The following is a 72,089-nucleotide window of genomic DNA, read 5'->3' on the forward strand; positions in this document are numbered from 1 at the left end:
TTCGATTTATCATACTTATTTTAGTTTCGAATCTTATGCATTCATTCGATACATATTAATGCTTCGCGTAAAGAAATACATGACTTTAGACGTTTATTTTATACAAACGTTTGATATGATGTTCATAATACAACCTATACTTTCATGTTACACAAACTTATTACTTATTTTCTTTAAAATTAAAATATACATAATAAAGTACAAAAACATGTATTAATAATACATGTTATACCTATTATTGTGCTATATATGAAACATTAGGGACCACCACCCACCACTGTCCACCACCACCATCACCGTCCACCACCCACCACCGTCTGTACACCTCCACCAGTTTATTTTAGAAGTCTACATATGTTAAAAAACAAACAGTCTTCTTCTTGCAGACTACAGATATTTGGTCCACCTCTTCTTCAACAGATGTCTGCAGATGTGGTCCGCAGACTGTAGACATTTTACCTCTTAAAAAACAAACAGCACCTAAAAGGCATAACTATCATGATAGTGACACCATAATTCTTATTTGTGGAATTATAAACATTCATTTGTCACGTCGTTCCTCTCTCCCACGTAGGTATAACCGTAATCCGGTCCCCACTTGACCCGGACCCGTGAGTCGGTCTTGTATTCTAACATCATAGGATGTAGAGTGTACTCAGGTTATACTTTCACATATGTACCCTCTAACCGGTTTTCTCAAGTGACAACTTCATCTCAAAGTCGATAAAGGCTAGATTCAGTCCACGCATGTCCAAAACCTGACCCGACAATCGATGTAACAAGTCAACAAGAATAATAAATATAACTATTAAACTTTTTTTTGAACGGCAAAACCACCGGAGAATTATATTCGGAAGAAAACACAATAAATTTAGGAAAAATCTCTTTTGTAGAAATCGAACTTGGAACCTAATAATTTCTAAACCTTATATCACTTCTTAGACGCGATCAGGTTATAATCCAATATAACTATTAAACTAACTGTGATATTTTAGGTGACCATCAACAACAGTAGATGAGACCCACATTTACATCCAGATGGGGCCCACCCACCCTGATTGTTATTGTTACATACTAGTGAAATTCGTCGCGCTACGCGGCGGGGAATTCGAACGTTATCGATTCGTTTCGTTTTGTAACAGGATGAGCATGGTATCCGTTCGGTTCGTCACTTATCGGTGTTTTACCCGTAAATACCGGTACCATACCGGTTGGTTATAAAAATTATAAATTTAGAAGCAGAGAAAACAACATAAAAGTGGAAAAAGAAGAAGGAATAAATCACTGAAAAATATTATTAAGAATGATAAATACTCAAACTTTTATTTAGCAACAGGTAATAAAAAATTTTCATTCCAATGAAGGGCTTTGAACCCGAGACACTCACTATATTTGAACGTTCATACAACCAACTGAATTATGGAATTTTTTCTTAATACTTTCGCGCAATAATAACTATAATATATATACATAAAGCGGAAAAGGGCAAAAAAAAAAGAAACAGCAAGGCAAAGAAAAATGATGACAAAAATGTAAATTTAAATTGAGGGCAAAATCGTAATTTGGCTGGGAGGAGAAAAACAAAACTAATTGCAAAACTGTAAATTTAAACGGGGCAAAATCGTAATTTTGATCCGAGCGCAAAATTGTAACTTTTAGTTGTGGGCAAAAGCATAATTTTATTTTGAACTGAAAGTAAAAACGTAATTTTGAACTGATGGCAAAAGCGTAATTTTAAAGCGGGGATAAAATCGTAAATTGGTTGGGCCAATGGGGGAGTTCCAGGCACTTGCCTCGCACTATGCCCCCATCTTGTGTCTGTAGTTATACACTGGGGGCAAAATCGTAATTTAACTGGGAAAGCAAACAAAACCAATGACAAAAATGTAAATTTAAATTGAGGGTAAAATCTCCCGCGCTACGCAGCGGGAGCGCGGATTTCTATCGGTATCAATTCAATTAATATGATACCTACACTTTATGTAATAACCGAAAGAGGAATTCGATTGGTATTGTTATGCCTTATTATGGTACCGATACTCACTATAGCAACCAAAAAAGAAACCCGAAAATAAAGTCCAAATATGCCTAAAAGAATATTGGCACATGTTTTGCATTGATCGGAAACCATAAAATGAATGTTGATCCGCGCTACACCGCACAAAGAACATATGTTAAAAAGGGTTAAAATGTTATTGATATAATAAGATTTGGTTAAAAAAAGAACAAGTTATGAATAAGAGAAAATCAAATAAAAGTGCCAAAAAAAGGAAGGAATAGATAACAAAAATATTATTGACAAAAAGGAGATAACATAGAAGAAAAATATTATGGCAGCGCCAAAACATACAATAATGTATACCGTAATCCAAATATATTCTATTTGACTCGTCTTCTCTGAATACATAGATCAACTGAAAAGATTTTTTAATTATAAAATGTTACCTGGTTTAAATTGATTCAAACTAAAAACCAACTTACCAACGAAGTTATATCATATAATAACTTATTTTAGAAATCGAATTTATATCATATAATAACTTATTTTAGAAATCTAAGTTATAATGGTTTATTTCTATTCAATATATTGAGTTTTTTGTCCGTACCATCACTCCTGAAGCCTCCAATTTGATATTTACATTATTGTTTTTATTTTTCACTGATTTATTATTTCGATACGGACTTCAGCCATTTTCTTAAGCAAATTTAATAATTTACTTTCCATAAAATTCAGATAACTTTGGTTACCTCTCCCCCTCCCTCTTTCTACAATCTCTTCTCAACACCGTCACACCGTCCACAGTGGTATTGCTCCCATGACTCCTTTCCCTTTGTTTTTCCGCGATCTCATTGGTGCGAAAATATTGCATTTAAGGAAACCCTAACCCCTTGCGGCGATCTATGGGACAGTGCGCTCAACGACGTCCGACGATGTTGATTTGTATTCGAGTTTCTGATGACGACGGCGTGCTACAGAGCTCGCTACAACAGTCGTTATTCCGGCCAAATGAATCACTGATGACTGTTAAATGTTAGATGGTCTCATCTAGTATCTATTGGTTGTAATGTTGTCGCCGGGTTGCAGTATGGCATAATCGACGGCGAGAAGAGGAAGTCGATTGTTTCCATGTCTCAGGAAGGGGCGATGACGACATGTAGCGGTTATCTAAGGTTTCTTGGTGGTGCAACAGCGTACACCAGCACCACCCCGTTCTTGATTCAGTACTGGAGGTGGTGTTCTTCATTCATATTTTCAATCTTTCTTTCTTTGGTGCCTGCTGGAACATCGTGGTAACCACCGGAGAGACTTAAAGTAAAAAAAAAGGTCAATATTGTAATTTTAGGGGAAGGGTAATATTGTGATTTTGTTTGCTGACACGTGGCCCAATACCCAGCTGCTATGCAGCTGGGTGGCACTGTTAATCCGTCTTGGTAAATGTTATAGGTATAATGTGTGGATCATCAACGACTCCTTTAAATGTAATATTCATTCATATTTAATAGATTTAATGTTGTCAGACTCCTTTTTCTTTACTAAAGTAATTTTTGTTTTTGAACAAAGACAGACATGTAGAAGATGATTCTGTTAAATGGTTTTACTTATTTACATTTTTTTTTTGACTCAATAAGTTAACAATTTCTTTTGTTTATTTATTTCATTTTTATAAGCCATTAAATTTTGATACTCACATAAATAAATAATTCCTTTTATAAATTTTAAGGTTAATAATGGAATAATTTGTAATATCTAAATTATAATTTGTAAATAATAAAAATAAGGAAATTTAAGGACAAATATTAACGGATCGTTATGTGTTATTCCCAAATATTTAGGGTAATCATTTCGTTCGTTCTCTTGGATAAGATGCCTGTTCAGCCTGTTGCACCGCCTTAAAGGGCTGGTTTTCGAAATACTGAAGCATGGCCAATAGTTTTGCATGCATAGGGACACATGGGTTGATCAGGGAACTCTCATAGGCTTGTGTGTGATGATCTTGAGCAATGTGGGTTCCTATATAAAGGATTGTTGTTGCAACCATTTCCTTACTCATTCCAATTGCACTTTAAGCATTACTCTGGAATTCTTGGGACTTCTAGCAGGCTTCCATCAACTTTTATTTCGTGCTTAGGACCTTTGTAAGTGTCCTTAACCCCTCTTAATTCAGTATTATTAGTTTAATGGACTAAAGTCAAACCCATCGTAATTAAGGTTTGACTTAGTGATTAATCACTAATGGTCCAGTCAATTCCCGAATTAAGGGTAGCTTTGAGTTGGTAATTATGTGGTTAACAAACCCTAAAAGGGTACTCTCTAATTCCCACTCTAACTAGGTCAATTGTCGGGTCAAACTTGATCTTAAAAAGTCAACAGAAAGCTAATTTTCGCATAAACACATAATTAGCAATGTAGAAGCCATGCAACCTGTTTTATAACTCTTATAACTTGGTAATTAATGTAAGAACATGTCTAAGCATGTTCAACCCGACAATTTTCAGTTTAAGCTCGGTTTGGAACCGAAAGTCGTATAAGCGGACTTTTGCTTTGACTTTCAGTTCTGACCCATTAGAGCATAGTTTACTAATGCCTTAGAGCTTTATTAGGACCAGGTTACATGTTAGTATAACCCTCTGTGATTATACAACTTGGTTCATTAGTTATCCGATTCATTTGCATGTTTCCGTTATATGCTTAATTGTTGACCATTATACCCTTTTGACCTTAAAAAGATATTTTTGAAAATGTGAAAGGATAGAGACCTTTATTACTGAAATATAAACATGTCCCTAAATTTTCACATCTGTTTGAGGTCTAGATTAGGAGTTATGCTCAATAGAGCAATTTGAAAGCTTTTTATTAATTAAACGGCGTAATTAGCATATAACCTATTTAAACCTAAATTTTTATATCAAACTTGTTACCTACTGATATAAAATAATATTTTGAGATTTTTGAAGATTTTTATTTATTTTTAGGCTGAGCATAACATAGGGTTCTAAGCTTTATTTGGTAATTGTCAGTTTTGCCCTTTTGGCCTATAAAATGAGTTTTACATAACATTTTGATACCAAACTTTTTGCTACTGATTTTATATGATAAATAAAACATTTTAATCTTTCTGGAATAATAAAAATATCAGCTTAAAACCCGGAAATCTCTTAAAATCGCCTTTTTAAGCGTTTTTTACGCATAGTATGAGTCAAAACTATTTTTAACATATAAGGTTTAAGGTTTGATGCCTACTGATATTTTTAGTAAATTTTTATACTTTAATAGTAAGCAAAAGTTTTAAACTCAAATTTCCAAATTTGACCTTTTAAGCTTATGTGAAATTACCAAAATGCCCCTACGGTGCATAGTTTGATTATAAATAATAAATTTCACATATATGCAATACCCTATTGGTATAAACTATTAAATTAAGTATTTTTACTGATTATATCAGACCTGAAACTCAGTTTTTATATTTAAACTTTTTTAAAGCTTTAAAATGACCAAAATACCCCAACGGGGCATAAGTTGAGTTTAAATTCATTTTGGGCATAATGGAAGGTATCCTGCTGATATCACAACATGTTTAAGGCATATTAACTTAGGAAACCTGTTCATGATTCATTTGGTTACCCGGTACGCACTTTTCGCGTTCGGATCAGTTTATGTAACTAGTTTGCATAAATTAACCCAAACGGGTCAAACCTTATCATTTTTATCTCAAAATCCAGAATGTGTTTAGTTTACCCATATTAAACAAGTATACAAACTTGTCGGGTCCCAACCACATTCTAATCCGATCTTCGCTTAATCGTGCGTTTTTTAACTGTATCTTCTTTTAAAACTAACCGGTCTAAGTCTAGGCTTAATGAAGACCGTTAGGAATCTAATAGGTTATTAAAAACCATCGTTCCAGAATAGGAGCCCGGTAAAAGCTATTCGCACTTGCTGTTTGTGATCAATACTTGCTCAGGTAAATACTCTTAACTTATTTTCCCTTATACGGGCTTGGGGTACGGTATATAAAATACCGCTTGGTCGGGCATTGAATTGTTAAGGTTAAACTCATTGAGATGACCCGTTTAAATTATTTTGTTTGCTTAAAGCCTTTGGGGGTTAATGACAATGTCCCGGAAATCGTTGGCATCATTCATAGAAATGGCCAGGACCTAAGCACGAGGTGTAGGCATACACCCGCCTGTGCATATATAAATAATAAGGTATAACCGCTGGTTTCGAGAATAACTCGCCGCGGGACTATACCATGTGGTGTGTTTGTTAATTTTTAACCCGGTGTCAATCCGGGCTACTGAACGTATTAGAAACATGTAATTCTTTTACAAGTTTATATATAAATAACTATCCCATGTTATAAAAGTTTTGTGCCACGTGCATTCAAATAAATTTTCTTAAACATTTTCAAAATGAGTCAGTTATTTGTATTTACCAGTGTAAACTGACGTATTTTCCCAAAAAGGCTAAGTGCAGGTACTAATCGAAATAGGCTGGCCTCTCCTAGCATCACCCAAGAGTCTTGCAAGCTTAGATGCCTTTAAATCGGTTGAACAATGTTTCCTTTTTATTTAATCTGCATGTGGATCTTTTTCAACTATTTTGTGATACTTGATATTACAATTTGTTCGGTTGAAATAATATCTATCTTTCGCTTCCGCTGTGCGTTTAAAATTGTGTTGTTTGACTATGATGATATCAACTACGTCACGATACTTCCCACCGGTAATACATGGAAATATCGGGGTGTGACAATATACCCACATAAGTGACATCAAACAATTTATTACTCCAGTAGAGTACTTAATAGGCTGGGGTAGGGGTGAGGGTATTCATGTTTGACCTTTTTTCGTATTGCAGGAATCTTATTTGACACGTGACAAAACTTGTTATGGTTTTTGTGCACTGAATTCCATAATTACGTATGCATCCATAATTACGCAACTCCTTGCACAGTTCGTTTCATCCTCGTATCACTTCCTTCAGATATGCCATTGTTTTCAGACGAAGTCACGTATACCTGTGACATTCTACTTCTAGTATATGTATATATATCAATTACCACACATAATTGCAAGTAATTCTTAATCACAGACAAGTGATACTCCAATGCACCCTAAGTCTCGTAGTGTCTTTTCTTGACTCTTTGTAAACAGTTTCAGGTAGTGGATGTCGCGGAAAGTTTTATGCAATGAAAACTTTTTGAAAAATTGTTTTCGTGAAAGGATCCTAGAGATTGTAGACTAGACTCGAGAGGAATCCTGGTTCACTACGATCGCAGCTCTAATACCAATCTGTCACACCCCTTTCTAAGGCGGAAGCACGAGGTGTGATCTTGAAAGGTTTTCATTGCATACGATTGGTAAACATACTACATGCTCGTAAAAATAACTTCAAATGCCAAACATTACATAACTGAAAACATAGTTTGAGTGTTTACATCACAAGACATCATAAGACATTGTCTGAAAAGTTTACAACTTTATTCAACGATAAACATAAACGACATCCAAGAGCATGAGTAAGACCGCGCACACATCCACTTTAGTTACCTGAAATACATGTGAGTTTTTGGAAAACGTCAACATAATGCTGGTGTGAATTCATGCAGTTTTTGTATTGAACGTTTGTATACTTTGTATGAAAACATGGTATGTATCTTGTATCAATCAAGTCTTTCTGTATGTATCTAGGTTGTTAATGGGTTGCAAGGCCATTAACATGTGACACGACATAGGAAGCATCCAAACCATAGACATTTTTCTAGTTGTCGATTCACGACTGAGACACAAAAGCACTACTTGGTACTAGTTTTCACCAAGAGTGTTACTGCCCGAAAACCCGTTAGATCTAACCTTTTGTTCTGCGGTCTTAGTATTTACACGATTAATGGTGCTTATGGTACCCTATTCGTAACACAATTTCTCGTATCATTTCTCAGTTCTTGTATCCATCATACCATAACTCATGTATTTTCCCCAAGTTTAAAAGTATGTAAAAGATTAAAAGTGGGGACTTTTCTGTAAACATTTAGTAACATGTACTTCACCCCCGAAGTTATAAAACTGAAAACAGTTAAAAGAAAATGGGGAGCATGAACTCACAACTTTTCGTTCCTTGCGTCGTAAACTTCACCGGTTTTTGCTTATCTAGCGTCGTGACCTAAACGTGTTTTATTAACGTTAGTCACTAGACTTGTATCGCACAAGTACAAGTCACCATCTTTTATGTATTTGTTCTTGTGTTAAAAATAATTTATATTTTTAACTATGTGTCTTACTTATATTATTTTCTCAAAAATAAATATAAGTATCTTGTTTTTTTCACCCGAATTATGTATTTTGTAGAAAACTTAATTTCATGTTCATAACTTGTCCAAGTTATTTATTCTATCAAGTAATATGTTTTCATAAATATATTTTCTTGTATTTGTCTAAGCATGTTGTATGTGTATTTTTGTATGTTTACTTCTTAGGAGTATTTAGTGTATTTTCAAGTCCTAATACACTATTACATGTAATACATACTACATACACTTAGCACAAAATTTGGTGATCAATAAATATATATATTTTTCTCAAAAATATACATACTTAATATCAATTTTTATCTTGAAGAAATCATCATTTCTAAATCTTGAAATTTGCATAAAAATTAGGGAAACCTTGATAAACATTTTTAGATACATTTTTAGGGAATAAGTTTCACCGAAACTTATATTTTCTAAATGTCAAAATTTATAAAAATTTTGACATAGTTTCCCCTAAAAATGGAGGTTTCCCATGTTTTCAAAATATGTGTTTATTTTCTTTTAAATCATCATCAATCATCAACAACTCAATCAATACTTATCAAGTGCCCAAATCAAGTAATTTACACTACATCATGAACTTGAAGTTTTTATAAAAGCTTGTAGTAACTTACCATGTTATTTAGTAGGTTTAGTTATCTTAAAAACATGGTTATTTGTTTGTAAATCACTTTATTAAAAGACTTAGTCTAACCATTGGGTGTCAGCCCAATGGCCACCAGCTCGCATTCTAACCCGGAGGTGGCGGGTTCGAGTCTTGCTCGTTCCCAATGCCCCTACGGTAGCGGATTTACCCCCAGACTCAGGCTTGCTGGGTGGCGGTCTGCGAGGTGGGATCATCTCGGCCGTGGAATATCCCCCCCTATTAAAAGACTTAGTCATTTACAACTTGTAAGATGATTTTTCTAAAAGTATATCTTTTGTATTTTTCTTGTTACAAACATGCTTCTAGTCTTTTTTTAACACTAAAAGTATTGTTTAGTTTACTTAGAAACCATGACTTTGTAAATCTTGTAAATAAACTTGGTTTCTTGGGAAAATTATTCTTGTAATCATCTAATTACAAGACTTTTAACATGTATCAACCATCATCATACTCTAAAACATTTTTATTTTCAAGTTCATGTTAAACATAAAGGATGATCATTATGCTTTCTTCAAGATCCATCCTTATACTTGCTAGACCATGTGTTTAATCATCATCTAGCAAGGTTATTATGATGTTCAACATCATGAGCACAAGTAATCCTCAAACAAGTTCCATTCATACACTTAATCATCATAGATTTCATGTTATTTAGCTTTATGTTAAAATTCATCTTCTTATATCTTTGTGATTTTTGAGTTTAACCATTAACATAACACTTTAACCATCATGACTAGAAGTAAAAACAAGATCAAGAAGCTTACTACTAGCTCTAATGGCTAGGGAAGGACTCAAGATGATGATGATGAGAAACTAGGTGGATAAAAGCTTATGGTGAAGGTCCTTCAAGTTCCAATGCTACCAAGCTTCTTAATCAAGTTCCAAGCACCCTTGAGTCACCTTAGAATGGTTGTTAGTGGGTTGAAAATGGTGGTGGTAGTGTGGGGTGTTGGAGCCAAGAACAAGGGAGGAGAAGGGGAGGTTGATGGTGTGAAGTTAGGAGATGAGAATGATGATCTTTTATAATCATATATAGTGTTTATCCTATGGGTATTATGTCTTCCAAGTACAACACAAATCTTCCACCAAATCCAAGGAAGATTAATATGGATTGTGTAGGATCTTGAAAGGATTATGGTCGGGGCCACATAAGGTGACCGTCCACCTTACCGGGGGGGGGGGGGGGGGCAAATTGTAATTTCAAATCTCTAATTGTATAAAATAGGTAAGCTTTCAAGTATAAGGTTTAGGGTTTTAATGTGTTATTATGTTATAAGGGGTGTTATTGTGTTCGGATCCATAACTAGCTCAGAAAAAGTAAAACAATACTTCTAGTAATATTTTAGTGTTCCGGGTAATGTCCGGTTGTTCGGTTAAATACCGGTTCGTTAAAGTGCTAAATTGCACCGTTTAGTGTCCTTTAAGTATCCTTTTGTGCCCCTTTCAATTCTCGACACTTAGGAAAGTATTCTGGATCAATTTGTCACATTTTTACATAGTACAATCTTGTTATAATGCTGAATTTTGCTGAAATATATAAAATTCAGCATTTAAAGTGTATTTCGGGTGCTTTTTAGTGCGTAATTTAGTTTCCGGAAGTCTATATGTTAACCCTTGTATGTACTCTTGGGTTTTAATGTATTATTGACGTTGGACCTACACCTAGGCTCCAATTCTATTGTCTAACTGCTTTCTGCAAAATTGTTGACACAATGTGTCTTACCGGTGAGTTTACTAGTATTTCTGACGCAACGCTGTTCATTAATGCATGAAGCAATATCTTGTAGTATAAAACGTGCATGAATTCTCTTGTATAGCATGTAATCAGACATTGTTGACATTTAAGCACATAATTGCAGTTATCAAGTATTAGTTAAATTATACGGAAATTATCGGTTTTGTGCCAGTTGTCACATCGTTACATTGGGCCGTTTAATATATTGGCTCGAGTTGGAAGGGTTGCATATCGAATAGAATTACCATCTACACTAGACGGGATCCACAATACCTTCCATGTATCGCAATTGAGGAAGTGTCTTGCGGATGAGACAACAGTAGTGCCTCTTGATGACATCGAGTTGGACGAGGGGTTAAATTATGTCAAAAGACCAATAGCCATTAAAGACGTTAAGGTGAAGAATCTTCGCAATAAAGCCGTTAGACAAGTGTTTGTTCAATGGCAACACCGTAAGGGGTCGGAACTTACATAGGAAGCGGAAGATGAAATGAGGAAGCACTACCCTTTTCTCTTTGGTATGTAAATGATTAAATTGTTATGTGTCTAGGTTTCGGGGACGAAACCTCCTTTAAAGGGGTAGACTTGTAACACCCCAAAATAGGATAACATGGGAATAAGTTCAAATAATTAAAAGAATTAACTAACTTAGCAGAATGTTACAAAAGCTAGTTAAAGGGTGGAAAATGTTTAATGAAATAAATGAAATTCTATGGGGGTTAAACATGATAAATTGTAGATTAAGGGTATTAGAAGGAAGAAAACCCCAAAATCACACATGTGTGTGTTCTGGGGATCGATCTAAACAGGGAACCAAGGGTGAAACCCTTGTTCACCAAATTCAATCAAATTGGGCAAGAATCTAGGAGATAATTAACTGAATGAACTTGAATCTACACCCATCTAAGCTCAATTTTAAGGAGGCGTGAAGGAAGAAGGTTCAAATACTAGGAAATCGGAAGGTTCACAAGATCGAGGTACGTTAGTGTACACCATAATTCTATTTTTATGATGTTGTCATATATATAATAATCTCAATCTCAATTATATTGTGTTGTTATGTTAAGTTGTGAGAATTGAAATCTATGATCATTTGAATGTAAAAGTAAGATCCGTCATAAACGGATGGTGAGGAACGAATAAGTTACGAAAGATAATGCATCATATCCGGTTCTTTCTAGTCAAACCGGGTATGGAAAGTTACGTATGTAGCGAACGAAAGTCTACTCGACCTGTCTTTCTCGGATTGGAGCATGAGTGCAAGGATGATAAGAATATGTATGTTCGTCATGAACGGATCGAATGAAAGTATGTTAATGATATTAGTATCCGTCGATAGCGGGTATGTTAAGAAAAGTATGTCTAGTCTCTACTTCGAGGCAAACATGTAATAAACCGTTTAACAGTTAGTAAAGAAATTGAATGATGTAAAACCGTATAAGAGACAAATCGGTTTATTAATTAATTATGGTAGTAATGAAATACTAACTTATTTGTTTATGTTGAATGTAGGTAAATCCTCAATCTAGGCGGTCGGATGATTTGGAATGAGCACACTTGATCTACGCCCACTACGCGCTTCCGTCATAAGTTAATATAACGTGGTCTAAACTTTTGGTCTTATGTATTTTAAATTGTGTAGTATTTTGATGTCTTTATGGTTTGGTTAAAAACTTATTAGTGGTAGTTTTGTTGTAAACAACTTAACGTTCCGTTTTGGGGTTTTTGTCAAGGATGTTTATGTTGAAATGGTTTACCGTATAAAACAGGTGTTAGTGGTCTATTTACGTACGGGTCATGCCGAAATTTCTAACATTTATTAACTACGTTAAGAATCTTTGAAAAAGATAAGTTAGGGGCGTTACACCACGCCACTTCCACACCCCACTTTTTTGATGTGGTCTAGTGAAACCCACACTCACCTAGGGCTGTTCATGAGCCGAGCCGAGCTAGGCCAAACTCGGGCTCGACTCAATTATAAACCGAGCTGGCTCGGTCGGATTCGAAACCGAGCTGAAAATCAAAGCTCGGGCTCGGCTTGGTTTTAAATCGAGCTGGCTCGGCTCAGCTTTGTTTAGCTCGATTTAAAAATAAAAATTAGTACATAGCTCTAAAAATTAAGTAGTCTAAAATATTATTCAATACTTCAAAAGAAGATATCCAAAATAAGTTCAACCTAATACATCACAAGCCAAAATCAAATTAAACAACACAAAATAAGTTTTAAACCTTGATGAAATACAATATTAGATCATTAGTATGGTAATAGACCTTCAAACAAGTTATAAATATCAAATTATAAACCTAAATACATCTAAATAATAATAGTTTTCTTGTAATATATTAAAATGTATGTAACAATAGAATATATTAGACTATCCACATTAAGGATGTTTGAAGGTGATTCTTGGCCTATGTGGAGGGCATTTGTGAGAGGGATGGATTAGTGGGTGTTGTAGAGGATGACATGGAGGGTGTTCATTCTTAAGGATTCTTGGGGAAGAATGGGGGAATGGTGGGTCCTTTCTTTTTTTTATTTAGTTTAAATTTAATAAAATAGTTATAATAAGGTTGTTTGTGGGAAGGATATATATGTTATTGTTGTGGGTAAAAAGTGTTTGTGGGAAGAATAAGTGAAAAGCTGATGTGGCATGCTGATTATGCTGTTTGTAGAAAGGATAGCCTTTCACTGATGCGGATAGTCTTATAAGTAAAATGATCCGAGCTAGCCGAGCCGAGCTAATAAGCGAGCCAAACCGAGCCAATTCGGCTCGTTACGAGCCGAGCCGAGCTAGACTCACTTTCTAACCGAGCCGAGCCGGCCCGGCTCATTTTCAAACCGAGCGAGCTTTTTCCGAGTTAAATTCAAGCGAGCTTCGAACGAACTTGGAGCCACGAGCTTTCTGAACAGCCCTACATTCACCACGTATCAAGTAATGCCACAACCCAAACCTCCCAGACCCCAAGGTCTAGACCCCAAGGTCTAGACCCCAAGGTCTAGACCCCAAGGTCTAAAAAATACAAGGCGTAGTTATTAAATATCGAAAAATTCAAAAAAATACTTGGAAAGGACCGATATCAAGAACTATAGCAGCTGGCTTACTTTCTTCTACCCTCTCTCTCTCTCTCTCTCTCTCTCTCTCTCTCTCTTATGTGCTTCAAATTCCTCTGCACACAAAACACACACAGTTTCTATAAAATATTCAGAAATCAATAAACATCGTTACTGATTCTGATCTCAATTTGTGCTGTTAAAGTCTCAACAATGTATTAGGGTTTCAATTTGGGGAAAACTCTGCTTCCTTTTTGACTTCAAGCCGTATAGAAGAATCGTAATTGTTGAATTCGGTCATCGGAAGTCAAAGTCAAACTCCGGTTTCTGGAAAAAAGTCAAAATGAGCGCATCTCGGTTTATAAAGTGCGTGACAGTCGGCGATGGAGCAGTTGGGAAGACGTGTATGCTTATCTCTTACACCAGTAACACTTTCCCCACTGTAATCTCAATCAATCTCTACATCGATTTCGTTTATTAAGTTTTTGTTTATATCTATTTGTGTTCTTCAGCTTGACCTAATTTCCTTGATAATGTTTTCTATTTTTTGTAATATGTTAGAAATTGTAGGTATATGCTTTTTGGTTGGTTTTATTTTGTGAATAAAAGTTTACTTATTGACTTTTGAAATTATATGATTGTGCTGTTATTATTGGGTAAATGTATTTACGGTTACTTGGTAAAAAAGAGAGGGAATGTAAAGTAATTAAATGTGTTTTTGAAAATTTAAAGTTTATTTATGTGAGGGGGATACGCCCTGCTTTGTTTGCGGTGTGCGCATATAATGTATATATGTGTGGGCCCTCACGTGGCAAAAGTGAAATTGCATTTATTTTAACGTGATTTTACTAATTTTGTGAAAATGACGTTAAAAGCGGCTTAGCGGCGGACGACTAATCATGCATCATGTGGTGGCGTTGATAGCTGAAAGACAAGGGGGTACATGCACAAATCGGCCTTTGTCCCGATTGCTGAGTGTTATGTGTCTCATGTCCAAGGCTTGATAAAAAAACTACTATTGAGCCGGGGGTCTCATTGGAAGCAGGCTCTCTATTCCTACGGGGTAGAGGTAAGGTTGTCTACATCTTACCCTCCTCAGACCGTACCTTAGCTTTGCTATTGGTGAGATTTACTGAGTATGATGATGATGATTATGTGAGAGGGATATACAGTGGGTGCTAGCTATGTTATATTATTATTGGTTGAATGTGTATTTATGAGAATTAAATGATTGTGGTATGTTGGATGCACCTAATTTTGCATATACAAATGCAACTTGTTTGAAATAAATTGGGATAAGGATATGGGGGGATAGCTAACTATCATACTTTGTCTGTCTAGGCTGGGCAGTGTGGCAGAGCGCCCGCGGCGGTCCAGTTGTACAAAAATGATAAAATGCAGTAATGGTATGTATGAAATCAGATACGAAGTTACCATGAGTGAGAAACTAATTATCGAAATAGACGTGAAGTAACTTAACTATGTCTAACTTCAGTCGACTAATCATCTCATTCTATTTTTCATATAAAGAATGTTGACCGACGGACCTAACTGGCTAAACGAATAGGACTATTAAGGGGACAAAAACTTCCATTGATTAATATTTTGGGCCATAATAGTCAAATCTGAGTAAATTTTGCCCATTTAATTTCTTTTAATTATTAATAATCTGGATTGTGATTTGCGAGGGGACAGGAGCTTTCATTGATTGACATCTTACTGGTCTACTGTCTATGTATGATAACAGGATTACGTGCCAACGGTTTTCGACAATTTTAGTGCAAATGTGGTGGTAGATGGGAGCACAGTTAATCTTGGGTTGTGGGATACTGCAGGTTGAGTTCTTAGTTTAATATAAGTTGGAAATTTGGTTTTTCTTGTTTATGTTCTGTTTGGTGCTAAAGTTTTGTTACTTCTATGAACAGGACAAGAAGATTACAATAGACTGAGACCATTGAGCTATCGTGGTGCTGATGTCTTCATACTTGCTTTTTCTCTCATTAGCAAGGCCAGCTATGAGAACGTATCAAAAAAGGTAATTATGGCTCTATTAGGTAATCGTTTTATCTACCGGAAGAATCAAATTTTACTTGTGACAAAGGAAATAATAAAGTTGTATTTGGATCTTTTAAATAAAGAACAATAATCCATATCTTTTTTACTAATGATAATACTAAGGTTTTGAGTTGACTTGATCTTGTTTTATCGTTACTTAGTTAGTACATGTGTATTTAAGTTTTTCTAGTTGGAATGTTTGAGTTTAAATCAGAAACCAATTACAGGGTGTTTGGGGTTGAGTTTTGAAAATAGATTATGCGTTTTGAATAATCAGAATCAGATAATTAGCTGTAACAAAACTTGATGTTGAAAGATAGTGTTTGGATTTGATTATGTTGCTTGATATCACAATAATCAGATAATCAACTATTTGAGTGTTTGGCAAATATATATTTAAAAAAATAAACAAGTGAAAATCCGTTTCTAAACGCAAATAATCAATTTTTGGAAAACTGCGTTTTGTTGTAGTAGGGGGGGGGGGGGGGAACTGCTTTTGGAAAACTGCGTTTTGTAACTTTCTAAACGCAAATAATCAATTTTTTAATTTTTTTTACCCAAACACTCAAAACTGTTTATTTACGATTTCAAAACTCAATAATCTAAAAATCTCCTTCAAAACTCACCCCAAACACCCTCTTAGTTTTTGTTAAAATCATATCACGAACAACCATTTTATGTTTTATGTCTTTTTTTTTTCTTAGTTGGATGTAGTAATCTGATTTCTATTTGAATATTGAAGATTATATATTTTTATTGACCTTTTATTTCTTTAACATTGAAAGCCGTATACTCGTATAATATTTCCCCTTTTTTATAACATCAATGGGTTTGTTGCAATGTTCAGTGGATTCCCGAATTGAGGCACTACGCGCCCGGCGTTCCAATCATCCTTGTTGGAACAAAGCTCGGTTAGATTCTTTCAACCTTAATTATTTACCGAGTACAGAGACAAGCTATTGCATTATTATCCTGTTCCATCATTGATTGTGCATTTAGTTTATTATACTTCCTTTTAAGTTTATCTTTTAGAAGAAAGTAACAAGTTCATTTTGTCCTTCATTTTGCATTTAGATGTTTGAAATATTCCATTTTAAATGTTGTCATCACTCCAGTTTAGGTCTAAGGAAAATATAAATTTTAGATGTTGAAACTAAACATTCATGCATTTCATTCCGTTGCACTTAGGCTGCAAATGACTTAAGCTTTTATTGAGCTACCCCAGCTTGTTCGAGTCAAGCTAGAGAGCCCTAGCTCTTATCGAGCTTTTTGACTTCTCGAAAGGTGTTTTTGACTTATGAAGTTTTGTTGTAGTTATTATACGTATCTTTAAAATAAATGAAGTTACGGAAGATATATTGTTTAAATAAATATTCAAGCTTTGTGAGCCAATCTTGAGCTAGGTTTGAGCTTGTATCATCATGGCTCGTCGAGCAATCAAGCTGAGCCAAAGACCGAGCTTAACTTATCAGCTGAACTGAGCTAGAGCCTATTTGCAGCCCTACTTTTGTACTTGCAAAATGTCAAAAGAAACTGTTCTATTCGCTTATTCTGCTACATGTGGCATCTTATGTGTCACGATCATAAGTGTGCACGTTGTTTCCCAAACGCGATGTTCAAGTACAATAATCTAAAATGATCAAACATTCTTACTTTTGTATCATGTCGTTTTTTAATTTACACTAGTAGTCTGAATAAATCTTGATCCAAATTTCTATCATGCCATAATATAAATGTAGTAATTACTGTTAGTGGTTATGTTGGGATTGCCATGATTCACATTTGTCACAATGAAAGTTTTGGTTAGTCTTTTTCAAGTAAAGTTATCTTAAAGTATGCTCAATTCATATTATCTATTTGCCGATTAGGTATTGATGCAAGGCATGTTCAAAAATAAAATGTTTACATGCCTTGCATCGATAAATAATTACATTTTGGCTGTCTTTAATACGAGGGACATGACTGACAATGATCTAAAAAAGTTAAATCTTTTGTAGATCTTCGGGATGATAAACAATTCTTAACAGACCATCCTGGTGCAGTTCCAATCACAACGGCTCAGGTACCGTCTACTCCCATTTGAATTTTTATTTTTATTTTTTTTCAGAAAATTACCAATAATGATTAATGACCACATCTGGCATTTGTTTTATACTTGTGTAGGGAGAGGAGCTGAAGAAGCTAATTGGCGCCCCTGCGTATATAGAGTGTAGTTCGAAAACACAGCAGGTGATTTTTTGTTTATTTCATATCATATTTGTATCAGTATAATTTCTTCATCCCATGAAATTTGTGATGCTTGTATTTCAAGTCGGATGTTTTAAGACTCTTAGATATACGTCGATAACACCAGGGGTAAATGCATAATATGAACGCACAACTTTGACAAAATTTTTTTAGGGTTTAACCCTGATCTTAGTTAATATCCCGATATATCAACCGATATATCAGTGATATATCGGTTATCGGTCCTCTGCCAAGATAGCGGTACAAAATATTGGTCAGAATATCAGTACCGATAATATCAGCGATATTGTCCGATATTTGACCGATATGGGACTGATATTTGATCGATAAATCACCAATTTTCCCGATATCAGTACCATTCTTCTTATTTCTACCGTTCATTTTTCTTCTTATTGCTGCTATTAGTGTTTTAAGTCTTAATTGTTAGTTGTTACTATTAAATGTTAGTGTTTTAAGTATTAGTCAGTTCTTACTTGTTACAATTGTTAGTGTTAAATTGCTATATATATAAATTTAGCATGATATTAAAATTACCGATATCCCACCGTGATAACCGATATCTCAAATATCGGTCCTTGACCGATATCCGATATTTTACCGCATTAACTGCTTAGATCTTGACCAGAACCTTGTGATTATCGCAGAACGTGAAGGCTGTTTTTGATGCAGCCATTAAAGTGGTTCTGCAGCCACCGAAGCAAAAGAAGAAAAAGAAGCGTGAGGGTCAAAGAGCGTGCTCGATTCTGTAACAAGATTTTAGTCAGTGAACCGAAAATGGGCAGAAAGTTGACTTTTCATTGCTGATTGGTTAAGTACTGATTACCCTTTATATTGTTTCTGATGATTCGCTTAGTTTCGTTGTGTCTGGAAGCAGGATGTGCTGTGTAAGTTGATATATGTAATTCTTTAACACCGAATAGTTGAGACTTTGGAACAATTTGGCTAATATGTAATATAAAAACTTATGTAGATTGTTGAAAGATATTTGATTTCACATGGGATTAAAAAAATTGTCTACTTGTTAATACCAAGAGGCTCATTTTAATTGAAGTGTTGTTCCATTTTAGATATTAAAGTAGAATGTATTACTTTAGACTAACTTAACTAGTTATATCTTACTGTAACACCACACGGTGTGGGCTTCGAAACCTGGCGTTGTTGCTAGTCCACGCCCACTTTTTCACCCTGTGGCCTACGTTGTTAACATCGTTGTCCACAGGGCAACGGGGTTTCCACCGGTGTTGTACCTGTTGACATTGGCGAAGCTTGGGGGTCGATTTTTCCCAATTCGGGGGGGGGGGATGTATATACCTAAAAATTTCTTTACGAAGGTACTGTTCATAATACTACGCGTCGAAAAGTTCGGGGGGCAGGCGCCCCCTCTCGCCCCAAGGAAGCTGCGCCCCTACTTGTTGACGTGGCATGTGTTGATTCGACATGGAGACGAGCCGTTTTAACCCCAACGGTTACATTTTAAAATCAAAATTGTTTAATTTCTAAAATTCAATTTTTACATCTATAAATATCATACACCACAGCTTCACCCCACACCCAAACTTTTTATAAAACCCTACACTTCCAGATCCAAAACCGACACAAGAAGAAGACATGGCAGCCTCCCGTGGACGCAAGAAGAAGACATTGCACTTTGCGAGTCGTGGGTTGAAGCCTTAAGCAACTACACGCCACGCAGCCGGTCTAGTGGGCCCGTTTTGGGGGAGAATTCTAAAATACTTCTCGGTCCATAGGGGTGATCACATCCGAAACGTTGACGCCCTATCCTCTTGCTTTAGGACAATCCATATGGATTGTAAAAGATTCGAGCAACTCAACACTGCGGTGGAGCGCCAAGGGGGTGACCTCGGGGAGGACACACCATACAAGTCACCCTCATCAACTATCGGCACGAGGTTGGACGTGAATTCAAACACGTTTCGGAGTGGCAGTTTATTAGGTTTTTTATATAAATTATGTGTTGTTTTGACTAATTCGTGTTGACCAGTAGAAAAGCTCAACTAACCCTAAAGGGCCAGTGCGGAAAACGCTTGAACTACATAGGAGCAATCTCTATAAACATGGAGAACTCACAAAAGTATATATGCTTACCAACACAATGTGAGTATAATAACGATTTCTAAGTGATGTGATGTTATTACAATTTTCATTGCTAAATCTATGCACGAGTCCTGTTTGTTGATGCATATGTACAAAGTACATAATACTAGGGCCGGCAAACATAACCCGAAACATCATTTACGGGTAGGTTTGGGTCATTTTTTTCAACCTCCGGGTTCCTTTGGGTTTGGCAAAAGTAAAAGACGGGTCAAGGTGGATATCCAACAAATTCTTAATCTAGATGAGTGGGTCAGAATGGGTTGCGGCATCTAACATAACGGGTCAGAACGGGTCAAGCAGCTAACACAACGGGTTCTTCATTATTCATATTGAAGATTAATTAAAGAGAAACATGTTGTAGCTAGTGTACAGTAAGCCTCCTTCAGCTACCGCCTTGGTCGTCAGCCCACCGCCTTCGTCTACCGCCGTCGGCCACCGCCTTCGTCAACCGCCGTCGGCCACCGCCTTCGTCCCGTCGTCGGCCATCGCCCTCTCCCGCGTCCACCGCCTTCGTCTTGAGAGTCAATACAGTCACAAAATCGATTCTCACAAATTTTGAAGCAATCGCCAACAAAAATTTACACAACTCTTTTTGTTCTTCACAATTTGTACGTGTGAGAGAGAAAGAGAGAGGGGTGAGAAGACTACATAGAAAAGTGGTAGATACAATTTGCTTATACTGTGGGTACAATACATTTTTATTATTTTTTTATTAATTAAATATTCAATATGTTTTTTTTCAGCTTTTTGACTTTTATGTTGAATAATCAAACATTATACAAACGGAGTTACAGCTCACACACATATATATTAATTTTCTTACCTTTCAAAAAAAAAAAACATGTATATTAATTTTCTAAAAAAAACATTTTTTTAACCAACCCGACCCAACCCGAAACCCATTCTGACCCGAACCAATTCCGACCCGAACCCGTTTCAAGCCGAACTCGTTTTGACCCAAACCAAAACAACCCTTTTTTTAGAGTAAACTGCAATTTTACCCCCTGAGGTTAGGGGTCATTGGCACCCTTACCCCCCTAACGAAATAATTGCAATTTTACCCCCCACTGTTAACTGTTATGTCGCAATTCTACCCCCCGGCTTCAATTTTCTTGACCGGTCAACATAAACATGGGAGGGTCAAAGGGTATAAAAGTAATTTCACCAAAAATTGTACATTATATTAAAATAACCCCTAAACTCAACCTTACATCAGAACCTTACCCCCTAAGTTTCCCCCCACTCTTCATCTCTTCCGGCGAAATTACTTCCCTCCGGCTTCTTCACCGGCGACCTCCACTCCATTCTCCTTCCCTCCGGCGACCTCCACTCCATCTTCTTCACCACTCCTGCTTCTTCACCACACGAGCACAGGATGACTGAACATGCATCCAGCTCCACCGGCTGAGCCAGGGCCGGCGACCACACCACCGGCCACCATCGATCCAGCTGTGGTCTAGAGATCCTCCTTTTTCTCGCAATTTTCAGGTATAATCAAACAACTATTTTGATTGTGGGGTAAAATCAAACAACTAGTAATGGATGTTTGTGTATTTGCAGTGGACATGAGGATTCATGTTTCACTACGATCGATTGTGGTCTCATTGGTGCTCAAGATGCGAGGCCGCCCGTTCCTGCATTTCCAGTTTCCGCCTCAGCAGGAAATGCTTGTGTAGGATACTTAAACTCTAATCTTCTAGGTTCTTTTGGGTTAATATGTAGTGTATGATACTTAAACTCTAATCTTCTAGGATCTTTTGGGTTAATGTGTAGGATCTTATGTTTGATCATAGAACACATTGACTGATTGGTTATATTACTCAGCTGTTAAGTTGATGGTATATTTGACTGTTAAGTTTGATCAAATTAGTGGTGTTTGGTTTGATCACAGAACTGTGGTATTTGGTTTGATCAAATTGGTTATATTACTCTGCTGTTAATTTGAGTTTATGTGTAGGATCTTATGTTTGATCATAGAACACATGTGTAGTAATAATGGTGTTTGGTTTGATCATAGAAGAGAATGTTGGTTATATTTGACCATTGTTAAGTTGCTGCTGTGGGTTAAGTTGCTGCTGTGGGTTAATGTTGCTGCTGTTAAGTTGCTGCTGATCATAGAACAGAATGCTGCTGTTAAGTTGCTGCTGATCATAGAACAGAATGCTACTGATTTAATGTTGCTGCTGTTAAGTTGCTGCTGATCATAGAACAGAATTCTACTGATTTAATGTTGCTGCTGTTAAGTTGCTAACTGTTAAATCAGAACTATTGCTGTGTGTAATGCAAATGCAAATGCATTACAGAAGGTTTTACATGTCAGTTGTGGCTGATGCAATTGAGGCCTTTATCAATGCTTTTAGCAATGGTTTTAAGCTGTGGCTGAAGGTAATGGCTTTGATATAGCAATGGTTCTGATGCATTTGCATTTGCAGAGGTTCTGATGCATTTGCATTCCAAAATTGCAATCGAATATTGAAATGAAAGTAAGACCTTGCATATTAAATTGTTACAACCTCGCATTCAATCATGAATTCAATCTTTGCATTCCTAATGCTTTGGTTGGTTAAAAGTAAGAATTCAGTCAACATATTTGATGCCAGGGGGTTTATATGGGTGGTTGAATCGAATATGGATGGCGGCGGGAAAGGTTTTGGAAGGTGCAGGGAGTAATTTTGCTTCTAAACACAAATTATAGGGGGTTATAAGAAAGGGTATTTTAGTAATTTACCCCAAGTCAACAGATCAGGCAACATATTTGATTCCGGGGGGTAAACATGCGACATAACAACAAACGTTGGGTGGTAAAACAAAAGGGTAAAATAGTCTTTTCACCCCCCAAGTCAACAGACCGGTCAAGAAAATTGAAGCCAGGGGGTAGAATTACGACATAACAGTTAACAGTGGGGGGTAAAATTGCAATTATTTCGTTAGGGGGGGGGTAAGGGTGCCACTGACCCCTAACCTCAGGGGGTAAAATTGCAGTTTACTCCTTTTTTTAATTGACCCGTTTTGACCCGAACCCGTTTCGATCCGGACCCGTTTTGACCCATGACCCAACCCGACCCGACCCGACCCAACCCGTTTGCCAGGTCTACATAATACTGATGAGTGATGACCATAAGCAAATAAAGGGATCTTCTGAATCTTTACTTTTATCTCTGCCTTCAAAATAGAAATATCCTTTCTAGATCTTTTATGAGGCCAGGGGGTGTGGCTTAACGCCACACCGCCACATCAGCGATTTTAGCGCCCTGGGACGCTATGGACCACATCGCGGTGGTGGTGGTGGGGGGGGGGGGGCTATAGCCCTTTGGCCAGCGTGCTAACGAGCAAAAAGGGGTGTGAAGGTGGAGCCCACCTCTTTTCAACCAATAAATTTTTTTTTTTAATTTTCTTTAATAGGGGAGCTTTAAACCATTGCATGCAAGTTAAAGGGAGGGGCTTTAAAGCCCCCAATATGATGTTGTGTCTAGGTGGATCTGATGTGGCGTGATAAAAACCGTAGAGGCTTTATACCACACCCTCCATGGTTTTGCATTGTTCTTATGATATCTTCATCGATGACCAATGATTACTACTCTTTTGAACCTAATAATAAAGGTAGGACACGTCATCATTTTCTGTAACAAGTTAATACATGGGTTTGACCAAGCGATCTCCTAGGTGATGCTATTCTACAACTAAAAATGTATGCAGGTACTTGGTTTAAAAAAGCGTGAAGCGCTCCGAAGCGTTTTGGTTCCAAAAGCTTTAAGCGAAGCTTGAAGCGCGAAGCGAGAGCTTCACATATACGAAGCGCTCAAAATTAAAAAAAAATATTATACACATCAATATGACCTATTCTGCTACTTGTTAATCAATAACAAACACAAAAACATGATTAAAAACACACTTAACACATAAAAAACGTAGTTAAAACATAAATTAAAGTCGAAACACACTTAAAACATAAACATAAATCAAGTTGCAGAGATAATAGAAGGAGAATGAGGAAGGGAGCGGCTGATATGTTAAAAGATAGCGGCTGATTATTAGGGTAAAGAAGTAGAGCCTCATTTAAACCCTATTTAAAGACTGTTGGGCCTAAAAATGGCCCAAATGTGACCTGATTGGGCTGAAGCGTCGCCTCAAACCATCATCGCTTCGCGCTTAAAGATCGCTTCAAAACGCTTCACGTATTGTAACACTTCAGACAAAAAAAGCGCTGTTTCAAACGCTTCAGCGCTTAAAGCTCGCTTTTTTAAACACAGTACAGGTACATATATACAGAGAAAATTATAGAACAAACTATGTGCAAAAAATGCAGATAAAACTATTTTACAAAATAATGGAAAATAATGTTTCACATATTTTCAATTTATGTCCTGTCTCAACTTCCCAAAGCTAAGTGAAACTTGTCTAAATTGACCAACACATGGTTGCCTTTTACACACGTGACATTTCACTAGTTTTGTATATATTTTCTTGATCAAAGATAAATACTTTTATACTTCTATTCTATTGTTTGATGATTTAGAACAAACAAAACAACCCTAATAATGATCAAGGAAATCTCCCAAAAAAGGAAATGATGAATAATTTCTAATCCTATAATTTTATTTTCTAACACTCCTCGTCAAGTTAAGTAGTGGGATCTCCGAAGCTCAACTTATTGAGGCAACTGTTAAAAAATTTCCCGTTGATGGCTTTGGTTAAAGTGTCTGCAAGTTGATCTTTAGAGGGAATAAACGAAAGTTCTACAATCCCTATTTCGAGCTTTTTTTTTTTGATGAAATGTCTATCAACTTCCACAAGTTTTGTATGATCGTGTTGGACAGGATTTTCTGAAATCTGTATGGCGGCTTGGTTATCATACATGATTTTACTAGGCTCAGTTTGGGGAAAACCAATCTCAGATAAAAGTTTGTGTATCCAAAGAACTTCTGCTAATCCTCGTGCAATGCCTCGGAATTCTGCTTTAGCGCTAGACAAGGCGACAACCTTTTATTTTTTTGCTTTTTCCATGCAACTAAGTTTCCACCAACCAAAGTAAAGTATCCCGAAGTAGATCTCCGGTCATAATTGTTTCCTTCCTAGTCTGCGTCTGTATAGGCCTGAATCTTCAGATGTTTGTTTGGCTCAAACAAAATCCCATAGCCTATAGTCCCTTTAAGGTACTTTATGATCCTTAGAACTGCATCCATGTGATCGTTTGAGGTTGGTGCATGAATTGACGGATAACTCCTACTGCATATGCAATGTCAGGGCGGGTATGTGAAAGATATATAAGTTTTCCCACCAATCATTGATACTTTTCCTTGTCTGCCAAATCTTTTTCTTCTTCGATGCAGAGTTTCTGGTTGGTCATTATGGGAGTGTCAACTGGTTTGTAGTCAATCATCCCTATCTCAGCTAGGAGATCAAGAATATATTTTTTCTGGCATATGAAGATCCCTTGCTGAGATCTAAGAACTTCAATTCCAAGAAAGTACTTAAGTCTTCCTAAATCTTTCATTTCGAACTCGGTGAAAAGATTTTCCTTTAAATTCTTAATTGCTTCTTCATCATTACTTGTAATAATCATATCATCAATGTATATTATTAAACAAGTTACAAATTTACCTGTTTGTTTAAGAAATAGTGTGTGGTCAGAATTGCTTTACCGGAATCCATATCCTTTCATTGCCAATGTAAATCTGCCAAACCAGGCCCGAGGGGACTGTTTAAGACCGTATAGAGTCCTTTTTAATCTACACACTTCCTTAGCTTTAAAGTCTTTGACAAAACCGGTGGGAGCCTCCATGTAAGCTTCTTCCTTTAATTATCCATGTAGGAATGCATTTGTGATGTCAAATTGATGAAGGGGCCATCCTTCGTTTGCAGCGATGGAGAAAAGGACGCGAATAGTGTCAATTTTAGCAACCGGTGAAAACGTTTTGGAATAGTCAATCCCATATGGTTGGGTGTAGCCTTTAGCTACGAGCCAAACTTTATATCTTTCAATGGTTCCATCAGCTTTATGTTTGATTGTAAAGACCCAACGACATGCTATCGGTCTTTTTCCTAAGGGAAGAACACATTTTTCCCATGTATCATTTCTTTTGAGTGCCTTCATTTCTGTTTCCATAGCATTTTTCCAATTTTTAGAATTCAAGGCCTATTCTATGGAGGTTGGAAGTTGCTCCTTATACAGGGAAGTGGTGAAGGCTTTGGCTTCTTTCGATAAGTTACCATTTGCAGTATTTGCCATGGGTATCTAGATGACCTCGTTTCTTTTTCTAGAGAGTATCGTTTTGGAGGAATCCCCCTACCAGCTCTTGGAGGCAAGACATATCTTTTTGCTGTTTCTTCTTCCATATCTTGTTCCTCCTGTTCTTGTATTGGTTCTTCTTATTCCTGTATAGACTCTTCTGCAAATTTGATCTAATGCACTTTCATTGTTGTTAGTTTCAGTATTTTGAGTTTCGTTTATTTCAAAGTGACTTACTGGACTAGGGAAATCTTGGTTAATGGCACTAACGGTGGGAGAATCAGTTTGTGAAGAAGCAGGTGCCTCATCCGGTTATTGTGATTGACTTCTTTTGAAAAAGGAATTCATTTTAGCCAGCTCAGTGTGTCATTTGCCTTCCCCCCTTGACCATTGTGATGGGGTATAGAAGTATTCGGTTTCAAGAAAGTCACAATTAAAGGTAGTATACATATTTCGTCGTTTTGGACTATAGCATCGATATCCTTTTTGATTGACACCATAGCCAACAAATACACACTTCTCAGCGCACAGGCCAAGTTTGCCCCGATCATGTTTAAGTATATGAGCATAGATCGTGCATCCGAAAACCCGTGGTTGTAACGTGAGAGGTGGAGGAATTTTAGTAAAATCGGACAAAGCTTGGATGGGAGTTTTTGAATCAAGAGCTTTAGTTGGGAGACAGTTGATCAAATAAGTTACAGGAGAAGCTACTTCAGGCCAAAAGAATGTAGGAGCCCTCGACTCAAGTAATAGGGCACATGCTATTTCTAAGGGGATCCGATTTTTCCGTATGACATTGCCATTTTGTTCGGGAGTATGTGGACACGTTTTTTGGTGAATAATGCCTTTGTCTTGACAAAATTGTTTCATGGAATTGTTGACATACTCTCCTCCATTATCGGAAAGTATTTGAATTTTAGTCTTAAATTGTGTTTGTATCATCGCATAAAATATTCTAAATTTCTCGAAAACTTCATTTTTGTTTTTCAAAAAATAAATCCATGTCATACGATGTGTCAATAAAAAGAACAAAAAAAAAAAAAAAAAAACGAAAGTTTTGTCCCCAAATGACCTCAGCGGGTCCCCAAACATCTGAGGGAATAAAAGAAATTGGTAACGCAACTTTGGTGTTATTTAATTTATAAGTGACTTTTAGATAAGACACAAGTTTCGCAATGGAAATTATTATTATTAGGAAAAAGTTTTGGAAATAAAAGACGTAAATTGCCAATAGATGGGTGTCCTAATCTCCTATGCCAGAGCCACGCTTCCTTATTTGTTGTTCCATGAGCAAGCATCACACATCCCGATTGAGTCACTTCGTCCACATAGTACAATCCCAATCGTTCAGTGCCACGCCCAATGATCATTCCCGTCCTGATATACAAAAGGTTGGATGCATTAAGACGGTTTGTAACATGACTAATGGATAACAGTTATGTGACAAGGACGAGACGTAAAGACAGTTTGAAAGTTTTAAAGTGGGAGATATCACAATAGTTCCTCATCCTTTGACAAGAACAACACCCTGTTAGCAGTTTGATATGTCAATTCTAGGGGTATTTACACACCATATAATCTTATTTTCACATCCCTATTAGTATACAGGCCGTATAGACTTATACGGTCCGTATAGAATGTTTATGCACAGAATTTAATGTGGTGGAATGTTTTTTTTATATGTATACAGGGCGTATAGTTATATACGGCTCGTATACAGTAATATACGAGCAATATAACTTTATACGGTCTGCATAATTTCCTTTCACAGGTTTGATAAGGGTTTTTAGTTTTGAAATCTGTATACGGGCCGTGTAATGTTATACGACCCGTATAGCCCATATAGAAAAGTTAATTTTTTGGTTCAATCGGGAAACCGTTTAACAAGTTTAGTAAATTTTTAAATAATGTTGTATATATCGGATTATGTTACGAGTTTGTAGTTAAACGTATTTATAATGTTTAATAAGTTTCCACTTTGTAAAACGATAAATATGTGATATGATTATCATAAACTACAACAACAATTATTAAACAAACAACTTAACATCTAAACATAAGATTAATATTTACAATGTTTTACCTCTAAAACAAACAAAAAGATAATTTTTTACAACGTTTCAAACGTAAAATAACAAAAAAAAAAAAATAATAATCCAATAAGCAGCTACGGCAAAGGTGGTGGTGGTGGTGGTGGTGCAGTGAAAGCTTGTGGAGGTAGGGGCGCACCGGAATGTATAGCCACAATCGTCTGGACCATCCACTGTACATCACCCCTGACTGCAGCTACATCCGACTCGACCTGAGCGAGTCTCGACTCGACCTGAACGAGTCTCTCCTCCACCCCCAGTGGAGGCATCACACGCTGTCTCACGCTCCGTCGAACGTACGGGCGATCACCCTGTACATCCTTCGCAGCTACATGTGATCTATCTACGGTAAGATCGACCCCCTCATGTACACTGCATCCCTCTCCGTCGCCTCCCTCTCCATCGCCTCCCTCCCCCCTCTCCTCAGCTCCCTCTCCCTCATCCCCACCATACGCCCAAGCCAGTCCCTGTCCCTCAACCTCGTGAGCCAAACCCATCGATTGGGCTGTGCCCCTCCCAACCCTGTCAAGCTGGAGTATTAGGGTCATATCCTTTGCTACCTGCGGGGACAAGAGGCGAGGTAAATGCTTCGCCAGACGGCTGACGAAGCCCGCACAGCTGATGTGGGTAGAGGGACGCTTAAAAGCATACTCGGCGAAGTATGCGACCAACCTGTACGCCAAGCCCCCCCCCCCCCCCCCCGGCCGGTAAGTAAGTTGTGCAAGTAGAATAGGTCGCTTTGGGTGACCCATTCCCTGCTATCATGACGACCGACGATTGTCACGGCGATACACCAATGTAGGTAGCGGTGTAACGGGTCGTAAAGGCAACTCGCCCGCGCCTTCGGGGATCGCGAACTCGGTGTCGCGAACTCCTCGGACCCAATAGCGCCCCACCAAGGCCACAACACGTCACTGGACGTGCTGATGTGCACATCAAAAAATTCCTGGGACACTGAGTACTCCTGTGAGTACAGACCCAAGGCAACGGCAAACTCAGGAAGTGTCATCCACTGAGTCTTGCCGCAAAGAGTAAAAGCTACGACAGGTATTGTCAGAAATGCTGTAAACCCCCACCCCGGGTGTCCATAAATGAAAAAGTACATAAAAACTCTAAAGTAATCTCCCTGTGGGCCCGCTCTTCGGCGGCATTAAATAAGCGGTCCCACGCAGAGTTAGCTGGCATGAACTCCCGGACCCGACCAATTGATCCAATATCGGTCAAAAACTGAATATCAATGGTCCGAGGCACATCCAGCTCCATCTCTCGTAATCTGCCTAAAACCCTATAGGCAGCCATACCTCGGGGGATTTTGCAAATAAACTGCCCCGTCTCAGTAAAATCGGGCAAAACCTCCTCCTCCTGTCCACGTCCACGTCCCTGAACCTGACCTTGACTTCTACGGGCCACAGCAGCTGCTGATGATTCAGCCCTATCGTCTGTAAAAATAACAATTACAACTTAGCAATCACTATACGATTAGCGTTAACGTATTATACGACTACTGTTCTTGTATACGAACGTATTGTACATCTCATATACGCTCTGTACACATCAAGTGTAGGTTTCATATACTCACGTGTTATACATCTCATACACGATCCGTAAACATGAAGTATACGTATCGTACATGCAAGTATTATACGCACGTATACACTACGTACACCTCAGATATACGTTTCCTATACGCACGTATTATACGTCCCGGCGACGCTAAAAATATAACAAATTGGGAATAAAATATAAGTTAATACGGTCGTATACAATGTTTACGATCGTATACAACTTGAATATTCAATCTGTATACGACCGTATATATCGTATACGATCGTATATAGTTTGAACATTCAAACATTATACGGTCGTATACAGTTTGAATATTCAACCGTTATACGATCGTATAAATTGTATACGACCGTATACACTTTGAATATTCAATCTTTATACGATCGTATAAATTGTATATGGCCGTATACACATGAATATTCAGTTACAATTTTCAGTTTCATTTTTTTTTTCAAATTCAATCATACAATCTTTATGGTTACGCCTATGTACGCTATTTGATCCTTTACTACACAAGACCATAATCTAACATGTTTTGGAATTTGAAAGTATACTATACGAAAACGTACCGTATAGGAAGAACGAGAAGAAAACGTCACAAACGCCAAAGAACGCTATCCAAGAACGATCCAAGAGAAAACCGAGAGAATTTTTAGAGAATGTCGAGGCCGTATGGTGGAACTGAGGTCGTATAAAATGTTATACAACCTTTTTTTATGTATACGGGTATACGGCCCGTATACAGTCATTTATTATTTTTTATTTAGTCGTGTACTCCATATACGATCCCTGTTTTCGTCATGTATACGAGGCGTATACACTTATACGACCCGTATACAATTGAGTATTTTTCATTTTTCTTAAATTACTATATGCGGAAGTGACGAAGATACAGTCGGTATGTGTTAACGTTGATTCGTTTTAAACATTTTTTCAAGTTCAATTTCAACAAGTTGCCAAAACATTTATATACGTGTATGTTCATCATTACAAATTGTCAAAACATGAAATAATATTTTAAACATTTTTTCAAGTTCAATTTCAACAAGTTGCCAAAACATTTATATATCGTGTATGTTCATCATTACAAATTGTCAAAACATGAAATAAAATTTTAAATTCATAGGCAACCTAAATCCACGTATGCCCTGGTCTTGTATTCATCAACGATCTTATTATATTGGTCAATACGTTCCTGGTAATAGTAATACCAACTTTCTGCTAGCGTATTCCGTGTCGGTTGTCGCCAGTATCCTGATGGGGTTGGCATTGGATATTCCCCTTCTAATCTGATGTGAATAAAATGGTTCCTGTTTACATGTACAAGCGCGACCGTTTGATGCAGAATACTATCTTCGGCTGTTCTGAACATGGGAAAAAATGAAGCACAACCACTGTCACCTAATAAGAGACAAATGACATTCCATCGGTTTGCTATCATAAGCCCCGTGAAAGGCATTTGTAGCCACTTATGGCCAGGTGCTGTGCCTATACCAGACCAATCTAATGACTGCAGAACATCTTGAAACTCAAGTTCATTTATCGTTTTCCAAAAGTCATAGTACCTGAAGGGGTATTGTCTAAAAAGCCACGCAAACCTTCTCTAGGTCGCGCGCGGGACCATACTCCTTAATCAACAAGATGTTCAATCCCAACTTTAGTAAAGACTGACCTCGCGCGAGGTCTAAACAAGAAAGAGCATTGATTTCGACACTTAGCATTCTGGATGAGTCTCCAACACCTATAATCCTGCGCGGGCTAATAATGTGCTTAGCAAAGGTCGCGCAGGATCTATAGCGCATGATCACTTCAGAAGGTACGAAGGGACAAGTGGAAGATGAAAAGAGCCAATCCGCATCCTCCAGGCTCTGCTCAATCGTGCTCCACGATCGTCTGACGTGCAGGAGGCAAAAAGTACGTAAGGACGCCTACGTGGCACCAATCACAGGGCAGAGACACCTGCCCCACGATCTCCACTTACCTGCTGATGGCAGAGGGACAACGAGGCCGACAACAGTGACACGTGGCTCCAATCACGGTGCGCCAGCACCAGAAAACTTCTAGAAGCCACTAACGGTCGACACCAGTGAGACAAGGAGCATATCCGCTACGTTGTCGCCTTCCGGCCCAAGGCCCATCAGCCCACATCCTCTACACCTCTTCGGCTATTAATAGAGACCTTGGTTCACATGTTAATTCATTCGATTCCCTCCACTCTCACTCTTAATACTTAATTGTCTCCTCAAAGTAGTTGCTTATTCTCACGCTGGAGTCTGGTTAAGAGGGAAACCCCCATATTCCCCTCTTAACGAGCTAACGGTGTTCTGTTTTGCAGGATTAGCCGATCATTAAGGAGCTCAGAAACCCAAAGAAGATTAACCCTTATGGTAGAAACATAAACCAAACTGATTAACTCTAAAATTAGTTACGTGTTTCTTCATTGGCGCCCACCGTTTTTTTGCAAATCACTCTCATCTTCTTTTTCTGAGTTGTCTTAACTTGTTTTTCCTTCGATCATGGCTGGTCAAGGAATCGTTCCTGATTTTGGCTTTGGAACAAACTCTAATGTAGTGTTGGGGGAGGACAATCAAAACGTCCAAGTCCAACATGTAGAAGAAATCGGTGAAATCGAAGTAACCAACACCGAGGGACCCCGCTCGAGCATCACTTGCATCACCCAGACGGTAACCCCGGGAAATAATTGTGATGGACCCTCAAATCCAGCTCCACCCCAGAACATTTAGGCACTATTAGGGCTACCTGAAGGCGAAACTCCAGCCTCTTGGTACACCAAACAAATTGCAACCATCAATGCAGCGTATCAATATTTGAGCGCACAACAAGCAGTCTTACAAGCAGAGCCATCTTTGGTTACACCCACTGGTCCGAGTCAGGGGGCGCGCCAGATACCCTCGTAGCAAATCCTACAGGGAAGAATGACCAGGCCTCCTCCCCTACGAAGACCAAGCATGCACGACACACACGATACACGGGGAGAGACAGAAAGCTATTATGACTACCCGTCAAACGTCCAAAGAGGACCAGTTCACACCAGACTTGGAGCGTGCAACCTGAATAATGAATGGGATGACATAGACCCAAACGACGCAACACGGCAAGACGACGAAGGCTGCTCGTGCCTGGTTTGACAGCCTTCCGCCTGGAAAAATCAGCTCATGGGTTGATTTCAGAACACAGTTTGTTAACCATTTCAGCCAACAAAGACGTTACCAGCGCGACACAGCCGAGGTAACAGACATCTGGCGAAGAGAGAACGAGGGATTGGAAGACTTCATCACTCGCTTTAACAAAGAATGTTTGGAGATTGGCGGTGTAAGCGAGCAAATCATGCACGCTCATTTTAAGAAGGCCATTCGCTGTGATAGTCTCATCAGAACTATCACCGGAAAGGATGGAATGCCCAAAGAATGAGATAAGCTCATGGAGGCTGCGAAAATAGTTGCGCAAACGGAAGAGTCGTTGGCCGGTAATAAGAACTCTTATACTGAGGATCGCTTCTCCAAAGGAAGCTCGCGAGACAACAACAAGCGCAACAAAAACAAAAGTCAAGATTGGAAATCCGGAAAAGCAAGAGGTTACGACGATAGACAGCGCTTCAAAGAAGACGCGCGAGAGACAATTGACAGAATTGGGAATCGAAAAGTGGTCAGGGATGATAACCGAGGAAAGCACGAGACTCCGCTCATAAAAACACCAAAGGAGGTGCTAATGACGGAGAACCATGACTTCAAGGCTCCAAGGCCTATGACAAACAAGAAAGGGCAGGACCGAACCTTTACTGCGATTTCCACAAGGATACAGGCCATCTCACGGATGACTATATCAGCTTATGCCTAGAGATCGAGAAAGCGCAAGAGCGGAAAGTTAGGCCACCTGGTGAAAAATGTGCGCAAAGAAACGCGCCAGATCCAGCGCCATGACGATGGGAATCACAAGAAAGTCTGGCGCCTGGAGACACATATGGTCAGCAGACCGAGATACAACGCCAGAAAAAAGGGCAAGCACTCGTATGAGCCATCTTGGCAAGAACAGCAAGTCATTTTCCCGGTAGTACGCGGGGGCCCTTGCGCAACACGCCCCGTTGTTATTACCGGTATTGTTGGTCATTATGAAACAGAGTACATCTTTATTGACCCAGGAAGTACAGCAGACATCATCTATGAGCAATGCTTTAACCAGTTCGACGATGAAGATAAAGCGAGACTCGAGCCAGTCGACTACCCTCTGTCAGGCTTCTTTAACGAAATGGTCTTCCCACTAGGCCAAATCAGCTTTCCCGTCACATTCTCTGATGGAAAGCATTCAAGAACAACAAATGTGAATTTCATGGTAATGCCTGTCAAATCAAGGCATGATGTGTTGATTGGGAGAGAAACCTAAGGCGAATTAAACATGGTAACTTCCACACCCCACTCAGCCATCGGGTTTCCAACTGAGACGGGGGTGGCAATTATCTACGCAAAGAAGGAAGTAATGTCGGCAGAAGGGATGCGCCCAACCAAAGCGGCGAAGGTTTCAACAGCTGAACCAGAAAAGTGGGTTTTAAACCGAAAGTACCCAGAGCAAACGGTGACGATAGGCCACGCAATCTCACCAAACATCAAAACGCGCCTCAAACAACTCCTGTTCAGGAACATGAACATTTTCGCCTGGACTCCGGCAGACATGACCGGTGTCCCGCGCGATGTCACTAAAGATTGTCTGAACACTTATCCCTCCGTCGAACCAAAAGTGCAAAGAAGACGCAGCTTAGGGGCGGATAAGACTAAAGTGATGAATGAACAAGTGTGTGAACTGCTAAAAGCAGGAATCTTGAGAGAGGTGCGCTATCAGAGTTGGGTGGCAAACCCCGTAATGGTGGAGAAGTCAAATGGAGGATGGAGAATGTGTGTCGATTATATCGACCTCAACAAGGCATGCCCCAAAGACTGCTACTCCTTGCCTGAGATCGACAAAAAGCTAGACTCTCTCGCACCATACAAATGGAAATGCTTCTTGGATTGTTACAAGGGGTATCATCAGGTTCAAATGAAGCTTGAGGACGAAGACAAGACAACTTTTCGCACTGATCTTGGGATTTTCTGCTATACAAAGATGCCGTTCGGCCTCAAGAATGCCGGCGCAACATATCAGCGCTTGATGGATAAAATCTTCGCTGAAGATATCGGAAAACACATCGAGGTTTACATCGATGATCTGGTAATCAAGAGTCCCGAAGAGGACCAAATGTTAAAAGACATTGAGAAAACCTTCAACTCATTAAGAAGTGTGAACATGAAGTTGAATCCTACCAAATGTTCTTTTGGTATGGAAGAAGGGAAATTCTTGGGCTTCATAGTCATGAATGGCGGCTTTAAGGTTAATCCAGAAAAAGTTCAAGCCATAGAGCGGACGCCGTCGCCTCGAAAAATCAAAGAAATGCAACGATTGGCTGGCCGTTTTGCCACGCTCAACCATTTTCTATCAAACCACGCTGCAAAGTCATATCCTTTTATCAGCACCTTGCGCAACTGCGTAAAGAAACAAGAGTTCAAATGGACGCCCGAAGTAGAAACCGCATTTCAGCAGATGAAAGAATGTTTGATAAAGCTCCCTACTCTGACAACGCCGTTCGAAAAAGAACCACTCATACTGTTCTTATCTTCTTCGGATAAGGCGGTAGGGTCGGTATTACTTGTGGAGAGAAACAGAGTACAGACTCCAATTTATTACGTCAGTAGGGTGCTTACCGATCCAGAAACGAGATATTCAACAATGGAAAAATTGGTACTTGCGCTGCTACACGCCTCTAGAAGACTGCGCAGATACTTTACAGGGCATGTGATAACAGTACTCACCAACTTTCATATCGGCACTATTTTACAAAAGCCAGAAACATCAGGGCGGTTGGCGAAGTGGGCGATCGAGCTGGGGGCCACAACATCTTGTACAGGCCGCGCCCAGCCATCAAGGGTCAAGTCCTTGCGGACTTTATCACAGAAGTCCCAGTGGAAAAAATCAAGGATTGCGAGATTGTTGAGACTCCCGTGAAGGACATGTCTAATGAGTTATGGTTGCTGTACACTGATGGGGCCTCAAATGAGGATGGCGCAGGAGCTGGGTTGCGCCTTGTGAGACCTGAGAAGCATGAATTAACATACGCCATCAAGTTGGATTTCAAGAACACCAACAATGAGGCAGAATACGAGGCATTCTTGGCAGGCTTGCGCCTCGCCATAAAAATGGGAGCTAGAAATCTGCAAGCGCATGTTGATTCACTCTTTATCGCCAGCCAAATTAACGGTCTATACGATGCAAAGGGTGAAGTTATGGCCCTGTATTTAGATCAAGCAAAAGAGTTGCTTCAACAGTTCAAATCTTACAAGGTAGTTCACATCAACCGCTCCGAGAATAAACCAGCAGACCCTTTAAGCAAGCTCGCTTCAACTTCCTTTCAACATCTTGCCAAAGATGTGAGGATTGAAGTACTAAAAAATCCATCAGCTCTGTTGCGCCAAGTAAATGTGATCGAAGTAGGGCAGCCATCTTGGATGCCGCCTATAATTCAATATCTACAAGAAGGAATACTCCCAGAAAGCAAAGCAGAGGCAAGGAAGATTCAAAACAAGGCCCTGCATTATGAAATGAATGGTGGTATCTTATACCGAAAGTCCTTCTTGGGGCCACTGTTGTGTTGCGTGGACCCCCAAGATGCGAACTACCTGATTAGGGAGATCCACGAAGGAATCTGTGGCATCCATGCAGGCCCACGCATGGTTGTCGCGAAGATTACGAACGCTGGATACTATTGGCCAGGGATGCACGTCGACGCCCTGAAGGAGCTGCGTAAATGTGACTCCTGTCAGCGACATTCTCCAAAAACCCTACGCCCAAGAAACGATCTTATCCCAGTATCCACTGCCTGGCCTTTCCAGTAGTGGGGAATCGATATGGTGGGACCCTTCCCGGATGCTCCTAGCGCTATTAAGTTCATAATCGTTGCCGTCGATTACTTCACAAAATGGGTGGAGGCCAAAGCACTAGCCTCAACTACTGCAATGATCGTGCACAAGTTCATTTGGGAGCACATCATTTGCAGGTTTGGCCTCTCACTCAAAATTGTAACAGACAACGGCACCAACTTTGCTTCCGAAGACCTCCAAAAGTGGTTGAAAGAGATGAACATCGAACACACCTTCTCATCTGTTGCGCATCCTCAGGGCAACGGACAAGTCGAAAGTGTGAACAAGAGCATCGTTGAAGGGATAAAAGCCTGACTGGGCACTAAGAAAAGAGGCTGGGTAGATGAGCTTCCAAGCATCCTATGGGCTCATCAAACCATGCCAAAGACAAGCACTGGCGAAACCCCCTTTAGCCTAGTCTATGGCTCAGAGGCGGTTATCCCAGCTGAGATTGGCCTGCCCTCACCGCGCTTGACAGCAGTCAACACAATCGATAATGAGGTAGAGCATCGTCTTGACTTGGATTGCTGGAGGAATGGCGCGAAATTGCGAGAATTAAAGAAGCCAAGTACAAGACACAACTGGAAAGGTACTACAATGCGAGAGTACGCATTTGTACCTTCACTCCAGGAGAATATGTCTTCAGAGACAATGAAGCGTCAAACGCTAAATGCCCTGGAAAGCTAGCACCTAAATGGGAAGGCCCATACTTAATACACGAGGTGCTAGGGAAAGGGGCTTACAAGTTGCGCACTCTGGATGGATACATCATCCCGCGCACGTGGAACGCGCAACAACTGTGCAAGTGTTATATTTAACTACTCTTGGCCTTGCGCCCTAACTCTCTCATGTTGGCCACGCGCCTTTGTAATTTCCTATGTTGGCTAAACGCCCTACTTGTTTGCGATGTATGTTGGCCTAAGCGCCTGTTTCTTAATGAATGAAAGCATATGCCTTATGTTTTCTTTTATCATGATGACTTCTACGTTACAAATGCATGTTAAACTTTTGATTAGCACGGAAACAATTCAGTAAATTACGAGCTCTTGAGTTACGCCTCCAAGGTCCTCCACGAACACAGCGCGGGACCGGGCAGTTACACTCGCACAAGAGCCACACTTACATTTATTCGCGCTAACTTAACCAAAGTTTCTAACAACAGTGCAATAATTGTAACTAGACAAAGGTAACGCAAACATAAAGATTATATTAAACAAGCGCAACCGCGCGATGATTACATAAAAAGAGAACCATCAGCGATTCAATCCAAAATAAGCGCGACCGCGCGATAAGTTACATCTTGACACCAAAAAACAAACTACAAGGCACAAAGCCTGTCAAATCTATTCATTCATGACCGTCACCTTCATCGACATGTTGGTCACCGCCACCATCACCATCATCGCCCGCCGGTTCCTCCTCATCAGACAATTCAACAGTTTCTGGTGGGTCGAGAATGGCCTTTAGACATTGGCACCAGTCGTCATGCTCTAAAGCCTTTGCCACCAAGTCCATAACAGGCAATGACAGATGATCTTAAGAATTTTCAGCGCGAGCCAACTCGGCATCAGCTTCACTGGTCACTGAGCAATGGCTAGTGTCAAACTCTTGCCCAAACACCTCTTCAACATGCCGCGCACACTCCAGATTACCTCCACGGTGACCAACCGCGCGAGAGGCATCTATTAGAGCAGCAACAGCTCCATCCAGCTCCCCAGCATTTAGGATAGAATTGGCCATCTACACCAAAAGAAACATATGAGGAATCTGCTTTAACAAATAAAACCTAAGTTTAAAAGAGAACAATACCAGAACTAATCCCCTGCCACGCATCCATTCAGCTTTGGAGACCAGCGTGTCAACAATGCCCTGGGCCTCAGCATAGTTATTCTGCGCCACATTAAGTGCAGATGAACTTATGCCGCGTGCTTCCTCGGCCTTTTGCCTGGCCACCTCAGCAGAAGCAACTTTTCCCTTCTCGGCCTCAAGGTCGATCTCCAAGGACTCACTTTTGTCAATCTGCTCTCGCAGGCGACGCTTTAACTCGGCAATCTCAACGTCCTTGGCCGCCAGGTCCTTATCCTTGCTAGATACCTGCGCCTTCACCTCAGCCAGCTCAACCTGCAAAAGATAAAGGATTTAGATAATTCTGCAAACAAAAAGAATAAGGAAAGAAAGAGTAACGTTTTCCGAACCTCAGCATTCTCCTTAGCAGCCTGCGCATCTTCGACCTTGCCGGTCAGCTCAGCAACCTTGCCTTCAAGCTCAGTAATCTTCGAGCGCGCCGCATACATGCGCTGGTTATCTTTCTCACATATTTTCTTCCATTCAGCCTTCTCTTAAGCCAGAAGGTCTTCAGCAGCACGAAGCTTGCCCCTAAGGCCCTCGCGACCCTACTCTTTTGATTTCTTATCAGTCTCGAACTTAGCCTTTTCCTCAGCAAAGGCAGCATTAGCTTTCTCGAACTCCTTAGCTTGCCTCACAAGGCGCTCTCGATACTTCTCCCAGTCCGCCCGCTCCTTGACCATCGTGCGCCATTCCCGCACGATCTGGTGATTGGCAGCGCGAGTGTTGGCCTCCCCAACAACATAAGCCTGGTACAGCCCATCATGGGTTTGCGCTCTTTAGCGGTTCACTTCACCAGGAGGGAAGGAATTTAACAACCAATCACGACACGGTGCAAATTCATTAAACGTGTCCTTTTGCTTTAGACCCCAGCTTGGTGTGGAGCGTTGCCGCGCGACTCCTCGGTATAGGTTTTGTAATAAAGGTCACCTACAGTATCTTTGGGACCGATGGGAGATCGCGGTATAAACCCTCTAGCGCCACCAGAACTCGCGCCACCAGCAGCAGCAGTTTTATCCTTGTGAGGAGCAGAACTGGACCCCCCAGTAGTAGATGTCACTTGAGCAGTCTGAACGGGGGCATTAGCTGGTGCGGGTTCAGTTGGTTTCTCAACCTCAGGTTCTTTTCTCTTCTCATGATGGGGCTGGTCAAGCCCCGTGATACGAGTAATTTCTGGACCCTACGCTTTATCACTAGCAGTTGCAGCAGCGGTCCCGGTATCCTTTGGATCAGCTTCAACAGGCTTTTCAATGGTTCTCTCCTTGGTTTTCTTTTTCTGCTTCTCCTTCTCAACAGCCGTGTCAACGGGTTCTTCAGCGGTTTTCTTCTCCTTCTCAGACTGTACACCAGTAGTCTTGAAGGGTTTGATGGTAAGCTTGGTAACCTTAGGCATTTTCTACGCCAGCTCTGAGGGTTCCGTGATGACGACACCCTTCTTTTCAGGGGTCTTCTTTTTGGCCTCTACAAAAACAAAATGTTAAAAAGAGATAACAAAGGAACGCAAGGTGAAAGCAAGAAACTAACCAGGAGAAAATCTATAAAGAGAGCGCATATTTCTCTGTTTTCCGATAAGCGGGACTCCACCAGGCTTTGGCAATACCGAAGCACCAGCCGTAGTCTCCCTGCTCCTCTTTCTAACCAACTTTACAGCAGGCTCCTCTGCTTCTTCTTCCTCCTCTTCTTCATCATGCGCGAGAGAAGACAGAGTGGCTCCAGCATCTGGGTTGTGAGAACCCGCGCTCCCGGAACTCCGTGAACCAGCAGCTCCTGTCTTCTTCTCGCCTATGCGCGAAAAACCTTCAAGTGAGTCACTGATAATCACATAATCTTCCAAGTTACTCTGGCGAAAGCGTAGAGTACCTTTTCAGCAGCACCAGGCGCCGTATGGCTACTTCTACCCTTCTTGCTGATCACATCAGCATCGATGTTGATAACCTTCTTCTTTTTGGTCTTCTTCTTCTTCTCTTCGGGGTCAATACCCAAGTTGCGCAACACACCTGCAAAGATGGTAGACAAGGAACTTAACTCTCCATTGGAAGATCCGACAGACTCCTTGCTGGAAAGATAGACAATCTCTTTCCCAGCAAAAGTCAAAGCGCGCAGAGGTCGAGGGTTAGGTATATGCAAACCTTCGGTTGCAGTAGGTGGATCGGCAAAAGCATCTGCAACTGGATACATGAAATGACCTTTAATTTGGTCATTTCCTCCCCTGCTCTAAGCGGGCGCATGCCTATTGACCCACCAAAGGTGGGGAAGGCAGCTTGCCACAGATGCGCCTCTACACGCGAAATCATCTAGTTAAGCACAAGCTACAAAACAAGAAATCAAAGAGATTAAGGAAGTAACTAACCTCTATCTTCAAATTTCAAAATTGGAACGTCCTTGCTGTCTGCCGGCCACTGGTCACTCATCCACGCCGCTACCAAGACGTTCTCACCAAACAATCAGTTTGGGGTGGCAGTAAGCTTCAGATACCAACCTTCCTTCTTGGGAATCACCAAATCCTCCTTTAAGATCGGTTCGGACCATGTGCGGAAGGTCATGGCAATTGGTATCACCTCCTCGCGAATAAAAAAGAACTTCGGTTTCCAGTCATGAAAACTCTTAGGAGGATTCAGAAGTATCTTCTTCGCAGGCCCTCGACTGGCAAATGAGTAAAAGCCCATGTTTCTGATCAGTTGATAGAAAACTCTAAACCTTTCCACAGTTGGCTCAATATCATGAGATCGACAAAGAAATTCGAAGTGTCGAACTCTAACCATTCCAGGTGGACTCATTTGCGAAATATGGAACCCATAAAACTGCAGAATGTGGGCCATGAAGTCCGTCGCCGGCAACCGGAAGTTGCCCTGATGAAAGAAATCTTCAAACAACGTGATATACCCCGGCGGTGCATCGGCGGCCGTTTGATTTTGACCGGGGCATCTGGCATCCCATTCCGGTGGAAACCGGAAAATCCGTGTAATCTACTCGAATAGCCCTAATCCCACTTAAGGACGGGAACGGGACTTTCTTCACCAGGATTCTCTTCCTGATGTTCTTTAGCCATGAATGCGAGTTTAAACTTTGAATATTTCGGAAAAATCTTGAAGATGTGATGAAGAACCTTGAGGATCTGCTACTGTGTTCTTCAAGGATTTGAAGGTTCAAAGAATTCGAAAGCAAGTAGGGAGGAAAGATGATAACAAAAGAAGAAAGATGATATGCTCTCGTCTCTCATCAGATATATATACCCATCGCATTTAATGCGATGGGTAAACGTGCCGAGATCATCGCGCACGTGACCAATCAGAAAACGCCACGTAAGGCGGGATTCTCGGAGAGATGGTTATCACGCGCGCGTGGGCCTCACTCGCCTGACGGAAAGACGAACCGTCAGGGACAACTTGATGACAGCCGTGTCAGCAGTCAACTTGAACGTCGCCATCAACGACATTTGCACCAACTCGTCAGAATTCAAATTTCGAGAGTTTTCTCACCCGAAGTTACTACAAACTTCATTCAGAAGCTACTAAGGCCGCGCATCATCAACAATTAATCAATAAACCCGCGCGCTTCGACCTTAAAGGTAGTAAATCACCAAGAGCCAAACCTGCTAGTCGCGCCGTAGTAACTGACAAGCAGTTACATGCGCTCCGTCAACCAGGATCAAGCAAGCATTTTCAAGCATTAACACTTCTTTTTTCTAAGTCCAGAGCTCCAACCACTTACTTCGTGCATGGTGCAGCACTGGACTCGGGGGACTTGAAGGGGTATGGTCCTAAAAAGCCGCGCAGACCTTCTCCAGGTCGCGCGTGGGACCATACTCCTTAATCAACAAGATGTTCAATCCCAACTTCAGTAAGGACTGACCTCGCACGAGGTCTAAACAAGAAAGAACATTGATTTCGACACTTAGCATTCTGGATGAGTCTCCAACACCTATAATCCTGCGCGGGCTAATAACGTGCTTAGCAAAGGTTGCGTAGGATCTATAGCGCATGACCACTTCAGAAGGTACGAAGGTACAAGTGGCAGATGAAAAGAGCCAATCCGCATCCTCCAGGCTCTGCTCAATCGTGCTCCACGATCGTCTGACGTGCAGGAGGCAAAAAGTACGTAAGGACGCTTACGTGGCACCAATCATAGGGCAGAGACACCTGCCCCACGATCTCCACTTACCTGCTGATGGCAGAGGGACAACGAGGCCGACAACAGTGTTACGTGGCTCCAATCACGGTGCGCCAGCATCGGAAAACTTCTAGAAGCCACTAACGGTCGACACCAGTGAGACAAGGAGCATATCCGTTACGTTGTCGCCTTCTGGCCCAAGGCCCATCAGCCCACATCCTCTACACCTCCCCGGCTATAAATAGAGACCTTGGTTCACAGGTTAATTCATTCGATTCCCTCCACTCTCACTCTTAATACTTAATTGTCTCCTCAAAGCAGTCGCTTATTCTCACGCCGGAGTCTGGTTAACAGGGAAACCCCCATATTCCCCTCTTAACGAGCTAACGGTGTTCTGTTTTGCGGGATTAGCCGATCATTAAGGAGCTCAGAAACCCAAAGAAGATTAACCCTTATGGTAGAAACATAAACCAAACTGATTAACTCTAAAATTAGTTACGTGTTTCTTCAGTACCGATGGCACTCAGCCAGAAGCTCCCACCGTATTGACGGCCACTGCCACTCTTGAAGCGATAAGCCAACCGCTATAGATCGAAACCCACAATTACCATTACCGTGCACATTTTTTTATGTGACTGAGGTATGGATAGAAGAAAGGTGGAATGAACGGTTTGAAATGCATGAACATATTAACTTGTGCGGCAGGCAGCAAAGGTAAGTGTGGTGGCTCTTCCGTTGATTTTGCGACCTTCTTTTTCGTTTTCGAATTCTTAGCGCCTTTCGCAATCTCGCCGAAGAACATAGGTGTTTCAACACAATAACTTTGTGACTCGACCAACGAGCTGTGCCTGGTAGGTTCGTTGAATGACTCTTGTCTGCCAAACCCAACGGGTGAATCACTATACGCGTCTGCCGATGTAAAAAAGCTGTGTCTTGAAGGCTCCGTAAACAAATCATCCTTCCTTTGTTGCTAATATTTTAAACTTGGACGACCTCGTGTGTTTTTTTTGCACAACTGGCTGTTTGAGCTTCGTCTTATTGAGTTGTACCAAATCCTTTATCTTTTGAACTGGTTTTTCTTAACTTCTCTCGGCTGGGCCATTAAATGTTGTTTGAGAAGCGCAAGTTCGTCGTCTAAGTCGAAACAGTCCTCCTCGCTCGGTTTCAGTATGGAGTCCAAATTTAACCTTTTCCAAAAAGGGTCTATCAACTCCAACGGGATCATTTGACCTAAGAAACATACCAACAAACAAGATAAAACGTGAATAAGATTTTGTGTGATGAAATGCTATGATTATCAAAACTGGTTGGTCGAATAATGTATTACCAATCGTTGTATACGGTTGCAACCGAAACGCACACGACAACCCATAGTTAGTATGGAAACGGCACGCGCATGTACCATTAGATAACTTTAAGGTTTCTATTTCATTTACTTCGGCGAATATCAAGTCTAGGCAGGCATGTGAAACCTTCTTTCGTAGGAGATAAAACTTTGGTTTGTTATGTGGACCCAATGTTCGGCTCCTGCTTGCTTCAATGCTGCTTTTTATTTCTGTCACTTGGTTTCTTATGAGCTTATCAATAAGTGGTACCACTTTATCCACGTGTAATTAGAGTCTCCTAGGTAATGCTTCAAAAGGGCATGTTGACCCTCTGCCCTGCCCTGTTCATTGTACGTTGACCGAAGTTCAGATGTTGGTCGTTCAGAACAAAACAAACCGGTCTCTATATGGTTGTAACCAGTTTGAATACAAATAGTTCATAATCTCTGTAATCAAAGTCAAGTGTAGTTAAGACAAGTCAAATAAGTACGATTATTAAACAAAAATAATATAAAACTTATCGTCGCTTTTTTTGCTTGGCAATTTTGTTCGTATTCGCTCGTACCAGTAGTTGTAGTCAAGATCGGTCATTGAGCTAATTAGCTTGCCCCACTTGTAAAGAAACCTTTCCCAGCTTTCTTCGGTTTTAAAGCTTTGCCTGCAATGTTTGGCAATGTTTTGTTGTATGTGCCACCTACACAATGAATGTCTAGCCATGGGAAACACGGTTGCACATGCGTTCATTAGGGCGCGATCTCTATCCGTTACTATTACACGAGGTTCCATAACATTGTCTAATGAGTGTTTTAACCTCTGTAGAACCCATATGAAGTTTTCCTGTTTCTCGTTACTTACGAACGCATGAGCAATGCAAAACCCCTAATCTAAGATTTTAATAAAACAACATCAAACGTAAAAACACTAAAATAGTTAACGTACAACAAATAAACGTATAATTAAGTGTTATACCTGCTTGTTTTAAAACTCACTAGGTTCCTAGTTAGCATTTGGATCCTCGGGCGGTCCACCACTTATAGGAGGAGAATAAGCACTATCATTCATCGGTCCAACACTAACAGGTGGGGATTCAAAATTAACGGGGTGCTGCGATCGATAATAACCAGCATAATTAGGCTGAAAGGCATTGAAACCCCAAGTATCCTGACCTGCATCAGATGCAAGACTAGGATCGAACGGAGCATTCAGATCAAACATGCCCGGATTTTTATCTTGATTGTTATCATAACTCCCCTGATTCGCCTCGTTCTCAAACACACCGAAAAAGTCACGCCAACCCGACATTATAACGTAAATAATTTGAATATAGAGAAAAATAGAAGAAACGAATAGAAGTTGTGTCACAGCCCCAAAACTACCCGAGGCGGAAACCCCCCGCGAGGCGTGTGGTAACAGGATCTAGCCACCAATCACATTGAACTCATACAAAACTTTTAATAAAGATTTCATTCATTAAGATAAAGTGTTACAAAACATTATTTATAACTCGTTGTGTTCAGCGGAAGTATAATACAAAGTTTAATCAAAACCAAAGCGTTTGTAACCAACTAATCTTGTTTCAAGTTTCCATGTATCTCGACCCATGACCACTCCAGCATCCCAGACAGCAAGTTCCACATCCACACATATCTATAACCTGCGAGCATGCACACAAGTGTATCAGACAACGCTGGTGAGTTCACGGTTTTATGAAAACATTTGGTTACCAAGTGTTTAATCCAGTTTATAACAATTCCGAAAGTAATGTTGATAATAACTCGATACCGTACAAGATGGCTCCAGATGATTTTTGCCCTTTCCCCAATGCCCCTATCAAAGCATTGGGCATGACTGGGTCATTAGTTCACACCCGTCCTCTCAGGTGCGGGGTGAGGGTGCCAAACCTAGATAGCACTACCAACTAATACCCCGTTACCTCTCAGGTAACAAACAAGATGGGAGTTAATGGTGATAGGGTGAGTGTATTATCCAACATTCCAGATTTTACCCAAATGACTTATTCCTCTCAGGAATACCCACTGATTTACCCAAAGACTTATTCCTCTCAGGAATACCCATTTGACTGTCCCACCCACCGGGACGCATGCTCAAGAGAAGTGAACTCACCTTAGATTGATCGGTATGTTACGTTACATTACCCTTTCCCAGTTGGTCAATCAAACCCTACCGTGGTTACCAAAAGACAATCAGTTTATATGCAGGTCAGTGACATATTCCACATTCACATTACACATGTAGCATACACACCTCATCATATGAGTTATAACAGTCGTTCATGAAATCCAATAGTAACATATATCATACTGTCACATAATTATCACATTACACACCTTGCACCTCATCCAGTAACTCATATCAGATGTTTAGCATGTACATAGGTTCATATCACAAGTCCACATTCAATAACATACAAACTAACATGCATGTTCATATTCGCATATCACATAACAGTCCAAACGTCAAGTACACAAGTGTATGTTATGATTAAAATGTGCGGCCCAGTTTCCGTTTGTGGCCCAGCGACATGTGCAGCCCAATTATCCGTCCATTCAAAGACTTGTGCGACTCGATGAATCTTGTGCGACTCATTTGGGTTGTGCGACTCACACCACACCCGGCTCAAATGTCTTGTGCGATTACCCAATGTGTTCGGCCCAGAATGTATAAAAGCCCAAGTGCTTGTGCGAATCACTAGACTTGTGCGGTTCATTATACTGGTCACCTACTGTTCGGCCCAATTATAAACTATGTACATGTGTGTGTGTGGCCCAGTTGCACCTGCCCAAAGGAGGTTGTGCGATCCACCCTCCCTTGTGCGACCAGCCGATGTTACGCGATCCGTTATTCAGGGCCGTAGATCATGGCATCAGTTACAAAACCAATCAATTCAATCATCTACATTCATGGATAGTTACTCATCTAAATATCCCCAAGATTTGCACAACTCTAATCATTCCATTTAAGATTAATCAACAACAAACACATTTCAGGATGGATCAACCATATTAAACTAATTCACGGACAATCATCATCATCATTATCGAACACCTTAACTTATTAACATCACATATCATGTAACACACAATCGGACTCATGAACATTAGTATCTTAATGATCGAACACTATGGCCAACAATCGTCCAGATCCAACTCAGTTTACAACTGAAACCTAGAGTCATGTTTTAATCTACACACATACATACACATCAACACATAAATACATTCCACGATTGCTCATACGGGCCAAAACGAACAGAAACATGGTCACATGGAATGTAAAAGGGAATTCAATCATCACAAGGTATGAATGCTAACCAGATTATGGAACGCTAGGAAGAGTGTTAGAGACGAGAAGAGAGTTTCAATCATGAAGGAAGGGTTGCCGTCGACTTCAAGGGGAAGAAGGAGAAAAGTGTCTAGGGTTTGCTATGGTTTCTATGTGTTTATCCTAGACATAAGGCCTTGCATCCCTTATTGTATTTTTCGAACCAAATGGGCCGAACCCCACTTGGGTTTTGCTTCGTTTGGACGCCAAAAGGATTGGGCCGAGAAAGTGCACCACATGTGCTGTTAAGGAAACAGTGTGATCGGGTTTTAACATAAATGTCTTCTAAGATGTATTACTTCACATTCCGCCACTACACACCACCTCATTTGTGACATTATTGACATTATCCCAAGTGTGACTAGCATAGGCTCGGTTTTATTATGAAATATGAAACGTAGCTACACGAGCTAGAGTCAAGAAATCAAGTAATGCGAACCTTGAAAGTTCGGGTTGTCACAAGTTGAATGAAAATGAATGAGATTAGTGTCGTTTGTATAGAGAATTTTACGGAATATTACATTGTTTCAAATGATTAACATGCGAATCGGGGAATCTAACGTCGAATCAAATAACTCGCACGAATACCGAGGAATCTAACGTCTAATCACATAACTCGCACGAGAATCGAGGAATATAACATCGAATCAGAGAATCTTACGTCTACTCACATGTGAATTGAGGAATAATACGTCGCGTCAAATAGTAATAAAACAATAAAATAAACGAAATTCATTGTATACGGGTCGTATAACTATATATGACCCGTATAACATCGTCGTATAATATATATATATGACCACACTATAATCTTATTCTAACATGGTTGATACGGGCCGTATAAGGTTACACGGCCCGTATAGAATAAAATGAACTGACAAAGGCTGTTGGCACAACCTTTGTCGGCTTACTTTATTCTATACGGGCCGTATAACCTTATACGACCCGTATCAACCATGTTAGAATAAGATGATACCATGTGGAATTATTAGGACCCTTGTAATATCGGATACATCATATGTCATGGTGTTAGTTGCACCACAATCAAATATCCAGGATTCATCCGAGTTGTCACAGGTTTTAGCTATACTGGCTTGGGAGTTCGACACATGTCCTCCTCCTTTAAAATGTTTAGAATTTTTAAAATATTAAGTTTTTTAAAACATTGAGATTTTCTACTTTTATTAATATTATTCTTTTATCCCTAAAAAAGGTTTGATCCTTATTATTATTTTGTTTAACAAAAAGGTTTTTATTAGTTTTGTTGAAGAAAGTTGATTCAGCCACTTGACCAGTATCATACACATTATATTCTAATATCATACACATTATATTCTAAAGGGGTTTTGTTGAGTAACTATAATACTATATAATTGAAATATCTAGGGTTCAATAAAGAATAAAGAGGGATATGAGATTAGTCTCTCAGACCCATTACCTCCTTCATTGGCCTCAATTTCTCTGACGAAAGAAACACCACCAAATCCCCCACTGTTCTGTTCGCCGCTCCTGCCGGAATCTTCAGTACGGTTGGTGGTGAATGCTTCTTTCCCTCCATCTTTAGTACTCTTCTTGTGGCCATCGCTCCACCATTCAGGGTAGCCAACAATTTTGAAGCATTGGTCTTTGGTATGCCTCATCATTCCACAATGGTCACACTTAAGGTTAGTTTAATCGATCTTGGGTTTGAAGGAGATATCTGAGCGGCGCCCCTGTCCCCTGGCCGCAAGCCCTAGGGCTCTGTCACTGTGGTCAGGTCGAGTAGTAGCTAGCCCCGCTCCGATTCCTGATTGAGTTTCGGCGATGGTCCCAAGGATGTTTTGGTGTGCGGTTTCCTTCCAGACCCCCGCATATGCTTCTTCTGCCGAGGGAAGAGGATCCATTCTAAGGATTTCTTTCTTGATAGTATCATATTGTCTGTCAATGCGTTAAAGGACTGGACCAGTGTCTGCTCTGTTCTCAATTTATTGTAAGTAGTAATATCAGCTGGGAATGCCATGGGATTTGAATCTCTTCGATCTATTTCTCCCCAAATTCCATGCATTACGATCCAAAATTCCTCAAGAGGGGTTCCATGCTGTTTAATTCCATTCGCTTTGACATGTAAATCAAAGGTTTAGAGCTTATCTTTACCACTGCTGTATGTGGTAACGAGAGCGTCCCACAAGGCTTTGGCAGTGGGAAACTCGGTCAGGTTACTAGCCATGAAAACACTACGAGGTCGTCTTGTTCCCATCGCTCATACCCATCTTTGATCGGGTTGGGAGATGCCAGATTTCCTGACAAATGACCGAGAAGAGTTTTTGATTTACCTTCAATTGCTACACAGATCATACGAGCCCATTGGACATAATTTTGATTGTTAAGTTTAAGGTTGATCGTAAGGCATCACACAGATTGTGTTTGGTGTTTTGGTTTTGGGATGATTGAAAACCATTGAGAAGGTTGGCTAATTGGATTGAAAGGTCATTATTATTTTGAACAGCTGAGTCGCCGTCGGAAGACATGGTGGCCTTGACTCTGGTTGTTTGAAGCGGAAAGGGTATATGATGAGCAGTTCCCTGAATCGATTCAGAACCACTACCATATTTTCTAGATTAGAGAAAAATACTTTTATTCTATTGCTTGATGATTTAGAATAAACAAAACAACCCCAATAAATAGGGGTACAAGGCATGATAAATACGGAAATATAAGCTGGATGAAGGATCCAAAAGATCTTAACGACTAAATGATTGATGCTAATATGATGAAGGAAATCTCCCCAAAAAATGGAAATGATGAATAATTTCTGATCCTATAATTTTATTTTCTAACAGTATACTTATATGTGTGAGAGAGAAATTAGATATAGAAATATATATATAGGGTAGGGATAGTGTACAAAGTGTCTAAAGTGTGAGAAGTGTAAGAAGTGTTTTAAACCATTAGATCAAAGATCTTTGATCTAATGGTTGAGATCAATAGGGACCAAATTATAAATTGTGTTTTAATTATATGGATTGATTTGAAAATTGTAGGGATAATAGTGTCTTTGTATATGTTTCAGATTAGGTAATCTTTCCTAAATTCTAGTGATTCACTCCTAAATTCTAGCGATTCAAATTTAACTGCTAAATTTATCGATCCTAAATTCTAAAAATACAGAAATATGTAACTGCTATAAGAAATGTATAACACTATACATCCATCGTATAACACTATACATCCATCATATATAACACTGTATAACACTATATAACACCATATAACACCATATAACACTATGTAACACCATATAACACCATATAACACTATGTAACACTATATAACAATATATAACACTATACATCCATCATAGACATGCTACCAGAAAAATATAACACTATGCATCCATCATATAACACTATATAAACTAAAGAACACTATATAACACCATATAACACCATGTAACACTATATAACACTATATAAAAATATATAACACTATACAGTTCTGAATGGTGGTTGCACTACGGAATTATATAACACTACAGAATCGGTGAACGAGATGACACAAATTCATAGATTAATTCTTAATTGAAAGAAATATAAAATTATTAATTCACCCTTTTGAATTAATTTAGATATAGGACACTTGTAATCACCACATTATTTCTCACCCTTCTCACAATATTAGATTAATGTACAGGATCCTCTACCTATATATATATATATATATTATATATATATATATAGGGTTAAGATCATTTCAGAACCTTATATATTTTTAGAACTAAAAGAACTATTTGTATCCACTAATTTAAGTTTGTTTTAGGGTCCTAATATTAACACATGGCAAATCCTTATTTACACATGGTGTATATGGGCCGTATACAGTTATACACGGCCCGTATATAATAAAATAAAACTAACGAAGTTTGCCTTCAGACTTTGTCAGTTTTTTTTCATTCCATACGGGCCGTATAACTGTATACGGACCGTATACACCATGTGTAAAGAATTTGGCTGGTCGTATACAATGGATACGAACTATGTATACGGGCCGTATAACTGTATACGACCCGTATGAAAAGAAAATTAGATTTTACCCAAAGGATTTAATGGATTTAAGGTGTCAATCACACGAGACATTTTACAGTCGTTAGGTGGTCAAATCTTTCTAAATAGAAAAAAATAAAACTTTAACAAGTAACAAAGATTGAAAAACAAAAAAACGTGTCGTGTGACTGTAATAAAAAGGAAGGGTGAGGCATTTGATGAGAGTTGTAAGGAGAAGCGTTTTAATCACTTGTTTTCAACGGGGATGTAATGCAATGATTCTGCTAGTGGTCAGGCTTCCAATGCTTACACAGGGTGATAAACAACGCTGATATGAACCCAAACCAACTGCTTTGTCTTGAGTTGTCGGGAAAACTTTTCCTCAGGGAGGGTGAGTAGTATTAGTCTGAGTCCATTGTGGTTTGTGAATGTTCCGAATCATCATAGAAGACGTGTCGGGTTCTGCTAGAAGAGTATAAGGATTTTGTTGGTTTGTTTCCAACTCTTCTGAAAGACAAGAATACAACATTCATGTATCACAAGTAATGACCGATCTAAGGCAGGGAACCTGATTTAGATACACAAATTCATCACCGGTTTCTACAGCACAAGCACATACACAGTTTGTTGGAAGAACCCTACACGTCTTCTGCTAGTTACTCTTTTCTTCGATTTCAAAAAATCTTTCAAGGTCTTAAGTGATGGATAATTGGTTAAAAGATGTAGAAGAGTTTGTGTAGAGATCTTTACGTACAAATTTGCATCATCCTTACGGTTACAAATGAAGTATTAAAAGATGTTAGTTTCTTGACAATATGGTTTCTCGACAAATGAAGTATTATCTGTCATTGCTGCCTCTTCGGTTGGTAAAAGACATAGGATGGTTTCTAATACAGGCTCTTTTAGAGAAGCGTTGGGATTCAAGGGTTTATGAGTAAAAGATGTTAGTTTCTTGACAATATGTTTTCTCAACAAATGAAGTATTATCTGTCCTTGCTTTATTCTCTTTAATCTATTAGAACGATCCTTGTTTTGTCACGTACATGCGTTTAATTCCCAACATCATCTATTCATCATTGTTCTTGAAGATGAAGATGTAGATGAAGAAACGAGGGTTTATTCTCATTAATCTATTAGAACGATCCTTGACTTGAATTGGTTCAATACCAACTCTTCTGAAAGACAAGAATACAACGTTCATGTATCACAAGGAATGACCGATCTAAGGCAGGGAACCTGATTTAGATACACAAATTCATTACCGGTTTCTACAGCACAAGCACATACACTATTTGTTGGAAGAACCCTACACGTCTTCTGCTAGTTACTCTTTACTTCGATTTCAACAAATCTTTCAAGGTCTTAAGTGATGGACAATTGGTTAAAAGATGTAGAAGAGTTTGTGTAGATCATTGTCACGTACATGCGTTTAATTCCCAACATCATCTGTTGATCATTGTTCTTGAAGATGAAGATGAAGATGAAGAAACGAGGGTTTATTCTCATTAATCTATTAGAACGATCCTTGACTTGAATTTGTGGATTTCGGTTGGATCAGAAAAACTTAACAAGAGAATCAACTAAAAAAATACAATTGATTACTCGGTCGAATAACCGGTCCGTTAAAGTTGAGCTTCCTGATGCAACTTTCACAATGGTACCAATGTCCTACTACTACAATCCTTCCAACGCCTGATTCCGATACAACTCTCAATGTTGATGAGTGAAAGAGTTAACATTCTGATTCAGATTCAGGAAGCAGATGTTTATTAGTGTTTTGAGAAACTAACAAGGTAAACCTGAATTTTCAAAATTTTAGATAACTCGCCATGGACTCAGACTCAAACTACTAGTAGAAGAACCCGACACGTCTTCTGTGATGATTCGAAACATTCACGAACCACAATGGACTCAGACTCATACTACTAGCAGAAGAACCCGACACGTCTTCTGTGATGATTCGAAACATTCCAAATCACTAGCAGAAGAACCCGACACGTCTTCTGTGATGATTCGAAACATTCCGAATCGCTGCCGTTTTTTCTCTTCCGGTTACCAGGCCTATCATCTCTGTCTACGTTTGGTTTCTGCTACTGGAGTGAAATATTTGTTAGATACTTACTTGAATCGTTAGTAATGCTAGATGTCATTTTGGCTGAACCACAACTTATTACCATTTTTTACCATGTGTATACGGGTCGTATACTGTTTATACGGCTGTATACGAATGGTAAAAAATGTTTTTACCGATCGTATACTATGTAAACGATGATTGTATACGGGTCGTATATTGTTATACGGCCCGTATACTATGGGTAAAAATGGTAAAAAATTGGTTTATTCTCTTTAATCCATTAGAACGATCCTTGTCTTGAGAACCTGATTCTAATTTAAACAATGGAATTTGTGGATCAACAGAAATAACTGAAAATAACTCGCCATTCTCTTGCATCTGTATACGTTGATTGTGGATTTAAGTTCCAAATCACTAGCAGAAGAACCCGACACGTCTTCTGTGATGATTCGAAACATTCCGAATCACTGCCGTTTTTTCTCTTCCGGTTACCAGGCCTATCATCTCCGTCTACAACACAAGTTGTCATTCATAACAACTAAGCGTCTGGAGAAGAGTATGTTGATATAGGAGAGTTGATGCAATTTTACAAGCATTTTATCGTGTGTTGTAATTTTAATGAAGCAACACAAGTTCATCACCGGTTTCTACAACACAAGTTCATCACCGGTTTCTACAGCACAAGTTCATCACCGGTTTCTACAGCACAAGTTCATCACCGGTTTCTACAGCACAAGTTCATCACCGGTTTCTACAACACAAGTTCATCACCGGTTTCTACAGCACAATTTCATCACCGGTTTCTACAGCACAAGCACATACACAAGCAGAAGAACCCAACACGTCCGGTGATTGTTGATACATGGAAAAACAAGGACCATTCACCTCTTTCAACCTACAAAAACACCAAAATCCGTACCGGTGATTGTTTATCCATACTATTCTTCATAGCCATATTCCCACTCACAAGTTGTTGATACTGAGCTTCCTGATACATATCGTTCGTAAGAAACTTTTCGTGCACTGAACCTTCAGTTGTGTACTCTTCAATCTTCTTGAGTATTTTTCTAACTTTATGCTTGCATCCACCACAGTGAATATTAACTTTGAGTGAAAGAGTTTGGAAACCGGACGGTAAAAACGAAGTAACTGTTGGAATTTGTGGATTTCGGTTGGTTCAGAAACTTAACAAGAGAAGTAACTAAAAAAATACAATTGATTTCTCTTCATGTTACGGAGAATGTTCTAGAAATTGAAGGAAAAGGAAAAGATTTGTTGAAATCAAATTCAACAGAGATAACTTAATACAATCGGTCAAATCACACACTATATAAAGATTACAGAGGTTTTTACCATATGTATACGGGCCGTATACGGTTTATACGGCCGTATACTCTCGGTAATTTTTTTTTACCGATAGTATACAATGTATACGAACGATGTATACGGGTCCTATATTGTTATACGACCCGTATACTATGGGTAAAAAATGGTAAAAATTGGTTTATTCTCTTTAATCTATTAGAACGATCCTTGTTTTGAGAACCTGATTCTGATTTAAACAATGGAATTTGTGGATCAACAGAAATAACTGAAAATAACTCGCCATTCTCTTGCACCTGTGTCCGTCACATGATAGAAGACGTGTCGGGTTCTGCTAGAAGAGTATAAGTATTCTTGGTTCAATACAAACTCTTCTGAAAGACAAGAATACAACGTTCATGTATGACAAGGAATGACCGATCTAAGGCAGAGAACCTGATTTAGATACACAAATTCATCACTGGTTTTTACAGCACAAGCACATACGCAATGAAGTATTAAAAGATGTTAGTTTCTGGACAGTATGGTTTCTCGACAAATGAAGTATTATCTGACATCATCTATTCGTCATTGTGTGAGATTAGCCAAACGAGGATGAAAGATACTCAAACCATCTGATCCCGTTGTTGCAAACTCCTTTAATGTGAGATTCTTCAAGTTTGCACATTTTGAGAAAATACCAATGTGTTTGTCAGCTTCGTCAACACACAAAGTGACATATTGACGTGGAAAAACAAGGACCAGATGTCGATTGTTGAAAGTTTGAACTGATTATTTGTTATCAGGCGCGTTCCAAGCATTTTATCGTGTGTTGTAATTTTAATGAAGCAATGAAGATTGAATATGCACTAGGGTTTTTTCTCTTCCGGTTACCAGACCTATCATTTCCGTCTACGTTTGGTTTCCTCAACGAAGAACCATCAGCCATTATCTGCCCTTTTTCCTTTGGTTTCTGGTTGATTTTGAGGGTGAGGATTTTACATTGATTCCTGCGCTCCAATCATCTGCTTCCTGAATTGAATCTGAATCTGAAAGTTAACTAGACCCCTCAAGTTTTCATTCGTAACAACTAAGCGTTTGGAGAAGAGTATGTTGATATAGGAGAGTTGAACCCGACACGTCTTCTTTGATGATTCGAAACATTCCGAATAACTAGCAGAACCCGATCCACTTACATTCGAATAACACTGAGAATCCACAACGCTTATGGCCAGATTCTTTCCTTCAATCTTGGCAAAATCAATGTCTGCTTGTTTTATTATCACAAAAGTACTGAACAACCGAGATAGACACAATAACAACGGTCTATTTGCTTCGTCCACTAGAACTATTTGTGTATGCATTCTTTTGGTAGTTAACAACGCTAATTAGAAAAAAATCTGCAAAATTAATCATATCGAATGCTATAACAGGATGGATGTGGCACACACAGATAGATAAGCTGTCACAGTTGTCAAGACTGTTTGTCGGGTTTCCAATGCTCACACAGGGTGATAAACAACACTGATACGAACATATGTGTTTCGAAATAGGCTTTGTTCTTGGTTTAATGAAGTTACACGTAACATCTACTTATATTCAGATTTAAACAATGCCCGCCTCAACTGAGATAACGGACATCCATCAAGCTCAAAAAGAAAACTTGTGTTTTCCATAGTCACAAAAGATTGCGGTTTGTATTTCGCATAGCCACCGTTTCGGTAGTAAAAAACGGTTGGGTTTGCACATTCAATCTTCAATACTTCATTAAAATACCACTAGTAGAAGAACCCGACACGTCTTCATGTTACGGAGAATGTTCTACAAATTGAAGGAAAAGGAAAAGATTTGTTGAAATCGAATTTGACAACTATGACAGCTTATTAAAAGTAGCAATCACCTCCATCATTTCCTGGTCAAATCACACACTATAAAGTTTATAGTTATCGTGTGTTGTAGTTTGGAAAGATGACCGAACAGAGATCTGAATAACAAACTGTGGAGAACTTGTTTGTGTCGGGTTCTTCTGCTAGTTACTTGATCAACGGACTGATCGGCAACGTTACTCTACTTGTGCTCCGATTTAAGCGGCGTGTTCCGATCAACGTTGTTTAAAGGTGATGAAGAGTTTAGAAACCCTAGAATGATGGTGCTTTTACGGGAAAAAACATGATAATTGAAAGACATCAATCTATACGTCCCGTATACAATTATACGGCCCGTATACATTTGCTAAACATCAAAAACACTATATACGGGCCGTATATAATAAAACAAAAAAAACATTCTCTGCGCATTTTCCTATTCAAAAACATTCTATACGGGCCGTATATTTTGTATACGGCCCGTATACACTAGGGATGTGAAAATAAGATCTAGGAGGTGTGGGAATAAGGGGGGCCTTATTTTATCTTTTCTTTATTATGTTAATGAAGGATATAAAAGTAATTTTGGCTACCCGAAATTATCCCATGTTTTTATTTTTCCTTGTTTATCTTTTTTTGTTGGGTTTTGACTTTTGACTCATTATTATTGTATTACTTTCTTATTTATTAATTTTAGAAAGTCAGTATTAGATCGTAAGCTTATGCTTATGAATAAAAGTGAAAGCATGTAATTGTTAGAAATTACACTAATCGCAATCCATATTGGCCATAATTTTCGTTTCATATACTTTGTATATGTTTGAAGACAACTGGCATGATTCTATATATTTGATTAGAGTTACAATATGCAGTTTGTATTTACATAGATTTGTTTATCATTTACATGTTGACTTTCTTTTTTCTCGCTTATATACGTATATGTGATTAACTTATTTACATATATGTAGTAGATCATTTTACATGTATGTAATTCTTATGTTCCATATGTGTAACTTATAATATATCCAGTTACTTATATGTAACTCTTTTTTTAACATGCATAATTAAACAAATTACATATGTATAAAGAGTATCTATGTATACGTGTCCTATTTAATTATAACATTTACACCCCATTAAAAAATATAACATTTACACAGGGCCGTCTCCGAAAATAACAAAAAAAAATTTAACCCTGTGCGAGATAAAAATTTTAGGCCCTATTCGCAAATTTCCATGTATTATAAACTCATCAATTATTTAATCACTAAAATTTATGTGAAACTAATTTAAATAGTTATTTTTAGCGAAGCGTAGTTAGTAATTTAATAATTAAAGGAAAATATGTAGTTGACAAAATTAGACATTAAATGTCATATACAGTTGAAAAAAACTAAAAAATGAAGCTAAAATACAGAATTTGGAGACGCTAGGATTAGAACCAGCATCACCTTGTTGTCTAAGCAAGACAATAACCACCCCGACAAGAGCTTGTTTGTGTCATCTTTCGATTCAGTATATATATATTCTTGCTTATACAACGTAAATTCTATATAAAATTAAAAAGATTTGGGCCCCCGAATCGTTTGGGTCCCGTGCTGTCGCCCACTCTGCACCCCCTCAAAGACCACCTTGCATTTACACATATGTAATTAGTTTATTTACATATAGTATTTATCTTCTTTACATATATGTTACTTCAATGTATACAACATCTACACATATACAATTAGTTTATTTACATACATGTATTTGTCATATTTTATATTTACATGTACGTTAATTCAAAATTTTGAATACATCTAACATGTACACATAGGTAGCTTATAATCTGTACAATTAATATATGTAATTACATAAATGTAAAATTAACATACACTACATATTAAAATTTTATGTATAATATTCATACAAAAACAAATGCATACAGAAAACAAATAATAAATTATAGGGTTAAACATGCATAAAGAAAATAAATAAATTATTTGCTATACAAAGTTTCTGGATATCATATTGAGGAGGAAAAGAAGTGGTACGTGAATATAGGATAGAGAGGAAAAATCGTGATATACGTTTTTTTAACCGAATTCAAGTGATTTTTTTACAATAATACCCTTAGATCATTTACAAATGCCTCTATAATTTCCCTTTAATTACACTTATACCCTGGTTTAATTTCAACATTGATTAATAGATCAATGGTTCTAGGTTCTAAAGAGTTCTTAAAGTTCTGTATAAAATATGAGTTCTGTATCGAACTCAACTCTATACATATATATATATATATATATATATATATATATATATATATATATAGGGGACCGCTAAAATGAAACCACCTCCAGTTGTAAGAATTGAGAGAACCACTTTTCAACCATAGATCTTCAAAATGGATAGATGAGATTAAAAGCAACTAAAACTAATATTGAATATTTTTTGTCTTATTATGCCTTTAATATTTTAATCCAAAAGGTTAGTTTAGTAATTTACTCATTTTTGTCTTTTTGTCTTTATTGTTTTTTATTATTTTTTTGGCATTATTATATTACTTTTTTTTTAAATAGAATTTTTTTAGAGTAAACTGCCATTTTGGTCCCTGTGGTTTGGCCAGTTTTGCCACTTTAGTCCAAATCTCAAACTTATTACATCCAGGGCCCTGTGGTTTGCATTTTGATGCCATTTTAGTCCAAATTTCAAATTTGACCAGATTCTCCTACTTAAACCCTTCTATTTTGTCTTTATTCTCAGGGGCATTTTGGGTATTTTGTAATTATTATAACTCAATTATGTATATAAAATACCTAAATCATCATCCTCATCTTTCTCTCTCTCATACAGAACTCTCTCTGTCTCTCTCATCTTTCTTACTCAGATCTCTCTCTCAGATCCTCAAACAATTCAATCGAGCACCAATTCAATCGAGCACTCAGATCCTCTTCATATACAATCTGCAGTTGGGTTTCGGTTCTAGGGTTTCTAATATGACGAAATCGACTTGTACAATGGCAGATCTACATGAAAGAGGAGAGAGAGAAGAGAGAGAGTCAGTTAGGGTTTTGAGCTTTGAGTTTCATATCTGAATCGAAATCAGGGCTTTGAGTTTCTTCTGATCTCGTCGCCGCCACCACAGTGGTGGCCGGCCATATGTGCAGAAATGGAGGCATGTGGGTGTGGGTGTGGGTGTGAGAGTGTAAGGAGAAGAGGGGATTGAGGGATCGTTGTGTGGGATCGTCACCGACAAAACGAGGCGCCGGAGTGCCGGCTCTGGTCGTCGGCTGAAAGGGGAGAAGGAAGTGACGGTGGGGGTCATGGCGGTGGAGGTGGAGGTTGTTGATCTGGGGTTGATTCCTTGTGTTAGTTCTTAATCTGGGTTTTTACTTTGAGTTCTTAATTTGGGTTTTTTTTTTGTTCAAAGCACTACAATTAATTTGTTCAAATCTCATTTAATTTAATGCTGTTTTGATTGGATTTGTTTAGGTGATGATGATTCAAGTAAACAAACTGAAAATCTGAAAATTACCTTTGGTTGCACGAAAATTAATTCGTTTAATATTAAAATCTCGCTGAATTAATCAAATGCTGTTTTGATCTGTTCTTGATTTTCTGGGTTTTGATGATGATGTTCTTGAAGTTACAGATGTTCTTGATGATGGGTTTCTGGATTTTCTGGGTTTTGATTTTCTGGATTTTCTGGGTTGATGATGATGATGTTGTTCTAATAATCTGTTGCTGTTTTGATCTGTTCTTGATTCTACATGTTCTTGATATTCTGCTGCTGATGATGATTATTTGGGAGAAGAGAGATGACCAAAATTTTAATTAATAAAATGTTAAATGAAAAACAAAATGACCAAAATGCCCCTGCACTACAGGACAAAATAGGAGGTTGCAACAGTAAAAAAAATGGGGTTTTGGAGTTTTGGACTAAAATGGCAACAAAAGGCAAACCACAGGGCCCTGGATGTAATAAGTTTGAGATTTGGACTAAAGTGGCAAAACTGGCCAAACCACAGGGACCAAAATGGCAGTTTACTCTTTTTTTTTATTAAAAACCATTTTAAGTTTAGATTTTTAACAAAACAAATTTTTTTACGCGCCGGTTTTTGCACACCGTTTTTACGGCCGGCTTTTTCACGCGTCGTTTTTTAATGCGTCGTTTTTGCACGCAGTTTTTACGCCCGACTTTTCCATGCGTCTTTTTTTTAACGGGCCGTTTTTTACGCCCCGTTTTAACACACCGTTTTTTACGTCCCGTTTTTTAGGCGGCGTTTTTATGCCCCGTATTTATGCCCCTTGTTGAGGCACTGTTTTTTAAAATTCGTATTTACGCGCCGTTTTTACGCCCGTTTTTTACGCGCCGTTTTTTTACACCCGGTGTTACGCGCCGTTTTTTGTGCCCCGTTTTAATGCGACGTTTTTACGCCCAGTATTTAAGCGCCGTTTTATCACCCGGTTTTTTTACGGGCCGTTTTTTACGCTCAGTTACGAGATGTTTTTTTTACGCGCTGTTTTTTACGCCTTGTTTTTTTTTCGCCTCGTATTTACGCGCCGTTTTTTTTACACACACGTTTTTAGAGAATTTTTACGTTTTTAAACTTTTTTTACGGTTTTAACCTTTTTTTACAAAAAATTTTTTTTACAAAAAACTTTTTTACAAAAAAACTTTTTTTCAAAAAAACACTTTTACAATTTTTTTTACAAAAACTTTTTAATGGGCTTGTGAGATTTCTAAACACATGTTTATTGACTTTATCCCCTCACTAATGGGCTTGGGAGATTTCTAAACACATGTATTTGAGGTCTAAAAATTAACTCCTTAAATCTATCCAAACTGATTGGCGTTTGATCGGTAACCTTACAATAACCAAAGTTCATGATTCTCCTAAAAGTAAAACCAATTTAAGTTTATATTTTTACTGAAACGTTAATCAAAGATGTGCTGAATTTGGAGTCTGTGGACAAAATTGAAGTTTATCAATAAAATATACCTAAGATTGAAACAAAAAAAAACATAGTATTTAAGAACACCGATGAACAGAGGCCAGAAGAAATCCAATCAAAGCAACCCTAACATGGTTTAAAAAAATAGACTGATAGCTTACCTATATGAATTGAACTTGAACGGCCATTCGACTTGTCACCAGCCATACTCGAGTCGCTGAACCCTAATTACCGCCTTCAAAAAACCTCTTACTTTCGCTAGAACCGTAATTTGCCAGAGCCCTAATCACACTCATAGTCACCACCGGAAACGTACCCTGATTCCGTCACCACCGGAACCGCACACTGAATCCTATTTGAAGTGTCAACAAGGAATGATCACTCTAGAATGTTATGTAGCTGTGGCGGCTCAAGGGTTTTCTGGTAACGAAAGAACCGGTAAAGACGGAGACAGAGAGGGTAAAGACTGTGGCGGCTCAAGGGTTTTCCGGTGGTCTCCGTCTGTTTCCGGCAAAGATGGTAAGAACCCGAACCTTAGTTCTTTTCTGGGTGAACTAGATTCTGTTAACGATCGGTGGTTGCAGCGGTGTCATGGCGGTGGTGGTGGTTCCGGCGAGACATCACGGCGACGATGGTGGTTAGCAACCCTAGCCGCTGCCTTCGATGAGGTGCTCTTTTGAAGGTGAAGGGGTGATTGATTCAGGTTTTGGAGATTGCGATTGAGGAAGGGGAAGACGAGGACACCCAAGCAGCACCTTCCAGTGGTGTCGGCTACTCAATAGGTCTATCTCCCTAATAGCTCCACCCTATCTTTCTTCCAGTGGTGTAATTAGGTTTTATTCGGTATTTAATTGGTATTTTGGAGGTAAGGGGATTGGGCATTGGTAGCTTATAACAAGAATTGTGTATATTTTTTTGTGAAACTTGCTGAAGTGGTTTTAACTTTTAACAATCTCTTCTTTAAGCTAGGCTCCACAAAGGAGAAAGAAGACTGCTAGGTTTAACCGTCAATTATGTTATGTCCAAAAACTTTGTAGGATACTGCAGCTAGGCCATTGTTCTGTTTTAGGTTTCAACCCATTTACCCAAAACTGATTTTATCTAGGTTTTGTTCTGTAACAGGTCCAGCATTTTTGACACTAAAGCTGGCATTGCATTGAACAACAACTTTTTGAGAATGAGGTTACAGGTATGCTTTCTAACTATCCGTTAAATCGCTCCACTGATCTTCGTTTTAGTATGACATGATGGTTTTTGGTGTATTTGCAGTAACCATGTGGTCGACTTGATTCGCCACATAGCACGAGTTAGCGTGGTTGTCACGAGCACAGTTTTTCCTATCACGTTGTGACTATCACCACTGATTAAGAAATTTGTAGGGCTTACAGGTGGTACTTGCAGTTCAGAGAAGAATACCAGGTTCTATTTGATGGTAAAATATGACAGGGAACAGATGCACTCAAAGCTGTTGGCCATCCGAAACATCTCCATCATATGCATAAGAATAAGCATTTGCAGCGGAAGATATAACACGATTTGCAGTCATGATGAAAATGATATTGCAGAACAAGAGACAATGCAGAATGAGTAGAGAAGAAACGAAATAAAAGGAAACTTTCAATAAACAGGAAAATGTCTTGGTACCCAACATAATTGCCGGTACACTTGAATAAATACATAGTGTTTGGCGGTTGATTTTGGCGGGTAACTGCCGGAGGCAGTTATTTGAATCATTCACCCGCTTATCTCACCGGTTATTACATATACTTATCACTTATCATCCGAAGTACATATCATACATGTTACTAATAATAAGTTCAGTAAATTAAAACATAACTTATAAACATAACTAAGTTTAATATTTCTAACATAACCCCTCTTAAACTTGGTTATGTTTCAGAGCTTGATTCATGACATTTCGGTTAGCTTCCTCAACGGCCCATCTTGCATGATTGAAGTTGAATCTCTTCCGTCTTTTTACTTGATTCCAGTCATCATCTTCAATCCCAGCAAAGAATTCCGCCTGTTCTGACTCTGCACCCTTATGATCTTCACTTGCAGCAACACCCCGACCCACATCATCACTCTTTGTCTTCCTGTGACGTCGTTGAGAGGATTCAGCACCTTCATTCACCACTTCCTTCACATGCACTTTCTCCTGTACAGTTTTGTATTTATAATAATACTCTAAAACATCCAGGTACATTGCATATACAATCCTCATTTAGTAACCATCTTTATATTCGAAACCCAGATCATTTGCAATGATTGGCCATATGTTTTCGGTAGTGACTTCTCGGTATCCGCCATCCTTTCCCACCAACATATATAAACTTAACAGATCTATCTTTCTTTGATCCAAAGAGTAGGGTGGAATTGGTCTATAACTGATTCCTAAATATTCATTCAAAAACCAGTGAACCATTTCTTCAAATTTCTTTTGTAGATCAACATTATACTTGAATACGTATTCACGGTCATCAAAAATATTGATCAATGCTTTGCAATCACCAAATTCATGAAATTCTAATGCTTTTAAAATCATTAGATTCCAGTCATTTTCATCCTTATTGGAAACATTCAGTGTTTCGAAATAAGAATTCAAATAATCGCTTTTGAATTCATCATCTATGCACGCACATGTTTTGCAGCTTCTCTTTCTCTTTTAATCCGAGTTTCTCCTCCTTCGTCAGCCCAGTCATGTCATTTATTGAATTCACCACCGGAGATGAAAACATAGGAAAGATTTTACATGAATCACCGGATTTTTCTGACCGTGAAACCTTGAAGCGTTAACTGTTCAAGACTTAGAACGTTTCGGTCAATATCCGGTGAATAAAATACATCGGGAATTCGCAGTGTTTCGTTCCCTGTTTTCATCTCCACCATTCCTACTCCGCGAATGAATAAAAAATTATTCATGCCGGATCTCGTTTCGACACCCATAATGTGTTTAACCCTCTTAAAAACATCGATATTACCCACAAAATGATGATTGAATGTTGAATTAACATACCAGATTTCATTCCATTGTCCACCATCAGTCCCGGTGACAACCATCTCATCACGGCAGTGCACATCATCATTCTGTGTTCTTATTCCGGCATTGATCGCTTGCCGAATCAGTTGTGACTCTTCGTCGTTCTCTTTGGCTTTACACGTGTAAATTTGGTGACCGGGCAAATGGCAGTAATAACATAATCTTTCACGCTGAGTTCGATGTTTTCTTTCATTTTTCTCATCAATGCAATGTTGACAAGGCTTTGATGTGGCGGTTGGTTTAACTTCTGCATCGAATCTTGTAGTGTGACAACTCGAGTTTCCAAGATTTCCACCTTCGCATTCTGCGCGATAATTGTTTGTTTGCACGACTTGTTGTTTCACAACTGTACATATTTGAAATCTGTTAAATTATATTGTGACTGGTATGTTATATATGGTGTGCATTACATTTGAGAGTACGTTATTAATATGTTCATGTTAATAGTGTATTTTGTGTAAAAAAAAAAAATTGGAACTTTGATCGAACCCCTTTCTAGCCGAAATCACCCCACCCGGAACACCCCACTCGAAAACACCCCTCCCCGTGAAAACAACTTGAAGGTGGACCGGTGAAAATAGGAAATGGGCTTCGGCCCAGTAGCTACCTGTTATTATGTGTTACGCTTTGTTCAACCCTTACGTAGGAGTTTTAATCCGAAAACCCTAATCACCTCTCCCTTACCTTTCATTAACCTGACGGCAGACAAACCCCCATCGGAGCTCTTGATCTTCGAAATATCATCTCTCAGATCCTTGTGTTGGATAGGTATGTTAACTCGTTAATCATTATTCATGATCACCACTGTTGTTTAATAATATGTGTAGCATTCATGATATTAGTTTGTTATTGCATAAGAATGTCTAATTGGATGATATATGCGGTCTAATAGAAATTGAGTTTCATGTTATCGATAATTACCAATTAACATGAATTGTCTGTATTGCATGAATCTATATAATAATTGCTTAACATGCTGATGAATAATGGGCGGTTGTAATCATTCAAGATCAGACGTCAGTAGCTTATGTGGATTAGATTGCTTGATTTTACGTGCTATTAAAAGTATTGAATGAATGTCGGTTGAATTAATTAGGAATCATTGGTTCAATAGTCGGCAACAAACTAAAAAATGCATGAGGTGATAAGGAATAATTCATGTAAAGTGGCGGCTATAGTATCTGTGGTACATGTGGGATTGCTTAGGTATGGAATGATGATGTTGGAATCATTTTTGTCAAAGGGAATCAGTAGCATGTTTACTTGATTGGTGGTGTTGGGCGGTCATACATGTGGGTGTAATAAAGAAAATTCATTGTTGGTCAAAGGGAGTGTCAACCTTCGATTTGTGGGGATTGGGTGGCTAACCAAATTCCATTGGTTGAGGGGCTTGGCCCTCTAATATCAAAGAACCGAACAATTAAATGTCAGCTATGCTTACTTCAATTGTTATAAAATAATTATGAGTTAGTATGGATTGGGGGTTATGGGCGGTTAGTGGATGGACATTGACGGTGGGGATAGGTGTCGGCCACTAAGGCATCTAGGATATTGTGATGTGTTTGTTACTTGCTAGATTAATTACGATTTTGACCGAAAGATAGTGTGTTGACCGAAAGATAGTCGTGTTGACCGAAACATAATTTGTGTGTCGAAAGATAACTATGTCGAAACATAGCTGATGTGTCGAAAGATAACCATGAAGCGAAAGATGATAACTGTGTACCGAAAGATCTGTCGAAACATAATTGTGATAATTGTTAGACCGAAAGATGAGCAATGTATCGAAAGATCTGTAATGTGTCGAAGGATATTAGGGTTTATGCTTTGAATAATGGAACATATGTTTGATTTATTTGGCATGCCATGCTTGGGGATGAACGTTAATAATTGTATTCGTGCACACTAACTGATGATTCAATGTGAAATAATACGTGTTGTGCCGATATGCAAACTAACTGTTATGTGAACATTAAATTGCATGCGTATCATTGCGAACATGAACTGATTTGTTATACGTGCATACAATAGGACGTGATTAATTACTTGTGAGTGCATAACCTAGCATACCGAGCAAACCAAGGTGAGTTCACACTCTTACCAAGGCATGGGATTCCCGGGGTGTTGGGAATGGGATTGAAAGGTTGATTAGATACTCTATTGACACTATGACTAGACTACCACTTTACTATCCTCGGTTGTGAAGGATACCTATAGTTACGAGTAGTCTAGTGGTTATACAACGTGGAACACCACCACCAGTAACGTGGAACACCACCACCAGTAACGTGGAACACCACCACCAGTAACGTGGAACACCACCACCAGTAACGTGGAACACCACCACCAGTAACGTGGAACACCACCACCAGTAACGTGGAACACCACCACCAATAGAACATACAATCGGCCCAGTAGAGCCACCTGTCACAAACGAACTTACTATTACGCATTTACTTTCTGTGAACTCGCTCAACTAGTTTGTTGATCATTCTGTTACATGCCTTGCAGATCGTTAGGTACTTGGAGCTTGCACTGGAGAAGCGGGTCGTTGTGGACAAGGATCGTGACTTTTCTGTTAAACTATTATGACACTTAAAACTGTTAACTACTACTGGTTTATTTACTATGCTTCCGCTACATTTTGAAACGATGATTTGTTTGATCACCTTTTGTATTGGATGGATGGTTTTCATTTATTTTACTTAATATTAAATGCATGTTCAATATGATTGGTGGCTTGATCCTGGTCAGTCACGCTCCCAAGCGGTGATACTCCGCAGGTGGATTTTGGGGGTGTGACAGATTGGTATCAGAGCCATTGGTTATAGAGAACTTGGTTTTAATGCAAGGAAAACGTTTTTATTAAAACCAGACTATAACCAGAACAGTGCTCTCAACGATCCACAACGACGCTTCGCTCCACGTGCAAGACTCAACTTCCTAGGTAATAAGGTTTATGTTTATTGCCTACATGCTAGAATTTGCATAGAACTTTGCTCGTAGTATGCTTACATTACCTTGCTCACAACTTGTCATTGCATGAGAATACTTATGTGCTTACACTCTTCTGTCATCGCACTATTCGCGAACCTTTCTCACTTATGTTGCCTTTGATGTGAAGATCAATGGCCGCACGAATTACCATGACTCAAGCCCAGCTAGAGGCTCTCGTTGCTGCGGCAGTTGCAGCCGCCCAAGCAGGTAGTATACCCTGCAGTATAGACACTAGGATCTTTAGATCCTACATTAATTCTCGTACTTAACTTTGCCCTATTCGTACACAATAGGTCAACCCGCTCAGCAACAACCTGGGTGCACATTCAAGAATTTCATGGATTGTCGTCCTAGCTCGTTCAGTGGCACGGAGGGAGCAGTTGGACTCCTCCACTGGTTTGAAAAGCTCGAGTCGGTTTTCGAAATGTGTGAATGCCCTGAGGCTCGCAGGGTGAAGTTCGCCACTGGCACACTTGAAGGGATTGCGCTCACTTGGTGGAACGCACAAGTGCAGATCTTAGGGTTGGCAGCTGCTAACGCCACACCCTGGAATGATTTCAAAGAACTGATCAAGAGGGAATACTGCACTAGAGAAGACATTCACAAGTTGGAGGACGAGTTGTATAACTTGAAAATGGTTGGTTCGGAAATCGAAGCTTACACCAGGAGATCAAATGAGTTGGCTGTGTTATGTCCAACTATGGTGGACCCTCCATACAAGCGTATTGAGTTGTATCTCAAAGGTTTGGCACCAGAAATACAGAGCCACGTTACCTCGGCTAACCTCAACAACATCCAGGAAATCCAGCGTCTCGCTCATCGCATCACCGATCAGGCAGTGGAACAGAATAAACTGCCTAAGCGTGTCAGTGCTACTGCTACCGCTACTGCTTCTACTACACTTGCTACTCCCAGTGAAAGTAAGAGAAAATGGGATGGGGATTCTAGCAAGGGGTCAGCATCAGTACAGTCACAAGCCCAGCAGCGAAAGACAGACAGTTATCAGAGTCCCAGTCAGCACTCCTCTAGCAGCCACAGACAGGGAGGGTATCGAGGAAACCTTCCGAAGTGTAACACCTGCAACAAACATCACGGTGGCCAGTGTAATAAGGTTCGTTGTCAAAGATGCCTCAAGATGGGTCATGAGGCCAAAGACTATAGGAGTCCACGGCCTGCAAATCAGAACCAGCAACTCCCACCGCCAGCTCCACAGAACCAGCAGCAGCAACCACAGCGTGGAAACCGGGGATGTTTCCAGTGTGGGGCAGAAGGACACTACAAACGCGATTGCCCTCAGTTGAACCAAAATCAGAACCACAACAATAACCAGGGCAACGGGAACAACGACAACAACGGGGGAAACAACAATAACAATGGCAACGAGGCAAGAGGTCGAGTTTTCATGTTAGGAGGAGGAGACGCAATGAACGCTAATTGAACTTATAACTTCTTTTTGGGTTTTTCATTATTATGTTTCCGCTATTCGAACAAAGTTTGGTTTGAACATCAAATGTCTTGGGTTTTATGAATTATTTTAACTACTATATTTTATGTGATGGATGGTTTGATATTATTGAACACACCTGCCGTATTTACGGACTTTACGAACAGGGTGCGCAAACCTTATCTTGACAAGTTCGTTATTGTCTTTATCGACGACATTCTGATCTACTCCAAGAGTCAGGAGGAGCACGAGCAGCACTTACGTCTTATCTTGAAACTCCTCCGAAAGGAACAATTATACGCCAAGTTTTCTAAATGCGACTTCTGGATACGTGAAGTCCACTTCTTAGGCCATGTGGTGAACAAGGATGGGATTCATGTTGATCCATCCAAGATAGATTCGATCAGGAACAAACCAGCACCGCATACACCAACAGAAATACGCCAATTCTTGGGTTTGGCAGGATACCATCGACGGTTCATAAAAGACTTCTCCAAGATTGCTCAGCCGCTTACGTTACTGACACAGAAGGGTGTCACCTATCGCTGGGGAGAACCCCAGGAGACTGCTTTCCAGTACCTTAAGGATAGGCTTTGCAGCGCACCTATTCTCCCATTGCCAGAGGGCACGGACGATTTTGTAGTATACTTGATGCATCCATACAGGGTTTTGGATGTGTGTTAAAGCAGCACGACAAGGCCAATGCTTATGCCTCGCGCCAACTCAAGATTCATGAACGGAACTACACGACGCACGATTTAGAGCTGGGAGCTGTTGTTTTCGCGCTTAAGATATGGCGACACTACCTGTACGGTACCAGGTGCACGATTTACACCGATCACAGGAGTCTCGAGCATATTCTTAAGCAAAAGGATTTAAATATGCGTCAACGGAGATGGGTTGAACTTCTGAACGACTACGAATGCGCCATCAAGTACCATCCAGGCAAAGCCAATGTTGTGGCTGACGCTCTCAGTCGGAAAAACACTTTACCTCGGCGCGTGCGAGCGCTATAGCTCACGATCCAGTCTAGCCTTCCTGCACAGATACGAAATGCTCAGATAGAAGCATTGAAACCCGAAAACGTCAAGGCTGAAGCCTTACGCGGCTCACGACAACAAATGGAACAAAAGGAAGACGGCGCCTACTATGTAACGGGCCGGATTTGGGTCCCTCTCTATGGCGATCTACGCGAACTTGTGAGGGATGAAGCACACAAGTCTCGCTACTCGGTACATACAGGGTCGGATAAAATGTACCACGACATTAGAACTACATATTGGTGGCCTAGCATGAAGGCCCACATTACAAATGATTGGCTTGTGCGAGAGTCAAGACAGAATACCAGAAACCCTCAGACTTACTTCAGCAACTCGGGATACCACAGTGGAAATGGGAAGAGATTTCCCTGGATTTTGTTACGAGCTTACCTAGATCCCAGCGTGGGAATGATACTACATGAGTGATCGTGGATCGACTCACCAAGTCTGCACATTTCCTGGCTGTAAAGGAAACGGATAAGTTCTCCACTCCCGCAGACATCCATCTTAAAGAAGTTGTTTCTAGGCACGGGGTGCCCATCTCCATATCCACCGATCGAGATGCACGATTCACGACAGAGCTATAACAGTTACCATACCAGCAAACAAGCCGCTCCATTCGAGGCATTGTACGGACGTAAATGCCGGTCGCCTCTCTGTTGGGCAGAGGTGGGGGATAGTCGGATTACGGGTCCAGAGATGGTAGTGGACGCCGCGGAAAAGATTGCACAGATACGACGACGCATGGCGGCAGCACGCGACCGTCAGAAAGCCTACGCGGTCAAGCGTAGCAAGCCCTTGGAATTTCAGGTCGGGGACCGGGTATTATTAAAAGTCTCACCCTGGAAGGGTGTGGTTCGATTTGGTAAACGAGGCAAACTCAATCCACGGTATGTTGGACCGTTCGAAATCACTGAAAGAATAGGCCCAGTAGCCTACAGATTGAACCTACCAGCTGAACTCGGTGCAGTTCACAATGTATTTCACGTGTCGAGTCTGAAGAAGTGCCTGTCAGATGAGACCCTCATAGTTCCTTTTAAGGAACTCACTATCGACGAGCGGTTGCAGTTCGTCGAGGAACCAGTTGAAATCACGGACCGGGATGTTAAGGTCCTCAAGCACAAGAGAATCCCTCTTGTTCGAGTTCGTTGGAACTCCCAGCGTGGTCCAGAGTATACCTGGGAACGCGAAGACCAGATGAAAGAAAAGTACCCCCAGCTATTCGAAACCAATGCATCCACTTCTGAGGCTGAAGCTACTACTACTGAATTTCGGGACGAAATTCCAAATCAACGGGGGGATGATGTGACACCCCAGGAAAACCAGTGAACGACGTAACTTACCTAGCTTCCTCAGTGAGTGCGTACCAAATTTCGGGACGAAATTCCTTTTAAGTTGGGGATAATGTGACAACTCGAGTTTCCAAGATTTCCACCTTCGCATTCTGCGCGATAATTGTTTGTTTGCACGACTTGTTGTTTCACAACTGTACATATTTGAAATCTGTTAAATTATATTGTGACTGGTATGTTATATATGGTGTGCATTACATTTGAGAGTACGTTATTAATATGTTCATGTTAATAGTGTATTTTGTGTAAAAAAAAAAATTGGAACTTTGATCGAACCCCTTTCTAGCCGAAATCACCCCACCCGGAACACCCCACTCGAAAACACCCCTCCCCGTGAAAACAACTTGAAGGTGGACCGGTGAAAATAGGAAATGGGCTTCGGCC

General features: G+C 39.5%; 3 protein-coding genes across 4 annotated transcripts; 2 read left to right on the forward strand and 1 right to left on the reverse strand.

Moving 5' to 3' along the window:
• The first annotated feature begins 9,864 nt into the window (after positions 1-9,864).
• LOC110924347 lies at positions 9,865-11,168 on the forward strand. Its single transcript, XM_022168365.1, has 2 exons — positions 9,865-9,939; positions 10,866-11,168. Exons 1-2 carry the CDS (start codon positions 9,865-9,867, stop codon positions 11,166-11,168), a joined length of 378 nt encoding a protein of 125 aa, XP_022024057.1.
• Positions 11,169-13,755: 2,587 nt separating this feature from the next.
• Positions 13,756-19,092, forward strand: LOC110920948 (rac-like GTP-binding protein RAC1). Of its 2 annotated transcripts, XM_035987187.1 has the most exons (8): positions 14,073-14,187; positions 15,087-15,151; positions 15,493-15,580; positions 15,671-15,780; positions 16,648-16,711; positions 17,798-17,862; positions 17,964-18,029; positions 18,692-19,092. In XM_035987187.1, exons 2-8 carry the CDS (start codon positions 15,149-15,151, stop codon positions 18,794-18,796), a joined length of 501 nt encoding a protein of 166 aa, XP_035843080.1. In that variant the 5' UTR covers positions 14,073-14,187; positions 15,087-15,148; the 3' UTR covers positions 18,797-19,092. The 2 variants fall into 2 exon arrangements, with proteins under 2 accessions (XP_022020887.1, XP_035843080.1); XM_022165195.2 differs by lacking the exon at positions 15,087-15,151 and having other exon boundaries at positions 13,756-14,187.
• Positions 19,093-39,402: 20,310 nt separating this feature from the next.
• Positions 39,403-40,247, reverse strand: LOC110924348. The gene is made up of 3 exons (XM_022168366.1): positions 40,053-40,247; positions 39,789-39,998; positions 39,403-39,603 (listed from the first exon to the last, which is right to left on the reverse strand). Exons 1-3 carry the CDS (start codon positions 40,245-40,247, stop codon positions 39,403-39,405), a joined length of 606 nt encoding a protein of 201 aa, XP_022024058.1.
• Between the last annotated feature and the right edge of the window lie 31,842 nt (positions 40,248-72,089).

The sequence above is a fragment of the Helianthus annuus genome, chromosome 17 (assembly GCF_002127325.2).
Source record: "Helianthus annuus cultivar XRQ/B chromosome 17, HanXRQr2.0-SUNRISE, whole genome shotgun sequence".
NCBI classification, from domain to species: domain Eukaryota; kingdom Viridiplantae; phylum Streptophyta; class Magnoliopsida; order Asterales; family Asteraceae; genus Helianthus; species Helianthus annuus.

Bases quoted from the DNA above. Each gene is read 5' to 3' on its own strand.
- LOC110924347 (XM_022168365.1), top strand. From the start codon at position 9,865: ATGGTTGTTAGTGGGTTGAAAATGGTGGTGGTAGTGTGGGGTGTTGGA. The intron at 9,940-10,865 runs GTTGATGGTGTG...GTTTTGTGCCAG, and splicing joins ACAAGGGAGGAGAAGGGGAG to TTGTCACATCGTTACATTGG.
- LOC110920948 (XM_022165195.2), top strand. From the start codon at position 14,089: ATGAGCGCATCTCGGTTTATAAAGTGCGTGACAGTCGGCGATGGAGCA. The intron at 14,188-15,492 runs GTAATCTCAATC...GTATGATAACAG, and splicing joins CCAGTAACACTTTCCCCACT to GATTACGTGCCAACGGTTTT. The intron at 15,581-15,670 runs GTTGAGTTCTTA...TTCTATGAACAG, and splicing joins TGGGTTGTGGGATACTGCAG to GACAAGAAGATTACAATAGA.
- LOC110924348 (XM_022168366.1), bottom strand. From the start codon at position 40,247: ATGCCTAAGGTTACCAAGCTTACCATCAAACCCTTCAAGACTACTGGT. The intron at 39,999-40,052 runs GCTAGTGATAAA...GGGCTTGACCAG, and splicing joins CCGGGACCGCTGCTGCAACT to CCCCATCATGAGAAGAGAAA. The intron at 39,604-39,788 runs GTAGGTGACCTT...GGGCTGTACCAG, and splicing joins CCATCGGTCCCAAAGATACT to GCTTATGTTGTTGGGGAGGC.